The sequence below is a fragment of the Ranitomeya imitator genome, chromosome 2, assembly GCF_032444005.1.
Source record: "Ranitomeya imitator isolate aRanImi1 chromosome 2, aRanImi1.pri, whole genome shotgun sequence".
NCBI lineage: Eukaryota > Metazoa > Chordata > Amphibia > Anura > Dendrobatidae > Ranitomeya > Ranitomeya imitator.
The window spans coordinates 478,490,406-478,557,287 of NC_091283.1; the positions used below are offsets into that span (position 1 = coordinate 478,490,406).

At 43.9% G+C, this 66,882-nt stretch overlaps 1 protein-coding gene across 2 annotated transcripts; it reads left to right on the forward strand.

Moving 5' to 3' along the window:
• Window positions 1-38,426: 38,426 nt before the first annotated feature.
• On the forward strand, window positions 38,427-60,480 carry LOC138667503 (uncharacterized). 2 transcript variants are annotated; one of them, XM_069755677.1, is made up of 5 exons: window positions 38,427-38,528; window positions 59,201-59,262; window positions 59,354-59,402; window positions 59,683-59,768; window positions 59,866-60,480. In XM_069755677.1, the coding sequence occupies exons 1-5, from the start codon at window positions 38,510-38,512 to the stop codon at window positions 60,256-60,258; spliced, it is 609 nt and encodes a 202-aa protein (XP_069611778.1). In that variant the 5' UTR covers window positions 38,427-38,509; the 3' UTR covers window positions 60,259-60,480. The 2 variants fall into 2 exon arrangements, with proteins under 2 accessions (XP_069611778.1, XP_069611779.1); XM_069755678.1 differs by lacking the exon at window positions 38,427-38,528 and adding an exon at window positions 50,537-50,773.
• Window positions 60,481-66,882: the final 6,402 nt, after the last annotated feature.

Genomic DNA, 66,882 nt, shown 5'->3' on the forward strand with positions numbered 1-66,882 from the left:
TTTAAACGCATGCGTTTTAAAACGCAAGTGTGAAACCAGCCTTACCTGTTTTCATTAAAATACACGACCAAAGCTATTAGACAATTTGATGTGAAATAAATGGAGTATGTATATCATGGAGGGAAAAGCTGTGACCAGATGCCAGAGCTTGATTACAGTATAATAAAATCAGCACTGAAAATCTATCAACCGTGTAACACTGCCATTTAGAAGCATGAAGAACGCCTGTTATACATGTACGAGAAGTTTTTGTAAACTACTTCTGGAAATAAAGATCTTAGAAAGACAATTATTATTAAAAACTGTCAAAGGCAAAAAAAAAGAACTGAAGTATGTTGCGCATTGCATGCAAACAAGATGCTTTCTGGTCATTTATGTAGACGGTACTTACTGTTTGAGGGAAAGTTGTTTTATTAGTAACGAAGATCCTCATCTTAGATCTACTTTAATGTGTTTTCATGAGAATACAAATTAAAGCCTGACTTCAATTAAAAGAAGAAAGCAAAACTGTATTCGAAAAACAATAGTTTGCAGCTTACAGGTGTGCATTTACCCCTCCGATCCTGTTCTGTCCCCACATGAGGCGAATGGAGGTGTGGTTGACTATTAAGAGTTGTGAGAGAGAGATAATCGTACCTTCAGTATTTCTTGGATGTGAGACAGACAGGACCAATGCTGTTCAGCGTCCAGAGAGATGATGCACACTAGAGATTGTGCAATCCAAACTTGTTTATTTTGTAAATCTGGACATACAGCGTATAACAGGTAATACAGTACTTTCTCCAGAAATGCAGGTGTAGACAAGGTACAGTAAGATGTAGCACCAAGTATGACTGCAAGTGTGAGCAGCAAGAGAGGTCAAAAGACTGATGCCTACCTAAGCCTGGTTAAAGCGTGTCCTCTCACAACAGAAAGTAAACTGAAAATGAAATGGCTGCCAGAGGAAGAGAAGACTTGACCCTTGAACCAGATGTGAAAGACATGCCCACAAGAATTAATGCATAACAAGCTGCCATACAGAAAAAGACCACTGGATGGCAGCGGAGAAAAGTATAACAACATACATAGCATGAAGATACATAAAACTAATGAACACAACTTACACAGAACAGCACAGATCCCACTTTTCTCATGTTTCCAATTCATGGGTATTAGTCACTTCTGGTATCACTGACTCCATCTTCTACACATGGCATAATAATACATGGATCATGCATAATAGCATTAGGGCAGGTACAGGCGAGAATGTTTTCGGTCCAAGTGTGATCTGCCAAGACATAATATTGCACCCTGACAAATGTGGGGCCATGCATATGTCACATTTTTTCATCGGATTGCGTTGGTCTGAGGTAAAAATTGCTGCATGCCCTAGTTCGATCCGATATTCAGGTAGCATTCGTCATGCAAGTCAATGAGTCCATGGAACCCATCAGACTACACTGAGTGCAGTCCGATTTTTACAGACTGACAAAATGGAGAAGATGGAGAATTTTTTATTCTCCATATTCTCCTCATCCAAGAGAATCAGATCGCACTATGATCACATTCTGATCAGAGTGTGATTTGCATAATCTAACTGATTCCCTTGGATGAGAGAATTTACTTTCATCCGCACCTGCCCTTAGGGAATGTGCACATGACAACTTTTTCAGGTGGACCGGGACTGAAATCTGCAAAAAAACACCTCTATAAGCTTGAAGACAAAAACCAAAGATGATGGTGGCAGTGCCACCCAAAAAATGTCTGACAAGAGGCTTCAGGAAAGCTACTACTGTTTCCTGACGCATATTGGCCTAGGAAAACTTTGTAGCTCAACTGCTTAAAGACACCATGGGAACATACCTTTATTGGCAATTAGAAAATTTCCTTTACAAATTCATTGTTGGTTCATGATAGCAATCTTCGTTTAAAAGCAGCTTCCTATGTCATGATGACAGTATCAGATTCTAGTTATAAGCCCTAAGTGACAATCTGGAGGTCTGCAGAACTCCATAATTGTCTAAAAGAGGAACTTTCTGCATTTACCATGAGCCTGGAAGCTGGCATTATTTTGAGTAGACAAATATATTACCACCATTCTGTATGCGGCTGATGACATTAACTGTGGGGTGGGAGTTATAGGTGAGGGTTTTTATGCTGTTGGAGTAACAGTTGGCGTCAGGTGCCAGTTGGGGGGCAAAGGTGTTTTTTCAGTCAGGAACCATCCATCACTCAAATCTTGTCTTCTCACTCTTTACTCATTCTATATAGCGCCATTATATTCCACAGACATCACAATCGCTGTCCCCATTGAAGCTCACAATCTAAATTCCCTATCAGTTATGAATTTTGGAGTCTGGAAGGAAACTGGTGGAAACGCACAGAAACACGGGGAGAACATACAGTACAAATTCCTTGTTGATGTACAGTTAGGGCCAGAAATATTTGGACAGTGACACAAGTTTTGTTATTTTAGCTGTTTACAAAAACATGTTCAGAAATACAATTATATATATAATATGGGCTGAAAGTGCACACTCCCAGCTGCAATATGATAGTTTCCACATCCAAATCGGAGAAAGGGTTTAGGAATCATAGCTCTGTAATGCATAGCGTCCTCTTTTTCAAGGGACCAAAAGTAACAATGGACTCTAAGGGCTGCAATTAACTCTGAAGGCGTCTCCCTCGTTAACCTGTAATCAATGAAGTAGTTAAAAGGTCAGGGGTGGATTCCAGGTGTGTGGTTTTGCATTTGGAAGCTGTTGCTGTGAGCAGACAACATGCGGTCAAAGGAACTCTCAATTGAGGTGAAGCAGAACATCCTGAGGCTGAAAAAAAAGAAAAAATCCATCAGAGAGATAGCAGACATGCTGGGAGTAGCAAAATCAACAGTTGGGTACATTCTGAGAAAAAAGGAATTGACTGGTGAGCTTGGGAACTCAAAAAGGCCTGGGCGTCCACGGATGACAACAGTGGTGGATGATCGCCGCATACTTAATTTGGTGAAGAAGAACCCGTTCACAACATCAACTGAAGTCCAGAACACTCTCAGTGAAGTAGGTGTATCTGTCTCTAAGTCAACAGTAAAGAGAAGACTCCATGACAGTAAATACAAAGGGTTCACATCTAGATGCAAACCATTCATCAATACCAAAAATAGACAGGCCAGAGTTAAATTTGCAGAAAAACACCTCAAGAAGCCAGCTCAGTTCTGGAAAAGTATTCTATGGACAGATGAGACAAAGATCAACCTGTACCAGAATGATGGGAAGAAAAAAGTTTGGAGAAGAAAGGGAACGGCACATGATCCAAGGCACACCACATCCTCTGTAAAACATGGTGGAGGCAACGTGATGGCATGGGCATGCATGGCTTTCAATGGCACTGGGTCACTTGTGTTTATTGATGACATAAGAGCAGACAAGAGTAGCCGGATGAATTCTGAAGTATACGGGATATACTTTCAGCCCAGATTCAGCCAAATGCTGCAAAGTTGATTGGACGGCGCTTCATAGTACAGATGGACAATGACCCCAAGCATACAGCCAAAGCTACCCAGGAGTTCATGAGTGCCAAAAAGTGGCACATTCTGCAATGGCCAAGTCAATCTCCAGATCTATACCCAATTGAGCATGCATTTCATTTGCTCAAATCCAGACTTAAGACGGAAAGACCCACAAACAAGCAAGACCTGAAGGCTGCGGCTGTAAAGGCCTGGCAAAGCATTAAGAAGGAGGAAACCCAGCGTTTGGTGATGTCCATGGGTTCCAGACTTAAGGCATTGATTGCCTCCAAAGGATTTGCAACAAAATATTGAAAATAAAAATATTTTGTTTGGGTTATGTTTATTTGTCCAATTACTTTTGACCTCCTAAAATGTGGAGTGTTTGTAAAGAAATGTGTACAATTCCTACATTTTCTATCAGATATTTTTGTTCAACCCTTCAAATTAAACGTTACAATCTGCACTTGAATTCTGTTGTAGAGGTTTCATTTCAAATCCAATGTGGTGGCATGCAGAGCCCAACTCGCGAAAATTGTGTCACTGTCCAAATATTTCTGGCCCTAACTGTAATTAGCGGGATCTTAACCCAGTAACCCAGTGCTGCAAGGCTACCGTGCTAACCACTGAGCCACCGTACAGCCATTCGAATATGGGTACAAGTTATAAATTTATCCATAATGCCAATATAGTGCTTAAAATTATACTTGGCTGTCATAGAAAGTGAAATAATTACTAAGTGATTTGGGTCATGCGTCCATCCTTGGCTCCATCGCAGGTCCTGATCTCTTAACGCAGGCTCTTAATTCTGTTTTAGACGTGCTCCGGCACTCTGCACATCACATCTTATAACAGCAAGAGCTTCCTTCTCAACAAATTAATGTTGTCATCACCTTTTTAGTGCTGCATAAAGTTAATGTAACCATCTACTCTGCTAACCACGTATTAAATCGGAGACATGTAGGATCTTGCACATACCCATATTTGATGATAATTATGGCATAAAACTCTAAGTGTATATTTCATTGCATTAATGACATTTGAAGGCATACGTAAGTTTCTATTCTGGGGAGATAGACTCAGCATCATCATTAAAGGAGGAAAGTTTATTCCTTATTTTATTGCTGAAAGTAGGGTAATTCTATCTCAAAGATTATTTTTTTCTTAGTGTGTATGTACTGATACCAGTTCCTCAGGATTAGGGCTCGGAAAGCTGAGTAACATTTTATTATGCATGACGCAGCTTCAGTCCACCATTACTGGAGTCTAGACAGGGGTTGCAGGCAAATTATCATTTCATGTTTTTTTTGTGAAGGGATATAACTGTATCTGCAAGTTTAGGAGGATAGTCAGATATTACATAAAGGTGAATACTGGATACCCGCATGACATTGGTATTGTCGACCACCATGAATAAGTGTCTCCCCAAGGGTCTCCGACCCCTTTCCTTCCCATCATCCGAATAATGACATGAGTCTCACGTTGGATATAATTGGCCACAGCGACCTTTATTATAAACAGACAAACATTTAACCGAAACATGATCTGGGAAGGGGTCCTTGAAGCTAAAAGTCTTGTGTTAACCATAGTATAAACAAGTGGACAAGAGACCAACCGTAGATTACTCTCAGCCGTTACCACACAGGCTCGAGAGCACCAAAATACCCCGAAGGGTTACTCTTGTCCATTTCCAACTTAGGAATCTGGCCCACCGTTACCAAGATTCCCCCAAATCACCAGACCCGCAACCAAAACATATACCAACTGGAGAATTCGTATCCCGACGGACCCCCCAGGCCAATTTAGCACCAACTCCAAGGACCCCTCCCCCCGCCACCACGAGGATACTTGACCCCCTCAAGTACCCGAGACCCCACCAGCCTTAACCGCTATGGCCCGCTCAATTCCAGACTGCAGCCCGAGGGCCCACAAGTCAATGCCCACCGCGTTCAGATGATCGCCATCACCCAAAAGATATTGGTCACCACCACGCTCCAACTGAAAATGATGCACGGCAAAACCCCCATTCCGTACGACAAAACCAGACACGGCCCGATTCACCTTGATGCGGGCCTTATTAAACTTGTCCACCGACCTAGCGTGCCTCCAGGATTTCCGTGGAACGATCTCCGACCACACGATAGACATGTCCCGAAAAGAAACCCATAGCCGTAACAAGTCATGGCTAATGTCCTGGATCAACTCACAACAAGGACGAACTCCCAAGTCATTTCCCCCAACGTGTAAAACCAAAATGTCGGGAGGCCTGTCCAACAGCACGCCATTGTGTACCTCCTCCAGGACTCTATTCCAACCTAAGCCCCGAAACCCTAAGCACCTGATGGCGGCCACGTCCCTGGAAAAGCCGAGCTGTCTTCCATCCCGTCGGACATCTGCTCGCTTTGCGCCCCAGTACACGTAGGAGTGGCCGACAATCCACACCAACAGCGAGGATGAACCTGAAAAACATAAACAACTTAGGCACGCGCCGACAACGAGTACAATGACCGACAGTCACCAGCCTCTCAGGGCCTCATGTAACTCCGATAACAACCAGACTCCCACCGTCCTATCTTCTGTACCACCGCAGGAGCCAAACCACTCCGCGCCGCCTCCGTAGCGGCCCCGATCCGAAAAGAATGCGAGGCGAAACTGGAAGAATCCACGCCAATTGCCTCCAAAGACTGCCGAAAAACCGCTACAAACTGGTATTTAGACAGAAAAGACCCATCCTCATGACGTAACAAAGGCCCATCACCCCGCGGGTGGAGCCTATCAAAATCCTGCCAGCAACGGACAGGACACATAACAGACCCGGGAACGGCGCCCAAAACCACCCTTTTACCCCTTCCCGTCTGATACGTCTTAGACTTCCGAATCCAAAACTGCAACGACCCCTCGGAAACAAAAAAGTCCCCAGCCCAAAGGCCCCCTGACGAACTGTAGTGGGAGACACCAACTCCCCCACCCTCAAGGCCCCGTAAAAAGCCAACGAGAAAGCCAGGCGAAATAGCGCAACCTCAAAACCGGAAACACATATATAGCACAGACGTGCCCCCAACCGCTCCAACATCTCAAAAGACACCGGGCGCCTGCAATCGCCACGGCTACCTGATCTTCTCAACCCCTTCGCAGCTTGCTTTACCAAAAAGGACTTTGTCACGTCCTGCAGGCCCCGGAGCCTGAAACCAAAAGCTAAAGCCACTATCAACCTTTGCCACCGACCATCCCTGGTCCGCCCTGTGCCTCAACCACAACAACAACGCCCCCACTTGTTCCCGACCAGTACCCGCAACACCACAAGACGCCAACCAGCTCTCCCACGAACTCCATACTGCCTGATAACAGGACCACGTACTCGGCGCCAAGGACGCTTGAATTAAAGGTCTGCAGCCCGGACACCACGCTCCAAAGCTCCGCTGGGCATTCCCGCCCCGTCTCCTCGGCCTCCGGAGCCAGCGACCGAAAATGCTCCCACTGGAAACAAGACAGAGAATCGGCTATGCAGTTATTAACACCGGGCAGGCGGGCACGTGTGATGCCGTGAAATAAGCTTTCAAAGATAAACAAGACAAAATCAACTGCCGAAGAACTCTGACCATGGGGGGCGATGCTGTCGTCAGACTGTTAATGGCACACACGACCGCCATATTATCACAATTAAAGCGCACCCTTTTGTTTCGAAAATCGTCGCCCCAAAGCTGCACCACCACCAAAATCGGAAAAATCTCCAACAAATTAATGTTCCGTACCAACCCTGTTTCAAACCAAGCTTCCGGCCACCTAGCAGCACACCAACGGCCACCGAAAAAGGCCCCAAATCCAATACCGCCTGACGCGTCGGTAAACAAATCGAAATCCGCGTTACCCACTGCTTCCTCCATCAACAATGAACGCCCATTGTAACAAGACAAAAAACTATCCCAAACCTCCAAGTCGGCCTTGTGTTCAGACGACAAATGAACAAAATGATGTGGGGCAGAAATCCGGACCGTAGCGCTAGCAAATCTACATGAAAAAATCCTCCCCATTGGGATAATTCGACATGCAAAATTCAATTTTCCCAAAAGCGACTGCACCTCTCGCAGCGGCAATTTCTTCACACATCTAGCACGGGCCACCTCCTCTCTCAAACCCAACACCTTGTCAACCGGCAACCTAAACTCCCACTTCAAGGAGTCGATAACAATACCCAAAAAAGACAGACTCGTGCATGGACCCTCAGTCTTGCCCGGTGCAAGCGGGACCACAAAACGCTCAGCCACCCAAACAACCGTCCTCAACAGGACCTCACAACATTGAGACTGATCAGGGCCTATGCACAAGAAGTCATCCAAGTAATGAATCACCGAGTCCAAATTGGACACATCCCACACCGCCCACTCCAGAAAGGAACTGAAGGCCTCAAAATAAGCACATGACAGCGAACAGCCCATCGGCAAACAACGGTCAACATAAAACCCGCCGTCCCAATAACAGCCTAACAACCGTACGCTATCGGGGTGAACCGGCAGTAAACGAAAGGCCGACTCAATGTCGGTCTTAGCCAACAAAGCCCCCCTACCACAACTGCGCACCCACCTGGCTGCCTCATCAAACGACGTATACACCACCGCTCAGGATCGATCTCATTATTCACGGACCTCCCTTTCGGGTAGGACAAATGCTGAATGAGCCTAAATTTATTAGGCTCCTTCTTGGAGACCACACCCAATGGCGACACCACCAAATCGTCCACGGGAGGAATGGAAAACGGTCCAGACATCCTACCCAAAGCCACCTCTTTGCCTAAGTTTTCTGACACAACTGATGCGTGCAACAAGGCCGATTTGAGGTTCTTCAAACTCGGTGCTACCACAAAAGCCGGGGCAGGTATACGAAAACCAACACTAAAACCAACCCGGAGCAACTCCGCCTTCTCCCTGTCGGGAAACCTATTTAGATAGGGGGCCATCGCGTCCAACCTCACCGGAGTCGCCCCCTTTGGAATTACCCTCTGGCTTCCCTTTTTTCTTAAAGCAGTTGGAGGCTCCGTACGACGCGCCGTTGCAGTTCGAGCACAAATGCTTGAACTTACCCGTCACTCCGAACTTACACTGGCCCTCATTGAACTGCCAACAAACTCCGTCCCTCTGGCCGCCGGATTGTCCCGACTGACCCCCGGCTCCTGAAGAAGAACCTTGCGAAGCGCCTTGGCCGGAAGTTCCGGCCCCACCTTGAAAGGAGTGACCAAACTTCGTTGGCACCATCACCCGCAACCACAAACCAATGTCCTTCTGATCCCACCAGATTGCAGGATGAACCGCCTTCCGCTGCCGGAACTGCTCATCGTATTGTAACCATGCTTGCCCACCATAGGCCCTATGCGCCTCACCTATGGCATCCATATAGCAAAACAAGGTGGAGCAATTCTCGGGAGCCTTCTCGTCAATAACGCTTGCCAAAATCGCGAATGCCTAGAGCCAATTTACAAACGTCTGAGGAATAAGGCGCCATCGCCGCTTTTCCTCATCTTCCTTCTTACTATCTTCCGTTTTACTCTTATCAAGGTTAAATTTCTCCAACGGCAAGAGCAAAAATATCTCAACATACTCGTCCTTCCAAATCTTCTCACGCACCTCCTTTTTCAAGTGCGCCCCCAACAGCCCTTCAAAACAAACATACACCTCGCCCCACGCCTTATCATCCAACCGAATGCCCCCCTCCTTCTCTTTCTCAGTCTGCACGGATATCGAGACCGGCTCGGTCGACCTGCCCGATTCAGCAGACCCGCTGCCGGATAACACCAACCCCGGATCAGACGATCCGACCCAAGCTGACAAAGGGGATGGCCCTGGCCTACCACTGCCCAACCGTGACAACAGCTCTTGTACACCTGACAACAACTCCCCCACCCCTTCACGACTCGCATCAGCTCGCATACCGACTCCATCACCCCCTTGCACATACCCCACAACCCGATTCACAGAAGTCAAAGTCGGCGCCGGGGACAAACAATACACAGAAGGGTTCTCACCAGGCTGCAGGGGAGCTGGGATCCCCCAGCCGCAGACTCTGTCGCCGTCCAGCCATCTGTCGATCCTGAAGCCATCCTTGGGCCCTCCCGGATGTGAACTTCGCTCCGCAATACCGCTCCAACCGATCCGCCCCCTGCGGAGGTGACCGTGCCGAATCCATCAGCCGAGGTGACCGCCTGATGTCCTGCAGGCCCAGGCCCGGACCCGCCGTCCAAAATGCTGCCATCTGACATCGCTGCCCTAGAGGATGCAGGCCCGGCCGCCGGTGCTGGAACGGAATTGTGCCCCCTGGTCGTGTCCAGCAGCCCCGCTGGGTCTGGGGCGCTGCCCGCCGCTGCCGCTGGTATGCTCCCCCACTGACTCACGGTGCCGCAAGAGGCAGGCCGCCTGGCCTGGTCATCGCCACAGCGACCCGCCGTGGCATCGCTTCGGCCGTTAGGAGCTCTGGCGCGCATAGGCCCCGCCCCCCGGCATGCTGGGGGAAAAGGCCTAACTGCCGCCGCAGGCCTCAACGCAGCTGGCGGATTCCTCCCAGACCGCGGCCTGCTGGGGCGCTTCTGAGCAGGCACGCGGCCTGGAGGGTCCCATTAGGGGCTCCTGCGCCACCGCTGAGACATCGGGGTGACATCGGGGGATAAGCGCTGCGGGGGCCACACTCACCTGGACTGCTGCTCACCGGGCCCGACCGCCGGGGGATCCACACCGCCGCTGCCGCTGCCACCACCAAGGATGCTGGACACTTGAGCCTCCAGCCAGCCTGGAGGCTGTGACGCCGCTGCCGCCCGCAGCTGTGACAGGACTCCTTCAATGGCTGCCATGGTAAGCTCCAGGCCAGCATTAACCCTCCCCTAAGAGTGAAACTCCCTGCCCCCTTTTTCCCTGCTCCAAACTCCCTGTCATGTCGGCTTTCACGTACGCCGCCCAGGGGAGGGGGTGGGGTGGCTCGCTCCAGCCTGGTCTAGAAGACAATATAAATATTGTTAAATAACAGTTCTTTAACACAGGCGATGACCTGGCCAGGAGTGTAGATTTATGATGTAGGAAGCTATTTGCACTCTTATTTATATGTAACAATGAGTATAATGAGGGTCATATTACAGGTTATTCTTCCTTGTGTCATGTTGTCATTTACATGATTGTCGGTACCACATCCCGTGTTTTATAGTAGGATGTGTTGCCAAACAAAGAGCATTTCTAAGTCACATTACAGGTACCATCAATGGACAAAAAAGCTTTTTGTCATTTGGTTTCTGGGCAGGTTTGCACAGGGCAGTGTTTCGGAAAGGATGATGATATGGTTGATTTTCATGAGAACACTCATTGACTATTATTGGTCCATATAACCATGCTGCTGATTGAATTGTCAAGTTTTTAAAAATAAGGTTCGGATACAGCTTTAAATAAGGCTACTACTTGTGACACAAAGCAATTTTATTTCAAAGTACAAAATTAAAGGAATACTATGATTGCGTACACTTTTGCATATTTTAACATATAAAGGTTAAGTACATATACTCATATCATCACCAAGGAGCTTTTTAAATATCATCCGTCTGGAAAATCAGAGAAGCAACACCAAGACAGAGAACTCATCATTTGTGATGAGCGAATTTGTTCGGAAAATGATCGCCAAACATAAATTTGTCACAAATATGGTACATTCGGATTCGCGATTGTAAACATGAGCAAAATTAAATAAATCTATATAAAATCGGTATCATTCGGTAAAAAGTGCAGAAAAATATTTGCGTTGCCACAAAAGTATTTTCAGCACTTTTGCAACGATAATGGTGGTGAATCACTAGCATTTGGCACATGTTTGATAAAGGGAGGGAGTTTGCAGACCTCAGAGGGGTGGCGTTCTTGTAAACCTTTTTTTCTCCAAAATTTATGTGTGCACATTGCTGCTAGCCAACCAGGGCACAGGAAACATACACAATGTCCTGACACCACGCCTTGTGTCATTGACTGCTGAAAAAACATATCCCTCTCTATATAAAAAGCGGACATCTTGTTTTAGCGCCATTTTGACACTATAAAAGAGGCTGCTCCTGGCGCTGGCACTGTTAGCAGGTTTTAGCTAGTTAGCTAGGTGGTTGTATATCAGATAGTGTAGATAGCTAGTGTCCGGTGTGGCTGTGAAATTTACTTTACAGCATTTTTGGGGGCCATTACTGAGGTCCTACAAGTGTGCACTGCTTCTATTGTGCTCCATGCACGAGTACAGCACTCTAAATTATATTTTTTCACTAGCTAAATGTGAAACAGCCTGCTGTATCCCACCTTGTCATTTAGTGCTGATGTGATATGAAACTGTCCGCAGACCTAATGCACATTAAAAAAAAATTACAATTTATCAGTTGCAAAAAGTTAGACAATCACACTTTGTCATTTTGTTGAGTTGAAATTAAGCTGTCTGCAGATCTCACGCACATAACCAAACATTTTTTTCTGTTGCTAAACGTCATACAGTACGGGACCTGACTTTAAAATAGTTTGCAGCATCTAGTGTGTTATAGAGGCCTTATCCAGAGGCCCCCAAAAATTATTGTGTTCTTAACATCATACACTAGAAGATATCTGACTTTCAAATTTTTTATAACATATCTTCTTTGTCATACAGGCCTCATCCTCACAAACAATTCTTTTTTCTGTGACTAATGCGATACAACATTCCATATTTCACCTTGTAATTTACTGTCGCTGAAATTCAGCTGTTTGCAGAGGTGATGCAGAGTTTAAAATTTATTTTTTGTTGCAAATACTGTGCTCCTACCACAGTATCTGAGCAACATGCCTGGGAAAAAGCGAACCGTTCTGTAAGGGGAATTAGACTTGGTGTTCAAGATGTACGTAGGGTAGGTGGTAAGGTTAGTTAAATCACTAGTGAACCAACAACGTCACATCCTATGCAAACATATCTGACAACTTCTGTTACTGGACTGGCTACTCCACTACGCCACCTCAACATCACACCCAGTACAGTCCACAGAAGTGGCACCCAAATTCCCATTGCTTCCCCCCGCATCCCAACTCTCCAACTGTATGGAATTGACTGTACGGAACCACAGATGGGTGAGTCTGAAGAGCTGTTCACACATTCTATGTCATGGTCATCAGAAGTGTACTCAGAAGCTTCACAGAGCCAAGAGGAGAAAATCTGCACCGATACTCAAAATTGTTTTAGCTTGGATCTGGGGCAGGACAAAGTAGGGTCCGAACAGCATCCTGACCCTCGTCATCAGACATTAACCCCTGAGGGGTGGAAATCCTGATGAGACTCATATCTGAGGCTCACGTGAACTGTACTGTGTTGTCAGGGCAGGAAGAAGAGGAGGGTGACCCCAAAGGCGAGGAATGTGATAACACAGAGGATCAGAGGATGAGGATGATGAGGTGTTACATCCCAGTTGGTAGGAACATAGAGGCACACAGCTGAGTAGGTCATCTGAGGAGGAAGACGAGAAGGTTATGTTACTCCGTATGTCGCAGACATGTAGTGATGCAGCCACAAAGAACAATGCATCCTCAGCCACAACTGTGGCGGGTCTGCAGTTCGCAGGGGTGGCAAGGGTTGCCTAGCTTGAGCATTTTTTTACACTGCAAAGGATGAGCCAACTCATGTAATCTGCCAGCTTTGCAACAAAAAACTGAGTAGAGGAAAAAAGTGCAATAATTTGTCTACTACCTGTATGAACCTTCATATGTGCAATCAACATGCGTTACTCTGAGAATCCTACTGCACAAAAATATGGACCGGAGGACCTCAACAACCAACAGCCGCCCAATCAATCGCATGTGCTGCTTCTTCCTCCTCTTCTGTTACTGTGCCAACCATTGAGACGCAGGTCTTCGACCTGTCAGGGAGAGATATCTTGGGTTCCAGTTGAGCCAAGACATGAGCTGAGAGCATGAACCCAGACACCTGCTGAGGCTTTTGTACCACTGGAGCTCCATTAACTCATCTGTGAGGGTCTGGATCAGGCGAGCAAGAGCCTCTGCTTGCGCCATAGATATGGTGATAATTTCACGACCCACAAGGGTCAGTCCAGCGAATGGCACAAAAAACACCAACAAGAGATTGAGGAAAGGAAGGTCCTAATAGTAGGGAATGAGGGATGGGGCACCTCCTAACTCAGCCTGTGCCTATCGCTAAGTTCCCTTAATGCCCTATGCGGGTCCTTCCTCCCGCTGCCATCACGTACCTGGTCCCTAGCTGTCACCTTACTAAACCCTGGCTAGTGCACTGACCAGCAAGGCCGCTAGCCTCACCATTGCAGATGGAACAAACACGGGATAGTGAAGCACGAGACAGACAAGGTAAATAACAAGAAGACACAAAAGAGAATAGTAAAACCAAAAACACTCAGTTTGAAAAAATGTTGCAGTAATCCGCAAGTGCTAGTAAAAGATGTAAAAAACAGGGTATTTGGTTGATACGTTTTTTGCAAAAAATGTATACTAAGCTGCTCTACCAATCTTCACGGTATACCCTTATCAGAGCAGTCCTAACTAATGTATGCAATCCCTATCTGATGTATTTAAAAACCTGATCATCTGTATATAACCTGTGTGAACAGGGTTCAGAGAGGAAAAATCCATGTGTGCATACAGGGTAGAACAGCTTTTGTGCAGATAGCCCAAGAGGAGTGGTGGAACTCCCCAGTCTTGTAGACACAAGAGAACAATTATGGAAACAGGAACACATGGGCTACTTGCACAGTGAACAAGTCTGTATGATCATGTTCACACACCACCAAGAAACCTGAAGACACAAAAGAGAATAGTAAAACCAAAAACACTCAGTTTGAAAAAATGTTGCAGTAATCCGCAAGTGCTGGTAAAAGATGTAAAAAACAGGGTATTTGGTTGATACGTTTTTTGCAAAAAATGTATACTAAGCTGCTCTACCAATCTTCACGGTATACCCTTATCAGAGCAGTCCTAACTAATGTATGCAATCCCTATCTGATGTATTTAAAAACCTGATCATCTGTATATAACCTGTGTGAACAGGGTTCAGAGAGGAAAAATCCATGTGTGCATACAGGGTAGAACAGCTTTTGTGCAGATAGCCCAAGAGGAGTGGTGGAACTCCCCAGTCTTGTAGACACAAGAGAACAATTATGGAAACAGGAACACATGGGCTACTTGCACAGTGAACAAGTCTGTATGATCATGTTCACACACCACCAAGAAACCTGAAGACACAAAAGAGAATAGTAAAACCAAAAACACTCAGTTTGAAAAAATGTTGCAGTAATCCGCAAGTGCTAGTAAAAGATGTAAAAAACAGGGTATTTGGTTGATACGTTTTTTGCAAAAAATGTATACTAAGCTGCTCTACCAATCTTCACGGTATACCCTTATCAGAGCAGTCCTAACTAATGTATGCAATCCCTATCTGATGTATTTAAAAACCTGATCATCTGTATATAACCTGTGTGAACAGGGTTCAGAGAGGAAAAATCCATGTGTGCATACAGGGTAGAACAGCTTTTGTGCAGATAGCCCAAGAGGAGTGGTGGAACTCCCCAGTCTTGTAGACACAAGAGAACAATTATGGAAACAGGAACACATGGGCTACTTGCACAGTGAACAAGTCTGTATGATCATGTTCACACACCACCAAGAAACCTGAAGACACAAAAGAGAATAGTAAAACCAAAAACACTCAGTTTGAAAAAATGTTGCAGTAATCCGCAAGTGCTAGTAAAAGATGTAAAAAACAGGGTATTTGGTTGATACGTTTTTTGCAAAAAATGTATACTAAGCTGCTCTACCAATCTTCACGGTATACCCTTATCAGAGCAGTCCTAACTAATGTATGCAATCCCTATCTGATGTATTTAAAAACCTGATCATCTATATATAACCTGTGTGAACAGGGTTCAGAGAGGAAAAATCCATGTGTGCATACAGGGTAGAACAGCTTTTGCGCAGATAGCCCAAGAGGAGTGGTGGAACTCCCCAGTCTTGTAGACACAAGAGAACAATTATGGAAACAGGAACACATGGGCTACTTGCACAGTGAACAAGTCTGTATGATCATGTTCACACACCACCAAGAAACCTGAAGACACAAAAGAGAATAGTAAAACCAAAAACACTCAGTTTGAAAAAATGTTGCAGTAATCCGCAAGTGCTAGTAAAAGATGTAAAAAACAGGGTATTTGGTTGATACGTTTTTTGCAAAAAATGTATACTAAGCTGCTCTACCAATCTTCACGGTATACCCTTATCAGAGCAGTCCTAACTAATGTATGCAATCCCTATCTGATGTATTTAAAAACCTGATCATCTGTATATAACCTGTGTGAACAGGGTTCAGAGAGGAAAAATCCATGTGTGCATACAGGGTAGAACAGCTTTTGTGCAGATAGCCCAAGAGGAGTGGTGGAACTCCCCAGTCTTGTAGACACAAGAGAACAATTATGGAAACAGGAACACATGGGCTACTTGCACAGTGAACAAGTCTGTATGATCATGTTCACACACCACCAAGAAACCTGAAGACACAAAAGAGAATAGTAAAACCAAAAACACTCAGTTTGAAAAAATGTTGCAGTAATCCGCAAGTGCTAGTAAAAGATGTAAAAAACAGGGTATTTGGTTGATACGTTTTTTGCAAAAAATGTATACTAAGCTGCTCTACCAATCTTCACGGTATACCCTTATCAGAGCAGTCCTAGTTAGGATCATACAGACTTGTTCACTGTGCAAGTAGCCCATGTGTTCCTGTTTCCACAAGGTAAATAACAAGCAACTTAGCTCCACGCTCCACTGCCAAGCTCCACACCTCAGAGGATATGGAAACAGGACCCCAAACTCCACAGAAGTAGCTGTTTCAGTGCTGACACCAGAGAGCTGCAACTGCACTGCTGATCTACATAGAAAACTCTATCACCAACAGCTGATGTGTCAGGTGACTATTTAAAGGATGGTGGGAGTGGCCACCACACACATCAGCTGACCAACAAACACAGTGACTGCCAGCAAGAAAACAGACATTAACTCTTGCTGGCCCAAAAGGAAAAACCACGTTTAAATTAAATCCACCGTAACATCTCCTCCTGCACCTCTCTCACGGTCCAGCCGCTGGTCTGGTTCACCATATTCTGCCCTCTCTGAGCACTGCAGCCAGCCCACGGTTCCCCAGTTGTCTTCACGTAAAAGATTGTTTCCTCCTGACAAGGCTACAAGGTTGAACTCCACCATTTCCAATCTGTTGGCCACGGAAATGCTCCCTTTCCGCCTGGTAGATACAGACAGCTTCCGAAAGCTGATGGCCGTTGCAGTCCCACAGTACTAATGACCCTGTCGTTATTACTTTTCTAAGGAAGCTGGGCCTGTGCTACACCAGCATGTTGCAGACATCACCTGTTCCTTGACTATATCTATGTCTGCCAGGGTGCATTTCACCAGACAATTGGATGAGTAAGCATGGCCAAGGGTGTCACATCTCGCTGACTGGGCACTGGGTGACTCTGGTGGCTGTGGGGGTAGGCGCTGCTCCACAAGTCTTGGAATCCCCAAGGCTTGCAAGACAAACCTCTACATTTAACACTCCCTCCACTGCTCCTGCCTCCTCCTCTATCTCCTCTAGGGCCTCCACCTGCGTCCTCAACCTCTGCCTTAATAAAACATGTATTGCAACATTGCAGAGCAAATCCCCACCACATCTGTACTGCACAGCCAGGGCTCACCGCAATCAGGCAGTATTAAAATTGACATGCCTTGGAGATCACAGTCATACACTGAAGAGTTGTGGAAAACTCTTCAGGCTGAGTTTGATCAATAGCTGTCTCCGCTTAAATTGTATCCAGGGAAGGCTTTGACCGATAATGGAGCGAACCTGGTGGCAGCTCTACGGCGAGGCAAGCTCACACACGTGCCCTGCATGGCTCATGTCCTCAACCTTGTTGTACAATGTTTTCTCTGCCACTATCCTGGCCTGGATGAGCTGCTCCAAAAAGTACGTAAGCTGTGTGCTCATTTCCACTATTCACACACCTCAGGTCATCCACCTGCATCGATACAGAGGTCTTTGTCCATGCCAGTTAACAGGTTGATATGCGATGTGCCTACACGGTGGAATTCCACTCTGCACATGTTGCAGCGACTGTGGCAGCAGCAATGAGCCCTGACGCAGTATATGTAGCTTGGGCTACCACAGTAAGGACGTGGCGCATATCACATTTACGGAGTGGGCACAGATTAAGGACCTCTGCACCCTTCTGCACAGGTTTGAAATGGCTACTAAGATGGTTAGCGCTGATGACACCATCATCAGCATCACTATTCTGGTCATCTGTATGCTGGAGCAGACTTTGAATAGCCTGCAGGAGGAGATGGTGGTCCCAGAAGAAGAGAAGGAATCAGAGGGGGATGTAGAAGGAATAACATTGTCTCTAAGTTCCAAACTGTCCTCACACAGGAGTGTGCCAAGGGAGGGTGGATTACTGGGATCAAGTGGGGGCTGGTGATAACAGACAAACTGTTATTGAAGATGCAAGATCCGAGGAACAAATGGAGGAGGAAGATTTGATGGGCGAGCCACTGTCAGATCAAAAGGATAATCCTCCCCCCTCTGTTGTTCGTGGTTGGTGGGAGGGGATGGAGGGAGCAAGCATCATTGTCACCCAGAAACCAACACAGCATGGGCTTGGACCTCATGGTAGAGCCCAACATATAGAGCCTTCTTGCTGCACTATCTGCAACTTGAGCCCCGTATAGTTATGATTAGGAATACTACTGACTACTGGGTTGCCATTTTGTTAGATCCATGTTATAAAACCAAATTTTGCCAGATGTTTCCCACCCTGGAAAGGGACACGTGAATGCTGGAGTATCGAAACATGCTTTTATACAACCTTAAGAGAGCTTTTCCCCAAGACAGCAGTAAAGCACACAGTTCGCATCGCAGCTCTAGACTTCCAACCTCCGGCACATCAATTTGTCAATGCCAAAAAAATTCACAAAAGAATTACTTTAGACCCCAATTTTTTTGTTTTCAAACGGGTAACAGGAAAAAATGGACCCCAGAATTTCTTTTGCAATTTCTCCTGAGCATGCCGATACCTCTTATGAGGGGAAAGCCTCTGATTGGGCGCATGGCAGAGGTCGGAAGGAAAGAAGCATCATTTGACTTTTTGAAGGCAAACCTTGCTGGAACAATTAGCGGATGCCATGTCACGTTTGGAGAGCCCCTAAAGTGCCTAAACAGTAAAATCCCCCACAAGCGCCACCATTTTGGAAACTAGACCCCTCAAAGAATGTATTTAGATGTGTGTGAGCACCTTGAACTCCCTGGTGCATCACAGAAGTTTATAACATTCAGCCGGCAATGAATAAAAAATCACATTTTCCACCAAAAATGCTATTTTAACCAAAGATTTTGCATTTTCATAAGGGTAACAGGAGAAATTTCACCAGAAAATTTGTTGGGCAATTTCTCTTGAGTGTGCTGATACCCCTTATGTGGGGGAAAACTACTGTTTGGGCGCACGGTAAAGCTTGGAAGGGAAGGAGCACCATTTGACTTTTTTAATGTAAAATTTGCTGGAATTAATAGCGGACGCCATATCCCTTATGGAGAGCCCCTGATGTGGTTAAACAGTGGATACCCCCTAAAAGTGACCCCATGTTGAAAACTAGACCCCTCAAGGAATGTATCTGGATGTGCTGTGAGCACCTTGAATCCTCAGGTGCTTCACAGAAGTTTATAACGTTGAGCTGTGAAATTAACATAATCACATTTTTCCCTGAAAAAGAATCAGAAGTTAGAACCAGGATCAGCGCTGTATTTTGGTAACCACGGTTGAATTCAACTGTGGTTACCAAAAGACAGCTCTGATTCTGGTTCTCACTTCAGATTTTCTCACAGTGGGAAACTCCTAGAAACGGTTTCCCCTGTCCCTGCCTGATAGGCCATAGTCTATTACATTTGAATTTAAACTGAAACGGGAGTTGTGCCTCAATTAGCACAACTACACCAGGTGAGCAAGACTTTCTTACTACTCGCTTTATATTTTTGAACACAAACTTACTACGCTTAGATAACGCTGTGGTTTCTTTTTCTCTTTAAGGATATTTCCACACAATTTTTCCCACAAAAAAATTTTCTTTTAGCCCCAATTTTTTTTTTAATTTTCACAAGGGCTACAGGAGAAATTGCTCCATAGAATTTGTTAAACAATTTCTCCTGAGTACGCAGATATCCCATATGTGGGGGGAAACTACTGTTTGGGAACACACCAGGGCTCATAAGGGAAGAAGTGCCATTTTACTTTTTGAACTCAAAATTTACTGAAATCATTAGCGGATGCCATGTAGCGTTTGAGCCCAATGTGCTTAAGCAGTAGACAAAGTACTTCCCAACCTGGGTGCATGGATACGTCTAAGGTCATGAAGGGGTTAAAGAGGTTTTCCACTACTTTAACATTAATTACCTTTACTTATGAAAGGTCACCAATGTCTGATCGGTGAGGGTGCGACACCCCACATCCCCGCCAATCCACTGTTCTCAGTGTCGACAGTGGACGAAAGTGCTCAGTTACAAAGCTGCTCCCTATTCAAATCAATAGAGGGCAGATGTGCAGTACCTGGCCGTTGCCACTATCAGTAGACGGAACAGCTTTGTAACTGAGTACTTCCGTTCCCTGCAGGCACCGAGAACAGCTGTTCAGTGGGGTCGCCGGGTGTCACACCCCAATCAGACATCAGTGACCTATCCTAAGGATTAATCATTAATGCTAAAGTAGTGGACAACCTCATTAAGTAAATAATACAACTGTGGCAGTGAAGTGGGAGAAGTCAGACATGTTAGGAGGTGGTGAATGTGCTTATGGACTATGATCAGTAAGTAACTGTATACTGTGACTTTACTAAAAGACAGTAATTAGCCCCAGATTAAAATAACTTTTGGTTTCAAGGTTAATATGGTTTGTTTGCCCTGTCTACACGCCTCTTTGTCCATGTTAATGTACAGTGAGACTTCACGGATATGGAAACCGATAATTACAGCTCAATAACAATATTTTTGGATGGCAGGTTGCGTGAGCACAATTAGTAGTACCAGCAATGGTAGGGTAGTTTTATGCCTAGCTGTTACCATGGTGCAAAATAATAGTTGTTTTTATAGAAGAAAGCAATATTCTTTTTAAAGTCTGTATGGGGTAAATTAAGGGTATTATCGACTCTTCCAAATTAGATATTAAGCAAAGGCTTTGTTGGAGAAAATGATAACATTTATGAGCTATTAATGCTTATATCATTGCTGAAATGAAGGAATATAGAAGTGCAATGATCTTTTTACGTCAGTGTAATATGGTAATGGGTGGTCATAGACTATCTTTTAGGGGTGGTGACCCACGATTAGTTATTACATTTCCTTATTTTATCAGTCAAATCATAGGAGAATGTAAGAGAATCCAGCAGTGGTACTAAGCATGTGTTACCAAAAGCACTACACAATAAAATTGAAAGTTCAGAAAGGTAATCAAAAGAAGTACAGAAAGCGTCATAACAAATAAGTAACAGGAATATCTTGACATAAGCGTTGGTGAAATGTAGGAAAGAAATATAATATTGAATCATTAGACAATCTCTTTGATGAGGATGATGTTACTAAATTGGTTCAAACTATAAAAAATTTATCATGAGAAATATCTTGGCCTGCGTGCCTCTCCCCAATAAACATCCTTATTCAAGATGCCAAAACCTTTGTTGAAGAAACTCTCTTGTTATCACTAGATAACAAACAACTGAGAAATTTAGGGTTTTTTAGTGCACCTTATTCTTCTATTCATTTCAATCTATTTGCTGTGTTCACCTGGACATCCAAATTTTTGGCACAAATTTTGTGACATTTTAACAGAATATGCAAGTCACAGCATTTTCGATTTTGCGTAAAACTTTTTGAAGAATCCCAGAAGCAAAAAAAGTAAATGAAATAAAATAAATTGCAAGTGATTAATTGGGCCCTTTGGCTATCTCATCACGATGCCACTTGTTAGGGTTTGATACATTAGGCAGCAAATGAACAGCCAGTTCTCGAAGTTGATGTTTTGGAAGCAGAAAAAATGGCTGAATGTATAGATTTGAATAAAGCTGACAAGGACCAAATAATGATGGTTAGACTTGGGTCAGAGCATCACCAAACAGTAGGTTTTGTAGCGAGCTCCTGGAATACAGTGTTTATCACTAGAGATGAGCGAACCTTTCAAGGTTCAGTTCGGTTTGGCTTGGAGAACATTTTCGGCGAACGGTTTGACGAACATATGAGAACCCCATTGAATTTAATGGGAGGCAAAACCAAATGCATAAACAATACCTTCAGGGGGGCCAAAAAGCTGCCAAAACAGCTCAAATTAGGGACAGACATCAGGAAAAGTGGCATCAATCAATCAGTTGTGCTATAAATAAATAATTTAAAGAAAATTCACGTGGTTTCCCCTGTATTTTTGATAACCAGCCAGGCAAAACTGACAGCTGCGGGTTGCAACCCTCAGCTTTCAGCATTAGAAAGGCTGGTTATCAAGAATAGAGGGATCCCCATGCTGTTTTTTTTTATCATTTAGACAATTTTGACAACCAGCCAAGCTAAAGCTGACAGCTGGCTACTGATATTCTCAGACTGGTAAGGGGCCATGAATATTGCTCCCACTGCCTAAAATAGCAGCCTGCAGCCACCGAGAAATGGTGCATCTATTAGATGCACCAATTCTGGTGCTGTGCCCGGCTTTTCCCACTTGACCTGTGGCGGTGTTAATTGAAGTTCATATTTCTGGGGTTGATGTCACCTTTTTATTTTCCGGTGACATCAAGCCCACAAATTAGTAATGGAAAGGCATCTATAACCTTCGTGACGCCACCTGTGGTATTCAGTCAGGGTGACCGACGCTGCTAAGGGGTCCGCCTAATAGGAATATACTCACCCTCGGACGCGCCCTGCTTCTTTCCGGCAGCCTTCCTTCCTCAGAATTAGCGCTTGAAGGACCTTCGGTGACGTCGCGGCTTGTGATTGGTCACGTGAGCGGTCACATGGGCGGTCGCGCGACCAATCACAAGCCGCGACGTCATCTAAGGTCCTTCACGTGCTGATTCTAAGGAAGGAAGGCTGCCGGTTAGTACCAGGGCGCGTCAGAGGGTAAGTATGGCAATATTTTTTATTTTAATTCTTTATTTTACACTTAAATATGGATCCCAGGGCCTGAAGGAGAGTTTCCTCTCCTTCAGACCCTGGGAACCATAGTATCCCATTGCACTGCATTGGGTTTCGTGTTTCGGCCGACCCCGACCCCGACTTTTCTATAGGATCGGCCGATTTCACTCGACCCGACTTTTGAGAAAGTCGGGTTTCGTGAAACCCGACCCGATCCTATAAAAGTAAAAGCCGCTCAACCCTAGTGGTTACTGCAGGTTGTAGGCTTGTCGGAAGATGTAGGTCTTCAGATTCTTTTGAAGGTTTCCACGGTAGGCGAGAGTCTGATATGTTGGTGTAGAGAGTTTCAGAGTATGGAGGATGAGCAGGAGAAATCTTGTATGCGATTGTTGGAAGATCTTTATATCATGCGGACAGCCCGGGAGATATGGCACAAAGATAAAGAGAAAATGATAAGCCAGCCAAGGCAGTGTGATATTCTGTGCAATGTTCTGCTTGGGTCCTGGCATTGATAGCGATGTTACTTTGACACAAACCACCGACCTTTACATTTTATAAATCAATAACACCCCTTCGTGGAGGCGTTATGTCCCCATCCATCACAGTGGTATTAATCTCTTTATGGCAGTGCCCTTTTTTTAACAGGATTACATGGCCATCCAAACTACAAAAATGGTTTGAGGATCATGATGAAACGTTCAAGGTGTTTACCCAACTCCTAAATTCCCCAGATATCATTGAAATTGTTCATCTGCGGAATGTGCTGGAAAAACAAGTTTAATCCAGGAGACACCATATCAAAGGAGTTAAACTGCTGTGATTAGCGCTAGCTCCAGATGCAGCATTTACCAGCGGGTGCCTGCTCTGTGAAGCAGCTGGCACCATCTTAGTAAGGCCGGTGTCACACTTTTCACAATTCATGTACTAAGCCTTCTCTTTAGGCCAGTGTCACACTTGTGAGTGTAATGCGAGAAACTTACGTGAGTCTCTCCCATCAATTCCTGGCACTGCTGCCGGCGGTTTGGACCAGAGTGTTCAGCTACATAGAAATACAGGCAGCCGCACACTCCGGTCCCGAGTGCTGGCGGCAGTGTCGGGAATTGATGCAAGACACTCTACACTCACTTTACACTCGCAAGTGTGACACCAGCCTAAAGAGAAGGATTAGCACATGAATTCCCACTCCTCTAAATTCTACTGACTTTTTCTGTACATATGCAGAGTATGTTGGAAGAAGTTGGTCAGGCTGGACACTAGAAAGAGGGTGGAGCCATTCACCACAGGGTCTCCCCCCAACTCTCGGGCCTTTTGGTAGTTAAATGGTCTGCCTCCATTGGACTCAATGGCTGTTTGATAGAAAAGGATGTCTTCAAAGATCATGTGGGATCCATGTCTTTATGGGTCAGGGTTGTTTTGGCAGCACAAGAATACTTATGCAATATTTGAGAGGGTTAGATAGTTTTAATGGCTGATTATATATACTGTATCTATAGGTCTGCATGTCTATATATTAATACATCTCAAATAATGGTTGGAGTCTCCAGAATGCCAATAAGGTAATTTATCCTAGTGGAAATATTGGGAGTTTCCAGCTCCTAAGCCTTGAAGGTTGTGGAAGCAGCTTAGGACTTTGTGATATATAAAAACTGTGAAATGTATTGTGTACAGTGTAAAAAAGTTATTTAGTCGCCAATGTTATTACAGTGCATTGCTTCATCACTTAGATGTATGAGTTTTTTGTTCTGCAATTTAAAAAAAAAAAAATTCCATTAAGCATTGTATAGTAGTTAAAGGGTTCGTCCGAAATATAACTTAATTTTCATCCTAAATGCCCATCTATTTAATGCCAAAATCTAATCTCTTTTCTAATAAACCTTAATTAAAAATTCCCTCTCCTCCCTTAACTACTCTAACTGCTTTACTTTTTTTTATAACTTCCTTTTTGATCATGCTTCATTTGAAAATACCAGTGCATGCTGGGATATACAAATGAGGCATCATCAGGGGCAGAGGATGCAACCCCCGCCTCCTCCCGAAAACAAAGAGCCATTGGTTACCTTTGTTTCAGGGGCTGGGCTAGTCCCTGCTCTGTCATTGTGTGATGTGCACAATGACAGTGCACTCTCACTGGCTCAGATCAGAAGTAACGAGCCAGAAACAGAACGCACTGTCATTGGGTGTTGTAGAATACCCATCATGTAACGATCAATGCCACACCTTAATTTTTAATTAAAGTATATTAGAAAATAGATTAGATTATAGCATTAAATACATAGGCATTTAGGATGAAAATTAAGTTGTATTTCTGACCAACCCTTTAAAGTCACTTTATCCCTCAAAGACGTGAGCTTAGAGGTAAATACATTATATATACAGTCTTTTAGAACCTAAAGAGACAACAAAAATACTTTTAAGAAATCAAGACCTTTAAAAAGAGGATACACGGGGAGAGGTGAGGTGAGATTATTGAGCGGGGAGTGATTCTGTCTGCAGCCTATCCTTTATATATGGAGCAACATGAATCAATGTCTTTACAGTATAACAAGCTATAACAAGAGGAAGGCAGCAGTCCTTTCATACAAAGGGACTCTCATGCACTAAGACATTACTGACGAATTCTGTGTCTTTTTCTAAAATAACGATTCATTTGCAGCGCCACCAGACAGACTGTTAAGGGTTCTACGTACACAAAGATGATTTTACAATTTGCATAATTGCAATACCCCTCAGAAATATACGTCGTGCATAATAATGTCTCCCTATGTCTTTAGCACCCTATCTCCTCTAAGCTCAAATTAGCGTGATGTTGCAGGCAGCATGATAAGCATCTGCTGCAGAATTAGGAGGCTTCTTAATTATGAACAGACGTTAAAACTGCCATTACAGAGACGGGCTGGTATAAAGGGCATACCTATTGCAGCCCCAATACCATAAATCACGAACGATCAGATCTCTATTACACCTCCAGAGACATCAAGTTAATGAGCCCCTTGCAAGCCCCTCATTACACCTGCCTGGGACAACTGTTTTACAAGGCAATAACAGCTAAATTGTCAGGATGTCTGTATCTGTAGCATGCAAACCTTTTTCCTATTCATGTCATACACACCAGTGTCTTTCTGTCATGCAAATCAACTTCTTTATTTCAAAGCTGAGCCTGTAATGTGTTTAGACAATGCAGAGATGTGCTTTGATCTTCAGAGCTCACAAGAGTAGCATCTTCAAATAGGCTCCATCATTTCCAAGTATAATTGCAAATTTTAAAAGGTAGTTTCAGGATACTTTAATATTGATGATAACCCATCCTTAGGTGTGAATGGGACTAAGCTCTAGTACTAGGACTAGTGTTTAATGTCAGGCACAACCATACCTAAATGTATTGTATCGGCTGCGTAAACAATAAGGCCAGGGTCAGATGGCAACATGAAAAAAGTGAGCCAGTCATGGACACAAATTGCAGAGGAGACAGGTTCTGTGTGCTCCTTCATTGACATGCACTAGAGTGGTCCATTAAAAGGGACCTGTCACATCTCCACCAGGACCTGTCACATCTCCATGTGGGCTGGTAATAGGACGCAACCAGAAGCTCTGGATATCGTTGGCCCAGTCCAGCCATTTAGATTAGGGTCGCTGAGACCTGCATTGCCATCCTCTCTGACAGTGTGAGTGTGTGGTGTCTAGGTGGCGTTATCAGCTCTCTCCTCCAGTCAATGGGAGAGCACCACACCCAACTTAAGCTTCCAGCTTACTGCTGGAAGCTGCCAGATAGACTCTTGACCTCTCCTGGTTTAGTCCTGTCAGTACAGTTCCTATGTATTATTATTCCCTGCTTTTACCTCGGCTTTGTTTACTGACTATCCTTGCATATTACGTTTTTGTACTTATCTGCCTTCTTGGTTCTGACCTGTCCACCTGACCGCTGCTGCCAACCTGCATCACGGAACAGCAGCTTATTCTGTGGACCCAACCAAAGGGGGCCTGTTTGAGTCCAGATCGCTGTATAGGGATTGGTGGAGGTTCTGGGATCTGGTGAGCAGAGTGGTCTGCACTAAGCCTGTCCATGATAGCCACTTTAGAGTTGCCAGATTACCATTGATAGAGCATCACTACAGGACCAACCTAGTGCATGTTGCAATTTTCTGTCATATGGATGATCATTTTTTGCCAAAAATTGTTAGTGCGCACAGAAACACCAGTTATTAATTGGATCAGTTTGCTGTTCGTTGAGCATATGACTAAAAATATGACTGTCTGGACCTGGAATTAGGTAAATGAGCCAACCTCCTTCATCAGCTAATTGGATGCCAAAAGCAGGCTCCTTAATAATCAAAATCGTTTGCCCAGCTCAGGGAATAACAACATAAAGGGAATTTTTCATTAAAAAAAATTACATATTGTTTAAATTAGATTTTTATGATAAATGCATTTTTCTAAAAACATACTGATATTTGTTTTTTATTTCCCATATCATTATTTATATAAAATAAAAAACAATAATCTTGCCATTTTCACACTGGCCACTTAGGCCTAATATTAGACTCATTCTTTTAGTTATTTTCAGCAGTTTCTCTTAAAATGCAATGCTCTGATCTAGGCAAGGTCATTGTAAATGGAAAGGGAAAAGAGGGAACTATGACATCACTTATTGTGAATGGTGTATTCTATGTGATCGACTATATATATAGAAGTGTTAGCTTTCATTGTCTGTGATGGTAATGAGACTGCTGAAAAGTTTTCTGTAAAGAACAGGAAGTATGAGTCTAATATTAAAATTAATTGACAGTGTAAAAATGACAAGATTTAATTTTATTTTGTAATGTAGGTAGTGATATCGAAAACTAAAAAAAATAAGATCAAAAGAGAAAAAAAGTGCATTGGATACTAAAACCTGAATTGCACAGTAGGTCATTTCTTAATTAAATGTTTCCTTTCAGGTATTTACATGTAAATTAACAAGGTAAAGATAGCTTTGATTTATGCAGACTTTGTATATGATGAGGTGTTGATTATCTTTGGAGTGGGGGAGTTATACTGTAATGATGATACCTTTTTTGTAACTTTGACCTTTTTTTTTACTCTTCAACGGGGATCATTTTGCGTTTGATTAATTAATCCCAAGGGAAAACATTTTAATTATTTTTCTTACTTTTTTTTTATAAAGTGGAGGTTTTACTAATTAGAAAAATATACCAATGACCAATAATAACCTGTAATTGACAAAGGACAGCAGAGCGAGAAGCAAGCGTAAAGAACTAAGAAAAAAATACGGTGAAGCAGATTGAGGCGTTTTACATGTCACTTGTTTTAAAATGACACTGACAATATAATTTGACAATAATTCTAAGAGCTGACCTAAAGTCAGTTTTCGGTTACTTTGTTCCATTATACAGGAGTTTGGATTGAAATTCTTAAAGGACTCTGTCGCCTGAATTTGGCAGGCTCTGTTAATGGTCTGATGGGTGGTGTTTTCTGTTCTTTCATGCACCCCTTCCTTTCCCGCTGGCCGCAATATTGTTTGGAATTTGATTAGGTTTCCTCCGTAGTACACGCGTGCGCAATGCAATCTCGCCTTGTGCACGCGCAATGCAATCTCACCTTGCGCACGTGCAGTATGCTTTGCCCAACTGTGGGCAAAGCCGAAAAGCATTAGTGCGCATGCGCCGGCGAACTATGTCCCGGAAGTATTTCGCTGTGTTCCGGGACATAGTGCGCTGGCGCATGCGCACTAATGCTTTTCGGCTTTGCCCGCAGTTGGGCAAAGCATACTGCACGTGCGCAAGGCGAGATTGCATTGCGTACGCGTGTACTATGGAGGAAACCTAATCAAATTCAAGACAATATTGCGGCCAGCGGGAAAGGAAGGTGTGCATGAAAGAACAGAAAACACCGCCCATCGGACCGTTAACAGAGCCCACCAAATTCAGGTGACAGGTTCCCTTTAAATATCAATATCTTTTGGGTAAAACAGACTGGCATTTAAAAAAGTAAAGAAAAAGCAGATACAGTCGTCATGGCAACTGTGAACTGAAACACAAGATCCAGAAGTTATTAACACTGTGGATGCAAAACTGTAGTCAAATAGAAAGTTTACAGAAAAAGTCAACTTCCAAAATTAGAAGAAAAGGGGCTTTTATTACCCCATGTCTGAAAGGGGTTCAAATGTCTAAAGCTAAATATCCCAATGAGAAATTAGCACTGTTAATTCAGTAAATGATCACAGGCATACAGAATATTATTCACCTGTCTAAGGCCAGGTTCACGTTTGCGTTCTGGAGCTTTGCGGAGGGCTGTGTACTTCCTCCATTAAGCCCCGCCTACTTATGCATGCATCCTGCGTACCTATCTTTAACACTGAGTACGCAGGACATGCAGATGTATCGTTTTGACGCGCCCGCCGTCCGCACAAAATGCAACTTGTTGCGTTCCCGTGTGGTCAAAACAACGCATCCGCATACATCAGCATGTCCTGTGTACCCAATGTTAAAGATAGGTACGCAAGATGCATGCAGAAGTATGCAGAAGTAGGCGGAGCTTAACAGAGGACGTACGCAGCCCTCCGCAGAGCCCCCATGGCAAATCTAAACTTCGGCTTAGTTTCAGGGCTGATGGCTGCTTCATTGCTCTTCCTAACCAGATTCAGCCCCCTCTCCTGTGCGTCATACTACCAAGGCAACCGAATGCACACCTATGACGTTGCAATAGCCCTGGTATGGAGCTATTCCGTTCCCTGTTATCCACCCCCACGAAGTGTCCACAGCCGATTGAATAACCACAAACAACAGGTCTCGGGGATAACAGTTGCTTTACTTCAGCAGAACGGGGAGATACAGTGGGGCAAAAAAGTATTTAGTCAGTCAGCAATAGTGCAAGTTCCACCACTTAAAAAGATGAGAGGCGTCTGTAATTTACATCATAGGTAGACCTCAACTATGGGAGACAAACTGAGAAAAAAAATCCAGAAAATCACATTGTCTGTTTTTTTATCATTTTATTTGCATATTATGGTGGAAAATAAGTATTTGGTCAGAAACAAAATTTCATCTCAATACTTTGTAATATATCCTTTGTTGGCAATGACAGAGGTCAAATGTTTTCTGTAAGTCTTCACAAGGTTGCCACACACTGTTGTTGGTATGTTGGCCCATTCCTCCATGCAGATCTCCTCTAGAGCAGTGATGTTTTTGGCTTTTCGCTTGGCAACACGGACTTTCAACTCCCTCCAAAGGTTTTCTATAGGGTTGAGATCTGGAGACTGGCTAGGCCACTCCAGGACCTTGAAATGCTTCTTACGAAGCCACTCCTTCGTTGCCCTGGCGGTGTGCTTTGAATCATTGTCATGTTGAAAGACCCAGCCACGTTACATCTTCAATGCCCTTGCTGATGGAAGGAGGTTTGCACTCAAAATCTCACGATACATGGCCCCATTCATTCTTTCATGTACCCGGATCAGTCGTCCTGGCCCCTTTGCAGAGTAACAGCCCCAAAGCATGATGTTTCCACCACCATGCTTTACAGTAGGTATGGTGTTTGATGGATGCAACTCAGTATTCTTTTTCCTCCAAACACGACAAGTTGTGTTTCTACCAAACAGTTCCAGTTTGGTTTCATCAGAGCATAGGACATTCTCCCAAAACTCCTCTGGATCATCCAAATGCTCTCTAGCAAACTTCAGACGGGCCCGGACATGTACTGGCTTAAGCAGTGGAACACGTCTGGCACTGCAGGATCTGAGTCCATGGTGGCGTAGTGTGTTACTTATGGTAGGCCTTGTTACATTGGTCCCAGCTCTCTGCAGTTCATTCACTAGGTCCCCACGCGTGGTTCTGGGATTTTTGCTCACCATTCTTGTGATCATTCTGACCCCACGGGGTGGGATTTTGCGTGGAGCCCCAGATCGAGGGAGATTATCAGTGGTCTTGTATGTCTTCCATTTTCTAATTATTGCTCCCACTGTTGATTTCTTCACTCCAAGCTGGTTGGCTATTGCAGATTCAGTCTTCCCAGCCTGGTGCAGGGCTACAATTTTGTTTCTGGTGTCCTTTGACAGCTCTTTGGTCTTCACCATAGTGGAGTTTTGAGTCAGACTGTTTGAGGGTGTGCACAGGTGTCTTTTTATACTGATAACAAGTTTAAACAGGTGCCATTATCACAGGTAATGAGTGGAGGAAAGAGGAGACTCTTAAAGAAGAAGTTACAGGTCTGTGAGAGCCAGAAATCTTGATTGTTTGTTTCTGACCAAATACTTATTTTCCACCATAATATGCAAATAAAATGATAAAAAAACAGACAATGTGATTTTCTGGATTTTTTTTTCTCAGTTTGTCTCCCATAGTTGAGGTCTACCTATGATGTAAATTACAGACGCCTCTCATCTTTTTAAGTGGTGGAACTTGCACTATTGCTGACTGACTAAATACTTTTTTGCCCCACTGTATAACATGTAATAATGGTTTATAGTTCACATAAGGATTCCACAGCCAATACAGTTCAGGATTGGATTCTGACACAGAATTGAGGTTCTGGAACTTTAAGAACCTACATTAGTTATAACCATTACTTGAAGGTAATTATAAGAGAGTTGAAAGTCTTTTGGGGCCTATAAGTAAAAAAGGAGATATATAGTCAGGGTATTTACAGACCGGGAGTCCTGTATCCATTTCACAGCTTGTCGCGGTCAGTGCAGAAATATACTTGAAGTAAATAACGGATCATTTGCGGTGAGGAGGGGGACCCTCGATTTCATCAACCCGTGGGGCAATAGGTTCTTCTGTGCACTTAAGTGCTACCTAATGTTGAGGAAGCACGGGTAAATCTGGACAGCGCAAGACCCAGGATTAAAAAGAAATGTGAAAGTCTTCAGCCATCTTGACTGTAGAAGCCAAGGGTTGAATCCTAGCATTAGACCTTCCTGTATGCCTTAAGATGAATAAGATGAAGAGAAGGATGAACCTCCAGGCATGGAGCCTGGAGGGGGTGAGGAGACCTCTCACAGGAGGTTTGCTCTGGGTCACATCTTGTACCAGACTCCCCAGGGAACTTTTCAGATCCCTGACTTGTCTAGACAGAGACTGGAGGTACAGTAGCTCCTCCTACTGAATCTTGGTGTCAGGGTCACTGACCAATAGGATCTATGCTCAATTGTGTGTGAGATTGTACATTGTCAGAATAATATAGACCATGCATTTCACTAGCAGATAGTGCTGGAACACACCAAAGGAAAAGTGCCCCTTTAGAACACTGAAACACATACCTGTGGAATATATGAGATTAGTGAGGTTTGGATTCATTTAAACCATATAACAGTAAGAAGATAACTTTGGAGTGAGTTGCAGAGTACAGAAGATACTCATGGTCCAGGGTTACTTAAAGGGACAGACACACTCTGGACCGGGTCACTACAATGTAATCTCACTAAATTACTTAATCCAGTATAGCCTGCAGTGCATGCCACCTAAACATTCAGGTAGTTGGTTCCCTGCCACTAATTTGTGCTGGGAACCTCCTCTCTGCATCAACTCTGCTACTCCTTTTCTCTTGCTCTGCTACATCAGCCTCATCTATATTGTTGTTCTGGCATGGATACTCAGACTCTAAAATCACAACTCTACTACATCATTGTTCCAGCTCTGCTACTTCATGATAACAACTCTGCTTCATCATTGTACAAATTCTGCTATTTTGTGGTAACTACGCTACATTGTTTGTACCTTGGAGAGAAAGGAAAAAGCCAGCTGACCGTGATTGCTTGTTTCTTCTGGAGCATGGACTAAACATCACTGCCAAAGACGATAATGACCAAAAATATGATGGAAGGAATCAAGCTCAAAGTAACATAGTAACATAGTGAGGCCGAAAAAAGACATTTGTCCATCCAGTTCAGCCTATATTCCATCATAATAAATCCCCAGATCTACGTCCTTCTACAGAACCTAATAATTGTATGATACAATATTGTTCTGCTCCAGGAAGACATCCAGGCCTCTCTTGAACCCCTCGACTGAGTTCGCCATCACCACCTCCTCAGGCAAGCAATTCCAGATTCTCACTGCCCTAACAGTAAAGAATCCTCTTCTATGTTGGTGGAAAAACCTTCTCTCCTCCAGACGCAAAGAATGCCCCCTTGTGCCCGTCACCTTCCTTGGTATAAACAGATCCTCAGCAAGATATTTGTATTTTCCCCTTATATACTTATATATGGTTATTAGATCGCCCCTCAGTCGTCTTTTTTCTAGACTAAATAATCCTAATTTCGCTAATCTATCTGGGTATTGTAGTTCTTCCATCCCCTTTATTAATTTTGTTGCCCTCCTTTGTACTCTCTCTAGTTCCATTATATCCTTCCTGAGCACCGGTGCCCAAAACTGGACACAGTACTCCATGTGCGGTCTAACTAGGGATTTGTACAGAGGCAGTATAATGTTCTCATCATGTGTATCCAGACCTCTTTTAATGCACCCCATGATCCTGCTTGCCTTGGCAGCTGCTGCCTGGCACTGGCTGCTCCAGGTAAGTTTATCATTAACTAGGATCCCCAAGTCCTTCTCCCTGTCAGATTTACCCAGTGGTTTCCCGTTCAGTGTGTAATGGTGATATTGATTCCTTCTTCCCATGTGTATAACCTTACATTTATCATTGTTAAACCTCATCTGCCACCTTTCAGCCCAAGTTTCCAACTTATCCAGATCCATCTGTAGCAGAATACTATCTTCTCTTGTATTAACTGCTTTACATAGTTTTGTATCATCTGCAAATATCGATATTTTACTGTGTAAACCTTCTACCAGATCATTAATGAATATGTTGAAGAGAACAGGTCCCAATACCGACCCCTGCGGTACCCCACTGGTCACAGCGACCCAGTTAGAGACTATACCATTTATAACCACCCTCTGCTTTCTATCACTAAGCCAGTTACTAACCCATTTACACACATTTTCCCCCAGACCAAGCATTCTCATTTTGTGTACCAACCTCTTGTGCGGCATGGTATCAAACGCTTTGGAAAAATCGAGATATACCACGTCCAATGACTCACCGTGGTCCAGCCTATAGCTTACCTCTTCATAAAAACTGATTAGATTGGTTTGACAGGAGCGATTTCTCATAAACCCATGCTGATATGGAGTTAAACAGTTATTCAAATATTTTACCAACAATAGAGGTTAGTCTATGCCATGGACTATAGCCCCCACAATGGACCTGCCCCATCCACCTCCCCTATGCCATGGACTATAGCCCCCAACCTGAACCTGCCCCATCCACCTCCCCTATGCCATGGACTATAGCCCCCAACCTGGATCTGCCCCATCCACCTCCCCTATGCCATGGACTATAGCCCCCAACCTGGATCTGCCCAAACCACCTCCCCCCACAGCTCCTACCCAACATCCCCTCAGTCCCTATCCCTATTGCCTCTATACACTTGCTTTGGCAAAACTGATGTGTATTTGGTCCTGCCAATAAAGCTTCTTTGAATCTTGAATCTTGAATCTTGACTTACTGGCCTATAATTTCCAGGTTCACTTTTAGAGCCCTTTTTGAATATTGGCACCACATTTGCTATGCGCCAGTCCTGCGGAACAGACCCCGTCGCTATAGAGTCCCTAAAAATAAGAAATAATGGTTTATCTATTACATTACTTAGTTCTCTTAGTACTCGTGGGTGTATGCCATCGGGACCCGGAGATTTATCTATTTTAATCTTATTTAGCCGGTTTCGCACCTCTTCTTGGGTTAGATTGGTGACCCTTAATATAGGGTTTTCATTGTTTCTTGGGATTTCACCTAGCATTTTATTTTCCACCGTGAATACCGTGGAGAAGAAGGTGTTTAACTCAATGGTTAAAAATCTTCAACTTTATTAGTATATCATTAGAACATCTGCAAATGCATCTGTAGCACATAAAATAGAACATTATGATAGAGTAGGGAACAATATTAATGTATGTGGGCTAGATTTAGAGGATCATATGACAATATGGGGGCCACATTGGCGGGCACAACTTATAAGGGTCAGAATTGGGGGACATTACAATAAATGTGCCAGACGTGGAGGATATAATTTATGGGAGCCAGAATTAGGGGACATAATTACTATGTGACAGCTACATGGGGGGCATTATAAATTTACGGGGCCAGAATTGGGGAACCTTACTTTGTTTGGGCTATGTGGGAGATATTTTTAATGTGTGTGGGCCATATACAAATATATTATTACTCTATTGGGGACACATGAGGGTCATTGTTAATTGATGAGGCCACATAGGTAAATATCACGACTATATGGGTGCCACAAAGAGAGATGTAACATCTGTATGGAGGAATAATATGTGGCCAATGCTAATGTATAGGTGTCACAGTGGGAGAAGTTCTACATTTTTTGGACAAAAAGGGAACATACCGTAAGCATTATTGCTGTACCCAACGCTATTGGATGTGGACCCATTGCACCACTGACCAGGTTTAGCGTGGAGGAGCGTGACTAAGCTTCTGCCGGGTCTTCACTAGGGCCACTGATAGTGAGGATAGGCAAGGCTGCTGATAGACACTAGGTACCAATCCACATGGTCATTGCATGGGCATAATATTAGTCTCCGCTACACACATATTCTCCACCCACACACTCTTCCTCCTTCCTTTCTGCAGCGTTTTTGGCACACATATCTGCAGGTAAACCGTAGACCTTTTGACACCTGCGGTTTGGCTGTGGACTTGACTGACTCAATGGAAGTCAATGGGTGCAGAAACACTGCAGATCCGCAAAAAGAATTGACATGCTGCGGAAAATAAAATGCTGAGAATCAGTGCAGTATTTTCCGCAGCATGTGCACACCAATTCTGTATTCCCATTGATTAACATTGCCTGAGCACTCTGCGGATTTGATGCAAATCCACGCAGAAAAAAACACTGCGGATCCGCAACAAAATCCGCAACGTGTGCACATAGCCTAAGGTAACGAGTCCGCAATATAGAGATGTAATGGGCCAGGGGGGAACAGAGAACGTGACACAAAGAGAGCACCCCGGGTGTTAGTTCCAAGGTGTCAGCAAGCAAAGAAATTAAGTAACGGCCATAGTGGCAAACTAATTCCCCTAAGGGACAGGAGGATGCGGAACCGTGAGTTTAGGACAAGACCAGGGTTGGACTGGCCCACCAGAGAACCGGAGGGCCAGTCCAGGCACTGACACCTGCTGGCATACTGGCCAGCAGCTGCCTAGGGCTCCAATGGTCCAGGGGCCCCAAGCCAGTGGTGTGTCGCTAATAGCAGCACACCCAGCTGCTATGGGGCCCCTAAGTCAGGGGTGCCCTCCCAGTTGCCAGTGGAGCAGCAGCTGGAGACAGGAGCCTGTCCCCGCTGCTAAAGAGCAATGAATATTAACACTTTCCCACGCCCCCATGGGCGTGGAGTGAATACCATTTCACTTTAATAACGAGCAGCGTTAGCAGCAGGCTGAGGCTAACACTGCCCGCATGTAAAGCCAGTGCGGCTGCTTCAGGGCCCCGATGGTGGGTCCCTGCAGGGTGGCTAACCCTGAGGGCAATTGGGGTGGCAGGGTGCAATCACTGCAGCTTGGCAGCGGAGCGGAGCTGCAGCGTCCGATGCCGTCCAGCTTCCTGCCTGGCACTTCCTGTCTGACACAATGCAGCAGGATGACATCATCATTCAGGGCAGCTGTTTCAGAGAGAAAGCTGCCGGCGAAGAAGTTGCTGCCAGGATGTGCTGTGGCTGTGGGGAAAGTGCGGAGTGGTGAGTGGTGCTGTCTGTGTGTGTCTGTCTATCTGTCTGTCTGCGTGCATGTGGTGCTGTGTGTGTGTGTGTGTGTGTGTGTGTGTGTGTAAGAAAGTGGAGCAGTGATGTGTGTGTAGTGCTGTGTGTGAGAGAGTGGTGCTGTGTGTGTGTGTATTCGAGATTGGCAATGATATGTGTGATGGAGAGCAGTGATGGGCGTGGTGGGGGAGAAGGCAATGTTGGTGGTGGTGAAAAGGACAATGGGGTGGTGCGGGAGAAGGCAATGTTGGTGGTGGTGGAAAGGACGATGGGGGTGGTGGGGGAAGAAGCAATGATGCAGGTGATGGAATGGGCAATGATGGGGTGGTGGGGGAGAAGGCAATGATGGTTGTGGCAGAAAGGACAATGATGGTGGTGGTGGGGGGAGGCAATGATGGTTGTGGAGGGGGAGGCAAAGATGGAGATGTTGGAATGGGGAATGATGGGGGTGGTGGGGGAGAAAGCAATGATGGTTGTGGTGGAAAGGGCAATGATGGTGGTGGTGGAAAGGACAATGGTGGTGGGTGAGGAGGCAATGATGGAGGTGGTGGAATGGACAATGAAGGAGGTGGTGGAAAGGGCAATTATAGGGGTGGTGGGTGAGGACAATCATGGGGGTGGAGGGGAGCTGCATTATACCCTATGAGGGGCGCTGCATTATACCCTATGAGGGGGCTGCATTATATTCTGTGTGGGGGCTGCATTATTCTCTTAGTGGGCTACATTATATTCTGGGGCCTACATCATACTATATGAGGAGGGCTGCATTATGCCCTATGAGGGGGCTACAGTATATTCTAGGGGGGGCTGCATTATACCTTATGAGGGAGTTGAATTCTGAGGGTGCTACATTACATTTGTGGAGGGGTTGCATTATACTATATGAGGGAGGCTGCATTATACCCTGTGAGGGTGCTACATTATATTCTATGGGTGGCTGCATTATACGTTATAAGGGGGTTGCATTATACTATGAGGGGGCTACATTATATTCTGTGGAGGGGCTGCATTAAACTATATGAAGGGGGCTGCATTATACCTTATGAGGGGGCTACATTATATTCTATGGGGGGCTGCATTATACCTTATGAGGGGGTTGCATTATATTTTCTGGGGTGCTGCATTATAAGCAATGCTGTAGACTAAGAACACAGCAGTGTTCGAAAAGCGTTCAGTGAGGGCTGATATGTGATCCTTTGTTGGGCCACCTATTGGGATCTACAATTTTATGGATATGTCTTAATAAAGCTTATTGGATTTTAATGCAACAGAATTTTTCTTTTTTCCTGGAGCTGGATTTCTTCGAATCTTTTTGTGCTTCTACTACGTCGCTGGCTGGACGTTTATTCCCTGCTCGGATGTCTATATCGCTTGTGGATTCCTGCTGGGTGAGCTGAATATTTTCTTTTTTCAGAAGGGTACTGCATTATACCCTATGAGGGGGGCTGCATTATATTCCGTGAGGGAGGCTACATTATATTCTATGGGGGGGTACTTTATATTTTATGAGGGGGCTACATTATATTCTATGAGGAGGCTTCCCCAACCCCTACTACATAATTAAGACGTGTACTACCTTATATTATACCCTTATATTAGCGTGTTTTACCACACAATTGGTGGTCTTGTATTTATTTCTATGTAGCTACATAGTGGGGCCCAGGAATGATTTTCTCTGGTGGGCCCAAGGTGCTCCAGTTCGATGCTGCATAGAATAAAAAGATAGAAAGATGTCAGGGAAATGTATAATTAGTGCAGTGCATGTGTAGTTTAATGTCCATGTATTAGGCTAATAATTCAATAAGTTAAAAAAAAATGGTGCAGTATCCCCCTACTTTTTCTTAACCAACTGACAGAAAAAGAAAGCTCTCAGGCAGCGAGCAGTAACATCAGTGATGTGACCAGGGTTCATCAGCTATGAACTCCGGTGACCTCTCTCACGTCAGCGCTGCATACTGCAGGAGCGTAATTATGCTCCTGTCTCAGTGTGTTCTGGAAGGCTTACTGAGCGGTTGCATCATGCCACCACTCATCAAATCATCGGGATGTAGAAGAGCTGGAGTTCTTCGTGGAACAAATGGATTGTCAGCGGACAGGTGAGGAATATGGGGGTTTATTATGGTGGGGCTACCCCAACCCTTGCTACATAATTAAGATGTGTACTACCTTATATTATATCCTGATATTAGCGTGTTTTACCACACAATTGGTGGTCTTGTATTTACTTCTATGTAGCTACATAGTGGGCCCCAAGAATGATTTTTTTCTGGTGGGTCCAAGGTGCTCCAGTCCAATGCTGGACAGGACTCTCACATACTGGACACGGTACTGTGCTGGGTTGTGGTGAAAGCTGAGGAGTTGGGGGGCAGATACAAATAAGCTTGGAGGAGGTAGAGAGACCATGAGTGAAGATGCTCCATGTTGTAAAGGAAATGTTTGTGAAGTTATGCACCCACTATCTATTGTACATAGTTCCCATCAAGTTAATGTTAAGTAAAAGATGGTTTATTGTTGACTAGATGGTAGCCCGATTCTAACGCATCGGGTATTCTAGAATATGTATGTAGTTATTTATGAAGACTTTAGAATAATACATTGAATACACAGGATTCGGCTGGACTGCGCCTGTTGCTGATTGTTCGCGGCCGGCCACGTAGTATATAGCACAGCCAAGTAGTATATAACAGCCCACGAAGTAAATAGCACAGCCACGTAGTATATTGCACAGCCACATAGTATATTGCACAGCCACATAGTATATAGCACAGCCAAGTAGTATATAGCACAGCCCTTGAGTATGTAGCACAGCCCACGGAGTATATAGCACAGCCCATGGAGTATATAGCACAGCCACGTAGTATAGAACACAGTCCACGGAGAATATAGCACAGCCACATAGTATACAGCACAGCCCACGGAGTGTATAACAGCCCACATAGCATATAACACAGCCATGTAGTTTATAACAGCCCACGTAGCAAGAAACACAGCTCACGTAGTATATAACAGCCCATGCACACAGTATATTACACAGCCCACGTAGTGTAAAACACAGCCCACGTAGTTTACAACATAGGCCACATAGTGTATAACACAGGCCACGTAGTGTATAACACAGGCCACGTAGTGTATAGCACATCCCACGTAGTATATAGCACAGCCCACGTAGTATATAGCACAGCCACGTAGTATATTGCACAGCCCACGTAGTATATTGCACAGCCCACGTAGTATATTGCTCAGCCCACGCAGTATATTGCACTGCCCACGTAGTATATTGCACAGCCCACATAGTATATTGCACAGCCCACATAGTATATTGCACAGCCCACGTAGTATATTGCACAGCCCACGTAGTATATTGCACAGCCCACGCAGTATAGTGCACAGCCCATGCAGTATATTGCACAGCCCACGTAGTATATTGCACAGCCCACGTAGTATATTGCACAGCCCACGTAGTATATAACGATGTGGGCATCATATCCCTGTTAAAAAAAATAATTAAAATAAAAAATAGTTATATACTAACCTTCTGTTGGCCCCCAGATCCAGGCGAAGCATTTACTGATGCTCCTTGCGTGCTCCGGTCGCAAGAGTGCATTGCGGTCTCGCGAGATGATGACGTAGCGGTCTCGCGAGACCGCTACGTCATCATCTCGCGATATCGCAATGCATGGAGCGGTCACCGGAGCGTTGCGAGGAGCTGGAAAGGCCTGCTCTCGATCCGGGGGGGCGACGGACGGTGAGTATACAACTATTTTTTATTTTTTTTATTATTTTTAACTTAGATCTTTTTACCATTGATGCTGCATAGGCAGCATCAATAGTAAAAACTTGGTCACACAGGGTTAATAGCAGCGTTAACAGAGTGCGTTACACCACGGCATAACGCGGTCCATTAACGCTGCTATTAACACTGTGTGAGCGCTGACTGGAGGGGAGTATGGAGCGGGCACTAACTGCGGGGAGTAAGGAGCGGCCATTTTGCCGCCGAACTGTGCCCGTCGCTGATTGGTCGTGGCTGTTTTGCCGCGACCAATCGGCGACTTGGGATTTCCGTGACAGACAGACAGAAGGACTGACTGAAGGACAGAAGTGACCCTTAGACAATTATATAGTAGACTAGTGGTCTCCCTCATTGAACTTCTCAACATCTGATCCTGGCCAAACGAAGTCACTGTGATCATGCAGACTGCAAGGACGTAGCGGCAGTGTAGACAAAGTCGACACAAAGAGCCAGGACCCCCACCTTCATGTAACGTGCCAGAAGTGTAAGATGAATACCTTGCCCACAGTTACCGCCCTTTGTCACGTTACAATACCACAGCCCCCCAACACAGTATCCAGAAGCAAAACAAATCATGATCAATAATGATACCAAACCTTCATATTATATCAATAATTGTCAAAGCATACTATACATTTTAATAAGCTGATCATTATTAACCAAGCAATTCAGTCTGTCATCACCAGATTGTGATTTTACAGTACAGTTTGCACTTTGTATTGTCTTATTATATTTTGTTGGGGGGTGGGTAGGACTGGGGGTCTGTGAGGGTAGTTTCTGGTTTTGTTTTGTATCTAAAATGGAAACATTTTTCAATAAAAACATCTGATTTAAAAAATATGATGATAAAAACATTTTGTGTAAAAGCGTTAATTTAATAAATGGGAAAATAAAACCAGTTATGACCATTAGAGGGCCCTCCGACATTACAAACCTTTACTCTGCCGCAAATTGTTGGTTCCTGCCACTTCATATATAGTTTGCCTTTATTACAGCATTTTGCTATAAACATATTTTTGTTTTTTTCTACACAGCTGTATGACTCCTTATTTAAAAGACTATTAAAAAAAATTGAGATAGCCTCCATCAAGAACACAGGGGATAGCGTGCTGATCACAGATGGTTCCACCGCTGGGACTCCTAGTGATCCTGAGAACGTTGCTGCCCCCTATTCAATGCAGCAGAGTTGCATATGTTGGACCTTCACTCCAGTGCCTTCGGTGTTCCAGCACTGACGGCACTGCCTCGCCTAGTGAGGTTGTTATGCCATGTGAGCCCTGCAGCTAATCCGCAACTGCTTCAGATGAAATGGACACCCAGGAAAAGTAAGAGCCATTGCTGCTCTCTGAGTTCCTACAAAAGTCAGTTACGTCCGAAAGAAGTGAAAGGGAAGTGGCTGCTGCAAGACTCACATTGCGTAACACGCGAATCCTAGTACCATCACTTAATGTTGAATCTTTAAAAGGAACCTGTCACCCCCCCAAGGCGTTTTTAACTAAAAGAGCCAACTTGTGCAGCACTAATGCTGCATTCTGTCAAGGTGGCTCTTTTAGTTGGGGTCCCTTCCAACGCTGAACTATTAGTTTTTATAATTTGCCCCTCATACCTGTAGTTTATCCAGGGGGCATGTCTTTTCCCCCCAGACACAAACACCTCCCAGCCATCACTCAGGCCCTCCGCGTGCCAGGCGCCGCCTCCACTTCCTTCTTTAACGTCACCGGCGCCTGCACTGTAAGTTTTTTTTTCGGGCATGCGGGGGGGGGGGCCGAGTGATGGCTGGGAGGCGTTTGTGTCCGGGGGAAAAAGACATGCTATAGGTATGAAGGGCAAATTATAAAACGAATAGTTCAGCGTTGGCAGGGACCCCAACTAAAAGAGCCACCTTGACAGAATGCAGCATTAGTGCTGCACAAGGTGGCTCTTTTATTTAAAAATGCCTGGGGGGGATGACAGGTTCCCTTTAACGAGCCTTGCTACATGATGTAGAATAATACTCCAAACCAAACACTCCATTTACAGGCACATGATTTGGGGTGTTTTCTCCTCAGTGCAAAGCATATTTAAATTGCAAGAGGATCATTGCATGATCTATAAGTCTCCTTACGGTGACTTGGCACTCTCCACAATAAGAAATGTTCCCAATTAGACATCAGAGGCCTCTCACCTATCCAAATCAGATCTCCTGCTTTGCACTGATGAGAAGCAAAAACCACAAAAGATGTGTCTGCAAATGGAGTGTCTGGTTTGACTTCTTATCCTAAGTAATGTGGCAAGACTCGTTAAAGTGTCGATATTGACTTTTAGGGTTGCTACTTCCAATACAGTAGGTGGTGCTAGAGTTCAAGAGCTCTTCCTTTCTGAAAATGCTACTTGCGTATATAACCCCTTTCTGACATTGGGCGTAAATTTACGCCGATCTTGGACTCCCTCCCTTTGATGTGGGCTCCGGTGCAGAGCCCACATATTTTCCGGCACATGTCAGCTGTTTTGAACAGCTGACATGTGCCTCTAACAGCCATGGGTACAATCGCGATCCACCCACGGCTGTTAACTAGTTAAATGCCACTGTCAAATTTTGACAGTGGCATTTAACATGCACTTCCACCAAGTGCACCGGAAGTTTACCGATTGGTGACCTTGTCACGTCATCGCGGGTCACCGATGGGTTGGCAAGACAACCAGAGGTCTCCAGCAGACATCTATGGTTGTCACTGCCGGATTGCTATGAGCGCCACCCGATGGTCGGCGCTCATACCAAGTGAGTAATTCTGCTACATACAGGTGATCTGATCATCGCCTGTATGTATCAGAGCCAATCGGGCTATTGCAGCTTCGATATTAAAAAAATAAAAAAAATATATAAAAGTTCAAATTGCCCTCCTTTCGCCCCATTCAAAATAAAACAATTAAAAAAAAAAAAAACATACATGCATTTGGCATCGCCGCATTCAGAATCGCCCGATCTGTCAATATAAAAAAATAATTAACCCGATCGCTAGACAGCGTAATGAGAAAAAAAAGTCAAAACGTCAGAATTCTGTTTTTTTGGTCACCGCAATATTGCATTAAAATGCAATAACGGGTCATCAAATGATCATATCTGCACCAAAATGGTATCATTAAAAACGTCAGCTCAGCATGCAAAAAATAAGCCCTCATCTAATCCAAGATCACGAAAAATGGAGACGCTTCAGGTATCGGAAAATTGCCCAAATTTTTTTTTTTAACAAACTTTGGAATTTTTTTCACCACTTAAAGGGACACTGTCACCTGAATTTGGAATGCCTTGTGCAGGCATGTACTACGGAGGACAGAGAATGAACTTCAATCCAATATTGCAGCCAGCATGCAGCCAGCGGGTAAGGAAAGGGTGAATCAAAAACCCAAAAACCCCGCCTCCATGGCTGAAGATTGTTCCCTCCAAATCCAGGTGACAGTGTCCCTTTAAACTTCATCAATACAATGGACATTCACATTTTCAATTACCGTAAATACTTACGAAGAGGCTGAAGATTCGATCATAAAGTAATTGAGATTTTTCATGAATACAGTGTCGGATTTTTTTTGTTTTTTGAGATCATATCTCCATTTTTCATCTCTGCACTCTGCTCAGTTATTGGGCACACCATAAGGCTATGTGCACACGTCTGGATTTTTAGCGTTTTTTTTGCGGAATTTCGCCATAAAAACGCTATAAATCCGCTAAAAAAAAACGCTAACATTATGCATCCTATCATTTAGAATGCATTCCGCATTTTTTGTGCAGATGTTAGCGTTTTTTTCCGCAAAAAAAAACGCATACCGCAAAAAATCCGGACATGCTCTATCTTTTTGCAGATTTTTTTGCGGATTTCCTATCAAAAAGGACATTCCGGAAAATAAAATAAAAAAACGCAAAAAATCTGCAAATAATCCGCGCAAAAAACGCGCAAATTCCGCGCGAAAAAAGCACGCGGATTTCTGGCAGAATTCTCAGGATTTTGTCAGGAAAAAATCCTGACGTGTGCACATAGCCTCACACAGGCTTTTGTCCCTCATCTCTTTGACTGCTGTAATTACCAACTAACAGATGTTTTGGCATCCTACTAATTAAGCATTCGTTAGTGAGAAGCTTTGTTCCTAACACATATGCTGTCTGTCTGCTTTGTGGAGCCTTTAACAGCAGAAGTATGGTATGTGGTCGCAACAAATCTGCGCTCCAGCTTATGTTGTGCTCACTCAGATTTACTTCATTCATTTTAAACATGGAGATGTGAAATGTATATAGTAAAACCCCAAGTAACCACAAGTTTTTCATCAGCTTCTTCCTGTTTTCTAACCGCCTGTAATGAATAAGGAAAACTGTAAAGAAGGCGAGGGAACAACCACTACAAAACCTAGTAAAGTGTACGTCCCTTAGCCTTCTCTGTAGTAGTCTTCGTTATAGCATTCTCCCAAAACGTGCACCCTGAAGCTGGCACACATAAATCATAGACTTAAATAAAATATTAATCTATTTATTCGGATAGAAAAAAATAATATTTTTCACGGGTGCTACTTTACCAGAACATGTTAAAGTAAGTCAGGACGCGGTGTCAAAATATCTGCAATGGTTCTGCGGGAAAAACCTACTTTTGTATAGGTTTAATTCTGTGATAAAATGCCCATGTGCCAGATGTGAAAATCCAAAGCATGTTCTTTAAGGCCGGAGTCACACTAGCGAGGAATACGGACGAGCGCTATGCGAGAAAACAATTGCATAGCACTCGGACCGCTGATAATCTATGGGGCAGCTCACATAACCGTTCTTTTTCTCCGCCGTATTATAAGTGTGAGTGAAATCGCAGCATGCTGCAATTGTACACGTACTGTATATTGGCCAAGTCTCGCCAATGCAAGTCTATGGATGTGAGAGAACATCGGACACCACACGGACCATGTGAGTGCTGTCTAATGTTTACAAACCGGTGTCCTTTGAAATTCCGGCAATTCATGTGTAGTATACAGTAAAATCACAGCAGGAGACAACAATGTAGAAGAGATGGATTACATACAGTGAAGACAAATAAAATATGTAGATATATAGATGTCAGTGACAAATACAATTAGTGCAGTGTGTGTGCAAATTACTGGACATGTATTTAATTAATAAAAGATTTTTTTCCTGAAAAAAATGGCGTGGACTCCCATGTAATTTTAGTAACCAACAGAGGGAAACCCGGCGACTGGGGGCTGATGTTTATAGCCTGGGAAGGGGGTAATACCCATGGAGCTTCCCAGGCTCAGAGATGTATAATTAGCCTTTACTGGCTATTAAAATAGGGGACCCAAAAAAAATTGACGTGGCGTTCCCCTATTATTAATAACCAGCAAAGGCTATGCAGACAGCTGCGGGCTGATATTAATAGCCTAGGAAATGGCCATGGATATTGGCCACCCTTAGCTAAAAACATCAGCTCTCAGCCGCCCATCTCTAAGATGCGCCAATTCTCGCACTTAGCCTCGCTCTTCCTACTTGCCCTGTAGTAGTGGCAAGTGGGGTAATAGTTGGGGGGTTGATGTTACCTTTGTCTGGTGACATCAAGCCCCAAGGTTAGTAATGGAGAAGGGTCTATAAGACACCTATTCATTACTAATCTTATAGTTTCATGTTAAATAAAGACACAGCTAGAATTAAGTATTTTATTTGAAATAACACTAAACACAGTTTTCCCTTTTTTATTATTATTATGCCTAATCCAGCGAAGCCCTCGATCTCCTGGAATAAAAGTAAAATAATAAATTAACAATATACCATACCCATCCGTCATTGTGTCCCACGCCATAATCCATATCTGGGGGTATACAGTTTTCAACCTGGACGGTGCTATGATGCAACCGTCCCAGCTGGAAACCACTGGTGAATGAAATGCTGCGGACGCAGCCTCAGTGATTATCGGTCCAAACTGCAACTACTTAGCTTTAGCACAGAGCACTGGAAGGCAAATCTCCAATTGCAACAACAAACTCCTATTCAGCACAGCATCTCCTAAGAGGAGAGCTTTCACCGGCAGGACAGAGAGGGTCTGGCCAGGTTTTATATGAATAGTTAAGGACCAGATCAGAAGCAGATGAAATGGAGCTGAATGTTTCTGACCAGCATAGAAACGGTTGTTAACCTCTTCAGCATCAAAGGAAACCAAATTAATTTAATATGGGATCCGAATACACAGGCTAAATGGAAGATCTGCTTTTCACAATACATAGAGATCTTCTACCCCCAGATCTCCCAGGTTGGCGTGACACACTTGTGACATTAAAAAAACAAATAAAGACAAGGCTGGCACCACAATAGACCCTGTAGATGTTAATCTGGAAACCTTGATGAAACAACTTGAAAATAAAAAATCCAAAGAGATCAAATTTTGATGGGATTACTCTTCATTAAAATCATACATTTTTAAGGACATGATTCTGAGAGGATGGCATATCAGTAAAAAAGCAACCTTTCTATATGCTGAAACATTTTCAAATGAATGGAATCAGATCCTGTCGATATGTTCCACGAAACTCGGGGAACAAATACTGAGATGTGAAGAGAAGGAAATGAACAATCTCAAAGATGATATTACAAAAATACAAGGATTATACTAACACAGATGAATTTTCCAAGCTTAAACAAAAATTGGAAAAAAAATCCTGCAAAACTTGGATTACACTATGTCTGATATCAAAAGGATGACAAAGAATATTCATCTACCTTAGTATACACATGGAAGCAAAATAGACCAGGAAATTCAACAAGCAAATAAAAATCTGAGTTATCAAAAATATTGGAAGAAGCGCTTGTTATGGTGGTAATTAACAGAAAGTTATCAGATTATCTATTTGTAGAACATCAAATAGTACCAATCAACCACGCCTTACCAAAAATTCACAACGGGAATTTTTCAAACCCATAATCTCCGGCATAGGTGCACTAGGAGAAAAGTTGGGAGAGTGGATTGATCACTAATCTGTAGGCATTTGTGCGAGTGCTGCCATGATATATCAGAGATATCAAAATGATCATTTCCACTCTAATCAATATTTCTGGCACAGCTCATACAGGTGGCTGGGATCAATGTTACGTGGTGGGCTTATATTCTTCAATTCCCCACAATACTGCCATTTCGTGGCTCACATATTTTCTGAATAAGTTCAGTCCCATAGCATGGGGGCAGGGGGAGTTTTCACCTTTATTAGCGAACATAGTGGTGGCAGTATGGGAGGAGAAATTTTTTCTCAATGATACAATTCCTTTTACAGAAAAAATAGAATTTTATGGACGTTATAAAGATGACCTGATTATAATCTGGAAAGGTACTGAAACAGAAGCTGCTACTTTTATTCAACACATCAACAATAATCAATTCAAATTAAAATTCACACATACATTATCCACACAAAAATATAATTATCTTGATATTACACTAACAGGAGATTTTTCTTAAGAAAAAATAATATCTCTATAGAAAACCTACATGTAGTAATTTGATATTGGAGGCACATTCTTGCCACTCTCCCCATACAATTAATAACATCCCAGCAGATGAACTAATTAGAATGAAAAGAAATTGCTCATCAGAAGAAAATTATAAAATAGAATCCAAAGCTGTTTCAAATAGACTGAAACACCAAAGAGGTTATTTACACTGGTATCTCAAACGGGTGGACATTGAAAGAGATAATCTATTAACAGATTCCCCCCAAAAAAACAGAATAATAAGAATAGAAATACAAACAATAGTAACAGAAATAATAAGCATATTACTTTTTCAACTCAATATAGTCTGCAGTATTCAGACGTAATTGCGATAATTAAAAAAAACTCCCAATATTAAATCAGAACCCTATATTACAAAACGTACTGAAAAAGTCTAACATGAGATTTGTGGCTAGAAGGGCATGCATATTGGGTGCAGGGATCCTACTTTTATAAATAAAACAACACATTTATTTTCTAATGTTACAGGGCAACATTTTAAAAATAGAATTTCATTAGGTGTCATATGTTTCACAGAATGTACAGAATGCCTATTCCAATATTTGGGGTGCACCTCTAGCCCCTTTAAAAAAGGGAATTCGAAGACATTTATCAGATGCAACAAATCCCATAGCGATAAGGTCACACCTATCCCCAGTACACAAAGGAGACACAAAGGAGACACAAAATGTTTTACATTTACAGAAATGGAAAAAGTGTTCAAACCCGCTAGAGGAGGTGATATAAAAAGGAAAATTCTCAATAGAGAATCTTATTGGATATTCAAATGACAAACTAGGATCCCACAGGGGATGAATATAAGACAAGATTTGATACTACAATATATAGTGCCTTGTGAAAGTAGTCGGCCCCCTAGAACTTTTCAACCTTTTCCCACATATCATGCTTCAAACATAAAAAGATACCAAATGTAAATTTTTGGTGAAGAATCAACAACAAGTTGAACACAATTGTGAAGTTGAACGAAATTTATTGGTTATTTAAAATTTTTGTGGAAATTCGAAAACTGAAAAGTGGGGCCTGTAATATTATTCGGCCCCTTTAACTTAATACTTTGTTGCGTCACCTTTTGCTGCGATTACAGCTGCCAGTCGCGTGGGGTATGTCTCTATCAGTTTTGTACATCGAGAGACTGAAATTCTTGCCCATTCTTCCTTGGCAAACAGCTCAAGCTCAGTGAGATTTGATGGAGAATGTTTGTGAACAGCAGTTTTCAGCTCTTTCCACAGATTCTCGATTGGATTGAAATCTGGACTTGGCCATTCTAACACCTGGATATGTCTATTTGTCAACCATTCCATTGAAGATTTTGCTTTATGTTTGGGATCATTGTCTTGTTGGAAGACAAATCTCCGTCCCAGTGTCAGGTCTTTTGCAGACGCCAACAGGTTTTCTTCAAGAATGGTCATGCATTTGGCTCCATCCATCTTCCCATCAATTTTAACCATCTTCCCTGTCCCTGCTGAAGAAAAGCAGGCCCAAACCATGATGCTGCCACCACCATGTTTGACAGTGGGGATGGAATATTCAGGGTGATGAGCTGTGTTGCCTGTACACCAAACATATCGATTGGCATTGCTGCCAAAAAGTTTGATTTTGGTTTCATCTGACCAGAGCACTTTCTTCCAAATATTTGGTGTGTCTCCCAGGTGGCTTGTGGCAAACTTTAAATGACACATTTTATAAATGTCTTTGAGAAATGGCTTCCTTCTTGCCACTCTTCCATAAAGGCCAGATTTGTGCAGTGTACGACTGATTGTTGTCCTATGGACAGACTGTCCCACCTCAGCTGTAGATCTCTGCAGTTCATCCAGAGTGATCATAGGCCTCTTGGCTGTATCTCTGATCAGTTTTCTCTTTGTTTGAGATGAAAGTTTAAAGGGACGGCCAGGTCTTGGTAGATTTGCAGTGGTATGATACTCCTTCCATTTCAATATGATCGCATGCACAGTGCTCCTTGGGATGTTTAAAGTTTTAAAAATCATTTTATATCCAAATCCGGCTATAAACTTCTCCATAACAGTATCACGGACCTGCCTGTTATGTTCCTTGGTCTTCATGATGCTGTCTGTGCTTCCAACAGAACCCTGAGACTATCACAGAGCAGGTGCATTTATACGGAGACTTAATTACACATAGGTGGATTATATTTATCATCATTAGGCATTTAGGACAACATTGGATCATTCAGAAATCCACAATGAACTTCTGGAGTGAGTTTGCTGCACTGAAAGTATAGGGGCCGAATTATATTGCATGCCCCACTTTTCACTTTTTGAATTTCCACAAAAATTTAAAATAACCAATAAATTTCGTTCAACTTCACAATTGTGTTCCACTTGTTGTTGATTCTTCACCAAAAATTTACATTTGGTACCTTTATGTTTGAAGCATATGTGGGAAAAGGTTGAAAAGACCAGGGGGACGAATACTTTTGTGAAGGACTAAATTAAGAAAAATTAAAGTGGGCTTCATTTTCTGCTTGTAACTCCATCTTGTTGTTTACGAGATAAATTCTGTTACTTAATTAGGTAAAAGTTCATAGCTGTTATAAAGCCACATTGTTCCAGTCAGAACAAGATATGAGACTCGGGGGTGTATTGCTGTGCAAGACCTTGACGCACAAGCTGTTATGTTTTTTTATTTGCCACAAAGATACGGACATATATGTAGTTTCCGGTTTTTCTGTATTCTTATAGGTTAAGTGCTGCAAGTGTGTTTACATACTATTGGTTGAAGTATAACTTGCTAAGATTATAAAAAGTGTGACACAATAAACGTGATTAGGGATTTGCTTTGATCCTCCCAAACAGAGATACGTCTCTGTCTGGTCATTCTCAGTTGCCGGCAACGCCCTGTGGATTAATTTGGAAATCACTTGGTCAACCGTGAAGGGTCACTTCAGATCCACCCCCAACAGCTTGGTGCCCAACGTGGGGCCCCCAAATAGGGACACCTCTGCCCCCGGAGGACAACAAGACAAAGGACCCTCGGACCGGACACAGGCACTGGATAATTGGGACTGATCATCCCCCACGACAACCACGGTAAGTTGGCAGTTATACTGTTCAGACTGACCGTTTGGTGTGGTTTTCCTGTGTTTGTTGCTGAAAAGAGGATCTGAGGTTGTCACCAATGGTGGGGGATTCTTGGGTGGAATCATATAGAGGTGTAGTTCCGTTGGGGGCCCAGTGTTCGAATCGTACCTCATAAGGGACAGATACCCTGGATTGAGCAGTGATTGTAATTCTCTTTTTAGTCAAAATATCCTGAAATCCTGATCACTATTAGAATCACGAGTAGTGAGGTGATCGAAGATTGGGTAGGATACGTAACTCAGGAATATATATATACAGTTAGGGCCAGAAATATTTGGACAGTGACACAATTTTCGCGAGTTGGGCTCTGCATGCCACCACATTGGATTTGAAATGAAACCTCTACAACAGAATTCAAGTGCAGATTGTAACGTTTAATTTGAAGGGTTGAACAAAAATATCTGATAGAAAATGTAGGAATTGTACACATTTCTTTACAAACACTCCACATTTTAGGAGGTCAAAAGTAATTGGACAAATAAACATAACCCAAACAAAATATTTTTATTTTCAATATTTTGTTGCAAATCCTTTGGAGGCAATCACTGCCTTAAGTCTGGAACCAATGGACATCACCAAACGCTGGGTTTCCTCCTTCTTAATGCTTTGCCAGGCCTTTACAGCCGCAGCCTTCAGGTCTTGCTTGTTTGTGGGTCTTTCCGTCTTAAGTCTGGATTTGAGCAAGTGAAATGCATGCTCAATTGGGTTTAGATCTGGAGATTGACTTGGCCATTGCAGAATGTTCCACTTTTTGGCACTCATGAACTCCTGGGTAGCTTTGGATGTATGCTTGGGGTCATTGTCCATCTGTACTATGAAGCGCCGTCCAATCAACTTTGCAGCATTTGGCTGAATCTGGGCTGAAAGTATATCCCGGTACACTTCAGAATTCATCCGGCTACTCTTGTCTGCTCTTATGTCATCAATAAACACAAGTGACCCAGTGCCATTGAAAGCCATGCATGCCCATGCCATCACGTTGCCTCCACCATGTTTTACAGAGGATGTGGTGTGCCTTGGATCATGTGCCGTTCCCTTTCTTCTCCAAACTTTTTTCTTCCCATCATTCTGGTACAGGTTGATCTTTGTCTCATCTGTCCATAGAATACTTTTCCAGAACTGAGCTGGCTTCTTGAGGTGTTTTTCTGCAAATTTAACTCTGGCCTGTCTATTTTTGGTATTGATGAATGGTTTGCATCTAGATGTGAACCCTTTGTATTTACTGTCATGGAGTCTTCTCTTTACTGTTGACTTAGAGACAGATACACCTACTTCACTGAGAGTGTTCTGGACTTCAGTTGATGTTGTGAACGGGTTCTTCTTCACCAAATTAAGTATGCGGCGATCATCCACCACTGTTGTCATCCGTGGACGCCCAGGCCTTTTTGAGTTCCCAAGCTCACCAGTCAATTCCTTTTTTCTCAGAATGTACCCAACTGTTGATTTTGCTACTCCAAGCATGTTTGCTATCTCTCTGATGGATTTTTTCTTTTTTTTCAGCCTCAGGATGTTCTGCTTCACCTCAATTGAGAGTTCCTTTGACCGCATGTTGTCTGCTCACAGCAACAGCTTCCAAATGCAAAACCACACACCTGGAATCCACCCCTGACCTTTTAACTACTTCATTGATTACAGGTTAACGAGGGAGACGCCTTCAGAGTTAATTGCAGCCCTTAGAGTCCATTGTCCAATTACTTTTGGTCCCTTGAAAAAGAGGACGCTATGCATTACAGAGCTATGATTCCTAAACCCTTTCTCCGATTTGGATGTGGAAACTATCATATTGCAGCTGGGAGTGTGCACTTTCAGCCCATATTATATATATAATTGTATTTCTGAACATGTTTTTGTAAACAGCTAAAATAACAAAACTTGTGCCACTGTCCAAATATTTCTGGCCCTGACTGTATATATATAAATATATATATATATATATATATATATATATATATATATATATATTTATAGCAAGAGACCTAGCACTCAACTTTAGGTAAGATGCAGCAGGAAAAATTTATTGTAGTAAATACAGAAAATCGTTTCGGTCAATTGTGACCTTCATCGGTTACAGGAGGTTATTAAATGAAAGCCGGTAACGGGAATTATAATCGCTGCATGATCATATATCAAAATTAGTTCAGCGTGGTTGTTGTAGGCAAACCTGCTATGAGCAAATAGGAAGATTCCTGGAGCTGCAGTGCTCTCTGACATGGCATCCACCGCTTGTATATATATATGTATATATATATATATAAAACCAGAGGTGTCCGGAGGGATAGTCTAAGACGACCTCCTCCTTTCACTGAGTACCGCATTGGAATTTTGGGCCATCCCAGCGGGGAATAGACCGGTGGAACAGAATGAACGGCCGCTCCATACTGTGCAGAACTGAAGTAAGGATATTTAGCTCTAAAGGAGAACCATGTTTCTGTGGAAGAAAAAGAAGAGTTTGGATTTGTGTGATGGATCTGATACTGTTAGTCTTATGGTTCAAAGATGGGGAAAGAAATCTGTCAGGAATGCAGGAAAAATATTCTCAATTAAGGGTTTTCCTAAGGGCGGGAGGCTACAGCCTACGCTATGGGACGAAGGTATTAAGAAAAATAAAGGAAGGTTGATTGATAATGGTTTGCTTAAAGACGCTGAGGAATTCCGTGGTCTGGCACATGAATTGTGTGATGAAGTTTATGTGGAAGTAGAAGAAGAAGTTAATTCTGGTTGTTTCTGCTATTGTTACGTTTAGGGTTGAGCGACTTTTACTTTTTTAGGATCGACTCGGGTTTCGCGAAACCCGACTTTGTCAAAAGTCAGGTCGGTTGAAATCGGCCGATTATTGCGAAAAGTTGGGGGCCAACCGAAACACGAAACCCAATGCAAGTCAATGGGGAATCAAAGTCGGCAGTGAGTGGAGGACAGGAAAACACCTACAGTGCCCATTTTAATGCCAAAAACATCAATTCTTATTTCTTAAGCTTGTCAATCTTAATTTACTTTATAATAATAGTTAGGCATTGAAAACAGGGGGTCATTTGGCTAAAGTTGTGGGGGGGTAGGTCTGGCTCAAGATTTTCGTGGGCCCAGGAAACGCAGAATACATCACGGCGGTGGAGCAGGGAGAGGTAAGTATTTCAACTTTGCAAGTGCTGTGATCCTGAGCAAGCAGGGGGGGCCGACTAGCTGGCACTGGCACAGTGCCTCTCATAGTACGGCGGTGTGCTTGATGGCGGGTGGCGCCTCCCACTGCCAGAGACACTTTTGCATACTATGAGGGGCCCTGTGCCAGTCCCAACGAGTATGCCCCCCACCTGATGAAGGAACCTGCACTTTCATCTGCACTTTCCTCTTTGTCCTCGTGTAAGGTGGTATAGTATGCGGGAAGGGGAACCTGACGTTCAGCAAAGTCAGATTCTGGCTGTGTAGAGTGCAAGGGGAATGTAGTGGTCTGGTCAATGTACCAGCAGACTCATCAAGCAGTGGCTGGGCAATGGGCAAAATGAGGAGAAAACACAGATATAGGCCCCCAAAAAAATTAGGCTAAATGCAGTTCAAAATTGGTAAGAAGTCTAAACAGGCGGCATAGCTTTGTACAGTGGAGGACAATTGTAATGAGTGGCACAGACACAGGTAGTGGGCCCAAATACAAAAGTAGGCTAAATGCAGTTCAAAATTGGTAACAGGAGTACACAGGCAGCATTGCTTTGTTCAGTGGAGGATGGCAACTGTAATGAGTGGCGCAGAGAGACTTAGTAGGCCCAAAATAAAAAAGTAGGTTAAATGCAGTTCAAAATTGGTAACAGGAGTACCCAGGAGGCATTGCTTTGATCTGCGGAGGAGGACAACTGTAATGAGTGGCTGACAGCCAGACACAGGTAGTAGGCCCAAATGATAAAGTAGGCTAAATGCAGTTCAAAATTGGTAACAGGAGTACACAGGCAGCATTGCTTTGTTCTGTGGAGGAGGACAACTGTAATGAGTGGCTGAAAGCCAGACACAGGTTGTAGGCCCAAATGATAAAGTAGACTAAAAGCAGTTCAAAAGTGGTAACAGGAGTACACAGGCGGCATAGCTTTGTTCAGTGGAGGACAACTGTAATGAGTGGCGCAGACAGACTTAGTAGGCCCAAAATAAAAAAGTAGGCTAAAAGCAGTTCAAAATTGGTGACAGGTCTAAACTGGCGGCATTGCTTTTTTCAGCGGCGGACAACTGTAAGGAGTGGCTGACACAGTTACTAGGCCCAAATAAGTAAGTAGGCTAAATGCAGTTCAAGGAGGATTTAACAGCACAGATTACACAGTAGTGGAGCAGGGAGAGGTAAGTATTGCAAGTGGTAGAGCAATGTTCGAGCTGGGTATGTAGGCCAACATCAAGAATACCATCACCAACCCTCTCTCAATCCGACATGTCCACCACCACCCCCGCTAGTTCCACCATATGCAGCTCTCCAGTCCAGCTCACCCTACAAGAGACTCTCGTTAGGAAAAGAAAGTACTCATCCTCTCATCCGCGTACACAGGGTTTGAACGCCTACATTGCTCGACTAATCTCGTTAGAGATGATGCCCTACCGGTTGGTTGAAAGCGAAGCTTTCAAAGCCCTGATGGCCTACACAGTACCACGCTATGACCTACCCAGTCGACATTTCTTTGCGAGAAAAGCCATCCCAGCACTCCACCAGCATGTCAAAGACCGCTTTGTCCATGCACTCAGGCAATCAGTCAGTAGAAAGGTGAACCCCACAACACATTAAGGAGCAGGCGTCTGCAGCCGAGGAGGAGGGAAGCCTTGATGACAGTCAGCCATTGTCTGCTCAGGGAACTCTCCTTGATGAGGTGGCGGACGAAGAGGAGGAGGAGGTGGATGATGGGGATGAATATTTATGGGAGGAGGGTGCATCTCAGGGGGCAATAGAAACTGGTGGCGTTGCAAGGTCAGGTACAGGGTTTTTGCGGGACAGAAGTGATGTTGATTTGCAAGAAAGTGCTCCTCAACCCAGCACAAGCAGTGAATTGACACCTGGAACATTGGCCCACATGGCTGAGTATGCCTTGCGTATCCTAAAAAGGGACCCCCGCATTATCAAAATGATGACCGATGGCGATTACTGGTTGGCCTGCCTCCTGGATCCACGATATAAAGGAAAATGACAAAATATCATGCCACATGAGAACCTTGAGCAAATATTGGCTACCAAATAAGCAACTCTTGTAGACCATTTGGTTCAGGCATTCCTAGCACACAGCGGCGGTGATGGTTCTCACACGAGCTGTAGGGGGCAACATGGCAGAGGTGTTAGAGGTGCACAAATCCGAAGTGGCGTTGGACAGAGGGGTTTTATGACCAGGTTGTGGAGTGATTTCGCAATGACCACTGACACGACAGGTACTGCTGCATCGATTCAAAGTGACAGGAGACAGCATTTGTCCAGTATGGTTACGAACAATTTTTCCTCCCTTATCGATGTTCTCCCTCACAGGTCATTCCCCTTTGATTACTGGGCATCTAAAATAGACACCTGGCCTGAATTGGCAGAATATGCATTACAGGAGCTCGCTTGCCCAGCTGCTAGTGTGCTATCAGAAAGAGTCTTCAGTGCTGCTGGTTCAATACTGACCGAAAAAAGGACACTTCTGGCTACCCAAAATGTTGATGGTCTAACCTTCATTAAAATGAACCAATCATGGATTTCAAATTATTTTGCCCCACCTTCCCCTGCTGGCACATAGCTTGCCTGAAAAATGTCTTGCTTTTGGCCTCCTCTTACTGACTGCTCCAATTCCTCCATTTGCAGCTGCTGAATGTCCACCATAGGCCATTTTTATACCTACCTAAATGGGCTGACTCCCCCCACAGGGCCGTGGTCACCACTTGGCGCAAGCACCCCTGCGAGTGCCGTTTGCCTGGACAGGTGAGTGTGCCCACTCTTGGGTGACGGCACTGGCACAGGGTCCCTCACAGTACAATGAAGTGTCTCTGACGGTGGTGGTGCACAACCAACATCAGACACACCGTCGTAATATGAGGGACCCTGTGCCAGTACCGCCGCCCACGAGAGAGTGTTCCCCCCAGCTCGAACAGTGCTCTACCACTTGCAATAGTTACCTCTCCCTGCTCCACCACTGTGTAGTCTGTGCTGTTAAATCCTTCAATAGCACTGCCAATACAAATTTGTTGAAATGATAGATGATAGTTAAAATATACAGGGGCCCTGGCCTCCATTTAGACCAGTTAATACTTTGCGCCAACTGTCTGCTACTCAGCAGAGGAGCCCACCCCTGAACCTAGCTATGCCACCTGTTTATTTATGAACAATTTTTTGGCAGACATTTAGCCCACTTTATTATTTGGGCCTACTAACTGTGTCAGCCACTCATTACAGTTGTCCTCCGCTGAACAAAGCAATGCCGATAGTTTAGTCCTGTTACCAACTTTGAACTGCATTTAGCCTACTTACTTTTTAGGGCCCACTAACTGTGTCAGCTTCTCATTACAGTTGTCCTCCACTGAACAAAGCAATGCCGCCTGTGTACTCCTGTTACCAATTTTGAACTGCATTTAGCCTACTTTTTTATTTTGGGCCTACTAAGTCTGTCTGCGCCACTCATTACAGTTGTCCTCCACTGAACAAAGCTATGCCGCCTGTGTACTCCTGTTACCATTTTTGAACTGCATTTAGCCTACTTTATCATTTGGGCCTACTACATGTGTCTGGCTGTCAGCCACTCATTACAGTTGTCCTCCTCAACAGAACAAAGCAATGCCGCCTGTGTACTCCTGTTACCAATTTTGAACTGCATTTAGCCTACTTTATCATTTGGGCCTACTACATGTGTCTGGCTGTCAGCCACTCATTACAGTTGTCCTCCTCCGCAGAACAAAGCAATACCGCCTGTGTACTCCTGTTACCAATTTTGAACTGCATTTAGCCTACTTTTGTATTTGAGCCTACTACCTGTGTCTGCGCCACTCATTACAATTGTCCTCCACAGAACAAAGCTATGCCACCTGTTTAGTCCTGTTACCAATTTTGAACTGCTTTTAGCCTACTTTTGTATTTGGGCCTACTACCTGTGTCTGCGCCACTCATTACAATTGTCCTCCACTGAACAAAGCTATGCCGCCTGTTTAGTCCTGTTACCAATTTTTAACTACCTTTAGCCTACTTTTTTGGGGGTCCTATATCTGTGTTTCCTCCTCATCCAGCCCATTGCCCAGCCACTGCTTGAATGACCTCGGGGAGATCAAAACATCCAACACCGCGGAGACACCATCACGTGTTTCTCAACGCAGTGATCCAGAACACTGCCCCATTCATCCTTGTGTTTATAGTCCTTTTACTAGGCACTGCTCCTAATAGCCAGTTTCCTACTCCACACTGATGAGGGGCAAATACCCCGAAACAGCTGTCTGTGGATGGATACCATGTTTTGGCATAGGTGGTTTTCCTTTTAAAATGCTGCCCTTCCCGTGGTTGTTTCTTCCCGGTGAAAGACCTGGCTATTTATTGCTTGCGTTGAGAATCACGTGATGGTGTCTCCGCGGCTTTTCTACATGCATTTGCATATTTCCCATAAAGGATGGGGGCAGTGTTCCGGATCACTGCGTTGAGAAACACATGATGGTGTCTCTGCAGTGTTGGATGTTTTGATCTCCCCGAGGTCATTCATCCTTGTTTATATGTTACAGGACAGTGAGCGGTGAAGATGGATGTCGGTGAGTGCTCCTATCCCATCATCTGGTGTAACTGACACTGATTTATCTCATCTCCCTGAAGCTTCATTCTTGTTATCTGGATTCCGCTGATGATTTTATCATTTCACCTAAACTTAGAGTAGGAGAAATCTGCCAGAACGGCTGTTGTCACCTGCCACTAGGGGGAGCTATCCGCATATTATATATACTGGTGCACTGTACTCCCCCTAGTGGCTGCAGGAAAGCAGAAGTTTATCTTTAGGATACAAAGGACACTCTGCTGCCAGTATTATTTATTGAGGGACGTTTCTCTGCCACTAATGTCAATGGGTTTAGTTTTCTTGCACTGTTAATGCGGGTCCGGCTTTATGCACTGGTAATGAGGCCTATTTGGCTGGCATTGTTGAGGACGTACCTGTACTTATGGGCATGAAGAGCACAGAAATACCTATATGCCATGTACCTTTATTTACAGGGCGCCAGTACAATCCAATGCACCTTATGTATTGTATATGGTGTTACATTTGGTGTTACCTAGTCTGCTATCAGGAGACTGTACAAGCACCAGTAATGTATGAGTGTAATGGGGGTCCAATACCGGGGGAATGTTCACTATGAATATGTGTGGAAAGCTGCAGTGTTTGTGTCTTTATCAGATCTGTGACTAAATCTTTTTTGGATTCACAGATTTTTCTATGGCTACTACAGAAGATATATACAGGAAGGCATTGAGCCATGGATCTCTGTGGGTCAGCAGCTACATTATAACCAGACCCCTTGTCCTGTTCTCCACCCCTGAGGAGTGATAAGTGGACACTGACCGGATTCTGTTTTCTTTAGGACTTCTACCTCCGCCAGGAATGTATGTTCGGACCTGGATACTTCTCTTGTGAGATTATTTTATAAATAAAAGCATTTCCCACTTAATCTGAAAATATTGTGCCAGTCCTTTAATCCAGCATTTGATAATTCCAGCACAGAATTGCAGCACAATGTAGATTGAGCAGAAAGTCAGAAAATCGGTTTCATTAGACTGTATGCTCTTCTATGTCCAGAATCTATCAGGTCACATTGATGTTGGGTTAAAGGAATTTTCCTGTAATTGCAATGATTTGAAGCTTCTGGACATTGCGTGATTGATCCCTTATCTGATTGTGTTTTCTTTCCAGCTTATCCCAGCACAAAGGAGGAGCGAGAACAACAACTTCTGATCTACTGCACCAGATTCCTGCCATCACCGATCTTCAATATGGGGGTCACTGATCATACCGCATATTATGTCGTCCATGTTCTGTCCATACATGTAAAGGAACATCTCAGTAGACAACTGACTGAATCTTTTCTTTCCTTAGCGCCTCATGCTGACCAACCGAGAAGCTCAGAAGAAATATCTGCCATTTCCTTTGGATCAAGAAAAACCGGGGCCAACATCAATGGCACCAGAGGAGCCAGAAGAGGAGATGGAGATGCCCAAGGATGCAATGAAATATTGGGAGGTAAAAGAGTTTGACGAAGAAGAGGCAGAAGACACTGAAGAGAAAAAAGAAGATGAAGATGAGAAGGCATCAGAAGCGAAAAAAGAAGTTGTGCAGAAGAACAGCAACTTGTCAAGAAGCGTTCAGAAGCAGCCGGCACAAGGACAGATGATGGTCCATCCTCCATTATGTCAACACCAACCTCAGAGGAGGGAGGAATATCATCTGGACCATCCTCCTCAAACCAATGAGACGCTGATGGACGTCTGAAGCTGAGTAACATCAACAGCTTCAAATCTAATACTAATAAAAAGAATAGATATAAAATAGTAATTATTAGATTAAAATATTAAAGATGTAGTAAAAACATGATAAAATACTTTTATATTATTTGGAGTAATAATCTATATACATAATTGTCTAAGGGGTACTTCCGTCTGTCTGTCTGTCCTTCTGTCACGGTTATTCGTTTGCTGATTGGTCTCGGCAGCTGCCTGTCATGGCTGCCGCGACCAATCAGCGACGGCCACAGTCTGATTAGTCCCTCCCCTACACTCACTGCCCGGCGCCCGCTCCAGAATCCCCTCCAGTCCCCGCTCACACAGGGTTAATAGCAGAGGTAACGGCCCGCGGTGTAACGCACTCCGTTACCGCTGATATATATATATATATATATATATATATATATTGCTACCCTGGGCAATATACTACGTGGCTCTGCTATATACTATGTGACTGGGCAATATACTATGTGACTGGGCAATATACTATGTGGCTGGACAATATACTACGTGGCTGTGCAATATACTACGTGGCTGGGCAATATACTATGTGGCTCTGCTATATACTATGTGGCTGGGCAATATACTACGTCGCTGGGCAATATACTACGTGACTGGGCAATATACTACGTGACTGGGCAATATACTACGTGGCTGGGCAATGTACTACGTGACTGAGCAATATACTATGTGACTGGGCAATATACTACGTGGCTGGGCAATATACTACGTGACTGGGCAATATACTACGTGGCTGTGGGCAATATACTACGTGACTGGGCAATATACTACGTGACTGGGCAATATACTACGTGACTGGGCAATATACTACGTGACTGGGCAATATACTACGTGGCTGTGGGCAATATACTACATGACTGGGCAATATACTACGTGGCTGGGCAATATACTACGTGACTGGGCAATATACTACGTGGCTGTGGGCAATATACTACGTGGCTGGGCAACATACTACGTGGCTGGGCAATATACTACGTGGCTGGGCAATATACTACGTGGCTGTGGGCAATATACTATGTGGCTGGACAATATACTACGTGGCTGTGCAATATACTACGTGGCTGGGCAATATACTATGTGGCTCTGCTATATACTATGTGGCTGGGCAATATACTACGTCGCTGGGCAATATACTACGTGACTGGGCAATATACTACGTGACTGGGCAATATACTACGTGGCTGGGCAATGTACTACGTGACTGAGCAATATACTATGTGACTGGGCAATATACTACGTGGCTGGGCAATATACTACGTGACTGGGCAATATACTACGTGGCTGTGGGCAATATACTACGTGACTGGGCAATATACTACGTGACTGGGCAATATACTATGTGACTGGGCAATATACTATGTGGCTGGGCAATATACTACGTGGCTGGGCAATATACTACGTGACTGGGCAATATACTACGTGGCTGGGCAATATACTACGTGACTGGGCAATATACTACGTGGCTGTGGGCAATATACTACGTGGCTGGGCAACATACTACGTGGCTGGGCAATATACTACGTGGCTGGGCAATATACTACGTGGCTGTGGGCAATATACTACGTGGCTGGGCAATATACTACGTGGCTGTGGGCAATATACTACGTGGCTGGGCAATATACTACGTGGACATGCATATTCTAGAATATCCGATGCGTTAGAATCGGGCCACCATCTAGTATAGTGTATAATAGTCCATTAAATGCAGTAACTATAATATTAATTGTATATGATAGGAACATATATATAATATCAGCAGGTTTGATCCAGGGTTCTAGGACCGATCGCCTTTTCCCGGGGTCAAGAAGGAATTTTCCCCCTGAGACACCAACTGGCTGAATGTGTCCAGGGGTTTTTGCCTTCTTCTGGATTAACACCTTTAGGAATAAGGACTTAGGTATTAGTAAAATTATAGTAGAACTAGATGGTGGCCGGATTTTAACGCATCGGGGATTCTAGAATATGTATGTAGTTTATTTATGAAGTTTTCAGAATAATGCAATTTATACACAGGATTCGGCCGGCAGCGACCAAATAGGGAAGCGTGGTTCAAATTCCGCGCCAATTCGCGGGCAGACTGCGACTGTTGCTGATTGGTCACACCCGGCCATGACCAATCAGTGAAGCCAGGGCTGGCTCCAGGTTTTTGAGGACCCCGGGCGTAAAATTCTCAGTGGGCCCCCCTCTTTAACACATACCACGATTCATGATGCACAGATACAAGAGAGAAATATAGCATAGCCAAGTAGTGTATAACTCAGTCCATGTAGTATATAACACAGCCCACGTAGTATATAACACAGCCACATAGTACATAACACAGCCACGTAGTATATATCACAGCCCACGTAGTATATTGCCCAGCCACATAGTATATAGCACAGCCGATGTAGTAAATAGCACAGCCACGTAGTATATTGCCCAGACACGTAGTATATTGCACAGCCACGTAGTATATTGCCCAGACACGTAGTATATTGCACAGCCACGTAGTATATTGCACAGCCACGTAGTATATTGCACAGCCACGTAATATATTGCACAGCCACGTAATATATAGCACAGAGACATATATAACACTGCCCATGCAGTATATAACCCAGGCCACATAGTATAGAGCACAGCAATATAGTATATTGCCCAGCCACGAAATATATACCACAGCTACGTAGTATATAGCACAGCCCACATAGTATATAGCACAGAGACGTAGTAAATAACACAGCCCATGCAGTATCTAACACAGCCCACGTAGTATATAGCAATGTGGGCACCATATCCCTGTGAAAAAAATAATTAAAATAAAAAATAGTTATATACTCACCTTCCGTCGGCCCCTGGATCCAGCCAACCGCTAAGTCATCATCTCGCGAGACCGCAATACATGGACCGGACCGTCTCGAGGAGTGGGAAAGGCCTGGGCATAGGCAGCATCAACAGTAAAAAGTTGGTCCCACAGGGTTAATAGCAGCGTTAACGGAGTGCGTTACACCACGGCATAACGCGGTCTGTTAATGCTGCCATTAACCCTGTGTGAGCACTGACTGGAGGGGAGTATGGAGCAGGCACTGACGGCAGGGGAGTAGGGAGCGGCCATTTCGCGGCCGCACTGTGCCCGTCGCTGATTTGTCATGGCCGTTTGACCATGACCAATCAGCAACTTGGGATTTCCGTGACAGACAGACGGAAGTGACCCTTAGACAATTATATAGTAGATTAGCGCTAGTTCAATAGTAATGTAATATAGTATAAAGTATAATATTAGTGATCATTACTCAGTAATAATTTCTCTAGTAAAGTAATAATAATACTATAATATTATAAATAGAATATTAATAATATTTATTAAAATTTTCATAGGTATTAGGCCGGCCTCACACTCAGCGTAAGATAATACGGTCCGTATATTACGGCCGTAATACGCTGAAAAGTCCCCAAAATAGTGGTCCGTAGCTCCTCCGTAGGCAGGGTGTGTCAGCGTTTTTTGCGCATGGCATCCTCCGTATGTAATCCGTATGGCATCCGTACTGCGTGTTTTTCTCGCAGGCTTGCAAAACCGACATACGGCTATACAAGGGATCCATGTGTCAGTAGACACATATATGTATATATATTATTACTTCATACAGCGCTAGATATAGGGCAGATATTAATAGCCTGGAGAGGGTCCATGGTTATTGGCCCCCCCTGGCTAAAAACACCTGCCCCCAGCCACCCCAGAAAAGGCACATCTGGAAGATGCGCCTATTCTGGCACTTGGCCACTCTCTTCCCATTCCCGTGTAGCGGTGGGATAAGGGGTAATGAAGGGTTAATGCCACCTTGCTATTGTAAGGTGACATTAAGCCAAATTAATAATGGAGAGGCGTCAATTATGACACCTATCCATTATTAATCCAATACTAGTAAAGGGTTAAAAAAAAACACACACACATTATTAAAAATTATTTTAATGAAAAAATCACAAAGGTTGTTGTAATAATTTATTCTACGCTCAATCCACTCACTGAAGACCCTCGATCTGTAACAAAGTCAAAATAATAAACCAACAATATACATACCTACCGAAGATCTGTAAAGTCCCACGATGTAAATCCATCTGAAGGGGTTAAAAAAATTTACAGCCAGGAGTTCTGCTAATGCAGCGCTGCTCCTTGCTGCAAAACCCCGGAGAATGAAGGTAAAGTAGGTCAATGACCTATATTTACCTGCATTTGCGGTGAGGCACCCTCTGCTGGTTGTCCCTAGATCGTGGGAACTTTCCTAGAAAGCTCCCAGGCTCGAGTTCATATGAGGACAACCAGCAGAGGGCGCCTATCGCAGCTGACATCCGGCACTATGTGCCAGGAGTGGTCACGGACCGCCCCCGACACATTAACCCCCGGCACACCGCGATCAAACATGATCACGGTGTGCCGGCAGTATGGGGAAGCATCGCGCAGAGAGGGGGCTCCCTGCGGGCTTCCCTGAGACCCCCGCAGCAACGCGATGTGATCACGTTGCTGCGAGGGTCTCTTACCTTCCTTCCTCGCTGCAGGCCCGGATCCAAAATGGCCGCGGCATCCGGCCCTGCAGGGAGGGAGGTGGCTTACCAAATGCCTGCTCAGAACTTAAACCAAGCTCAATTTTTGTGTTTTTTTTAGCTACATGCAAATGTCTGTTATCCATTATCCTGCTATATTGTTGCGTCAACTTTGAGGCTGTGTGCACACATAGCAGATTTTTTGCGGTTTTTTCACAGTTTTTCGCTATGAAAACGCTATAAAACTGCGAAAATAACGCTCACATTAAGTATCCTATTTAATAGAATGCAATCCGCATTTTTTGTGCACATGTTGCGTTGTTTTCCTGAGCGGAATCACATTCCAGAAAAAAACGCAGCATGTTCATTAAATTTGCAGAATCACAGGGATTCCGCACACATAAGAATGCATTGATCTGCTTACTTCCCACATGGGGCTATGCCCACCATGCGGGAAGTAAGCAGATCATGTGCGGTTGGTACCCAGGGTGGAGGAGAGGAGACTCTCCTCCACGGACTGGGCACCATATAATTGTTAAAAAAAAAGAATTAAAATAAAAAATAGTGATATACTCACCTTCTGATGGCCTCCAGAGTCTTCCCGCCTCTCAGCGGTGCACGCGGCCGCTTCCGTTCCCATGGATGCTTTGTGTGAAGGACCTGCGATGACGTCGCGGTCACTTGATCGTGACGTCATCGCAGGTCCTGCATACAAAGCATCTATAGGAACGGAAGCCGCCGCGTGCATCGCTGAGGAGATCGGCTGCCTTCGGAAGGTGAGAATAACCATTTTTTAATTATTTTTAACATTATATCTTTTTACTATTGATGCTGCATAGGCAGCATCAATAGTAAAAAGTTGGTCACACTTGACAAGTGACACAGTTTGACAAGTGTGACCAACCTGTCAATCAGTTTTTCAAGCAATGCTACAGATCGCTTGGAAAACGCTAGCATTCTGCAAGCTAGTTATGCTTGCAAAACGCTAGTTTTTAGCAGGAATATGCATGCCAATTCCACATGCGATATACCAACGGCAGGAGTTGCAGAATTGCCGCGGAAATTTCCGCGGCAATTCTGCGACGTGTGCACTTAGCCTAAAACACAGCAGGCTCCTGTACATCTACTTTGCGCACACTATAACTGGGATGTACAATTACAGTAGTTTGCATTAAATGGGTTCTTTGGTTAAAACACACCAATCCATGAGCTCCACAAAATAGGTGATAACTTATTGATCGTTTGGGTCTGACCATTGGACACCGAATCTATCGGAAAAATTGGTTAGTTTTATCCCTGACAGAGCACCTTTATGCCCATTTTAAAATGGATCGGCAGGTGGGATGTATGACCGCAGCTCCATTTATTCTCTTTGAGGCTTCAGAAAAAATCAAGTGCAGAGCTAGCAGCCACTGAGAATTTGAATGGATCAGTGGTTGAGTCACACATACTGCTCTAGTATGATGGAGATAAAAGCTCGATATTCTGCAGATCAGTGCAGGTCCCAGCAGTCAAACTCCGCCAATCAATAAGTTATCACTTATCCTGTGAAGATGTGATTTCTTGTTTTCACCAGAGAACCCCTGCAAGTGACACTTGTTTCAAATATTTCATCACTAATGGAAATAAAGAATCTTCTCCTAATTAATATCAGAGAGAACAATTGACCACCATACACAACACAATCCACTATAACAAGATCAATTATACCACATTCAAGGAAGAAATACCGCCACACCATGACCAAACCGCATACTACCACCACATAGTGACAGAATAATACAACATACTGTACAAGGGAGCAATACTACCACACTGTGACAATACCGGGTAAAAACAACATATAGCGACCAAATAATTCCACATAGAAGGGACAAATACCATCACATCATGACTGGACTACATATTACCACCACATACTGACAGAATAATACCACTTGCAAAGGACAAATATCGTCACATCATGACCAGACCACATATTACCACCACATTGGGACAGAATAATACCATATACAAGAGATAAATACCACCACACCATTACTGGACTACATATTACCACCACATAGTAAAT

Bases quoted from the DNA above. Each gene is read 5' to 3' on its own strand.
- LOC138667503 (XM_069755677.1), top strand. The intron at 59,403-59,682 runs GTGAGATTATTT...TTTTCTTTCCAG, and splicing joins CGGACCTGGATACTTCTCTT to CTTATCCCAGCACAAAGGAG. The intron at 59,769-59,865 runs GTCACTGATCAT...TTCTTTCCTTAG, and splicing joins CACCGATCTTCAATATGGGG to CGCCTCATGCTGACCAACCG.